Source organism: Lynx rufus, unplaced genomic scaffold (assembly GCF_022079265.1).
Source record: "Lynx rufus isolate CCGP_SWC_20201006 ecotype Redwood Valley unplaced genomic scaffold, mLynRuf1.p SCAF_2, whole genome shotgun sequence".
Taxonomy (NCBI): domain Eukaryota; kingdom Metazoa; phylum Chordata; class Mammalia; order Carnivora; family Felidae; genus Lynx; species Lynx rufus.
Genome location: NW_025814834.1, coordinates 214237102 through 214304269, shown reverse-complemented (window position 1 = coordinate 214304269; position 67168 = coordinate 214237102). Strand labels below are relative to the sequence as shown.

Below are 67168 nucleotides of genomic sequence, written 5' to 3'. Positions count from 1 at the left end.
TGTTCCCCTGGGTCTCTACTGGCGGGCCCCAGGGCACCCAGGGAATAGGTGTGGGCTTCTAGTAGAGGGAGCAAGAGAGCAATTTGGAAAAGCTCCCTTGGTGACTGTTCTGGAAAGCCTTGGTAGAGAAACACTGCTGTTTTTTTAAGGTTCTCTCAGCTCAGTCTGAATGTCTGAATGGGGAGACCGGAACCTGCCAGGCCAACCTGGTGGGGATCACGAGTATGGGGTCACCACGTGCCACCAATGCAGAGGACGCCCACCCTCACGGTTACCCCTCCTGCCCTGGGCAGAGGGGGGTCTGAGCTAGCCCAGAAGGTTCCCATGACCTGCCACCAAACCCACAAACCAGTCCTCGGGCCTCCTTGGATCTCAGTTACATAGCTAGGGTGTCAGGGGAAATGTCAGTCAAGTCAGTGGGCCACGTTGGGACAAACTGACATTAGCCATTAAGAACAGAAGTACCATCACAGGCCCTTCATACTTCATGTTTTGAGAACTGAAACTTGGGTATTTCCCAGAGCCCTCCAGCAACAGTGTGAACGAAAGGAAGGAAAGGCTAGTTTAGAATTTCTGGTAATATTCTCTATTTTTCCCAGCTTCATGCTACAAGTAGAGCCCGTCAGGGACAAGGTGGGACAGAGAGGGTCCCGGATCAGAGCCCACATGGTGGGGACAGGGGGGGAATGTGCTGGAGGAAAGGCACTTTGGAGGGGTGCTCGCCTTGAGATGGGAGCTTGAGTAAGCCCAGCCTTATACCTCCCTCCCTCCTGACAGCAGGAGGGAAGGGCCAACTGTACACTTACCCAGGGGAATCTGACCTTGGTCCGTTTCTCCTAGAGGATATGGCTTCCTGGCAGATCGATTCCAACGGCGGAGACCGCTGGAAGGTGGAGAGCCTCCCCGGAGACCACGGGACAGACTTTCCCGACTCCAGAGTCAAGAAGTACTTTGTCACATCTTTTGGGTAAGGGACAAACCACCGAGCCGGCAGTGTCGAGGGGGAAGGGGGTCAGGACACCTTTTGCCAAACCTCAAGCTTCAGCGAGGGCCTCTCTCTGCAGCTGGAGGAAGTGGATGCCTAGAGCAGGAGTCCTCAGCGGCCTGGATTCATGGCGGGGGGCAGGGGGGGGGAGGCGGTGATTAGGGTAAGTCAGAGGTATCTTCTGGTTTCTAATCTAGGAATACGAGTTCACCAAGGTGCCCTCTTTGGGACCCTTGCACTGGGGTCACATGCCACCGAGGCACAGGTGGGTCAGACCCCTCCCCCCATGTGTTTCTCATAGGCCAGCACCAGCCAGTGGCCGCGGCCCCACAGCAGTCGGGGGACACTGCTGGGTCCTGGCCACGGCGCACACCCGGGAAATGTCCACCTTTCCTTATGCTCCACAGGATGTGCCTCAAGTCCCAGCTGGTGGACCTCAAGGCCGAGGGCTACGGGGAGGAGCTGCTAGACACGTTTCGGCCCGACATCGTGGTTAAGGACTGGTGAGCAGGGCTCGGGCCGCGCTCTGCGTCCTCCCCTCTTTCCTTTCTGGGAACACCCATAGGCAGTGCCCAGTCTGTGCCTGGCAGTGTCCTGGGGTCGGGGCTGCCCCCAGAGCCGGCCACCCTGGCCCCGCCGCCCCTGCCGGCGGACCCGGCGCTTGCTCATTCAGCGCTTCTGGGCCCTCCTGCCACCCTGCATCGGCACGTGGTAATTCCAGTTTACAGATGGGGAGACTGAGGCCCACAGATAAAGTGTCACCAAACAAGTACTGAAGCAGCAGAGACACCAGGACGCACCCTCCCCGGACTTTGCTGCACGCCTCCCGCCTATCTGCCTTCCCTCCCCCTTCGCCGTGCACCCCTCAGCTCTTTCCCAGGCTCCTGCTCGGCACCCAGAGCTCTGCAGGACTCTGGCTTGGCCCAAAGCAGCAGGGGCAGGACCCCAATTCCAGCCAGGCCCTAGGCCGCCACTCAAAGCGTCCCGGATGGGGCGGGAGGGGCATCCAGAGCTGCAGAGGGGTGGACAGCAGGGCTGAGCGGAGGGTGAGCTCCATAGCAGCCCCTGTCACACAGGCCACCCCTTAAATCTCCCACCACATTTCCAGTCTGATCCATGATAACGTACAGGTGACACAGCTCCCGCAGCCCAGGCCTTGATCCGTAAGGACCCTTTTGCTGTGTTAAAGGGACATCAGCAGAGGATACCCAAAAGGGATGCTGCTTTGCTCCGCTGCCCCAAGGGCACAGTAGGGCCCAGGGAGCAGTGAAACCAGCGGGGCCTCAGGGGCAGAGCAGGGAAATCCAACTCAGAGCTCCAGTTTATGGGGCTGCCACCTCCCCCACCTCCAGGGCCACCTTCTGTCTTGGGGTGCACAGTCCTGAGCCCCAACCTCCCCCAGGTTCGCCGCCAGAGCAGACTGTGGCTGTACCTACCACATCCGCGTACAGCTGGCCTCAGCTGACTACATCGTCCTGGCCTCCTTCGAGCCCCCGCCTGTGACCATCGATCAATGGAACAATGCCAAGTGGACGGAGGTGAGGCCTCACCTGCTTGCCCTTCACCGCCTGCTTCTCTCAGGGCCACGAGGGCAAAGAAACAAGGGTCAGCCTCAGGGCACAGAAGGCCCCCAGCTCTCCTGCCTGGAGCCGGTGGCGTCCAGCCCGGGGGGCTCTCCCCTGCGGGACCTGGCTCTTTCCTTCCCCTCTCCAGTGGGGTGGTCACCCCATCTCGTCCCTTCCCCAATCCTGGCGATCACTTCTTCCTCTCCCCACCCCCCCAGGTCTCCTACACTTTCTCAGATTACCCTCCAGGCGTCCGCCACATCCTCTTCCAGCACGGGGGCAAGGACACCCAGTTCTGGGCAGGCTGGTATGGGCCCCGCGTCACCAACAGCAGCATCGTCATCAGCCCGAAGATGACTAGGAACCTGGCCCCCTGCACAGCTCTGCCTGAGACCACAGAGGGGTAGGAGAAGGTTGTCTGCCTGCCCTCCTTCCCTCACCTCAGAAGGCCCTTCTGACAGCCCGTCATTTGATAGCCATTCATCCGTCCTCTGTCTGGGCCAACTGACTGCCAAAGGTCTCCTCCGGCGGAGCGTGTAGCCGGCAGCGAGGGCCCCTGCCCCTGGAGCTCCTGCCCCAGTTCCAACCTTGGGGAAACCCACCAGTTTGTGGGAGCCCCCAGTCATGTGCTCTGACATTTTCTCACAATAAATGTTTTCCGTAAAACCAGCCTGGGGTTGGGTTTATGGGTGGTGGGGGGGGTCCCTGGCACTTTGGGAGAGAAGCAGCCCCTCCTCCCAAGTTAATTTGGCTGCTCCTGCCCCTCTCCAGTTAGCGACAGCCCAGCTCAGCCCTTGGGGCTCTTTATTGAAACAACTCACAGCACAGTATTTCAGACAGACAGTGTTGGCCGGCCACATCCCAGGAGGCCAAGAAATCAAGGTCCCGGCATCCTTCCCTGCCCTCCTGGGGAAAATTCCTCCATGAAGGCAATCAGACCTGAGCGGCGCCGGGCCGGAGAGTGGGTGGTCCATACACAGAGGCAATAAGAGCACTTGGAATCGGGGGGAGGGGGTGTCCCTCAGCACCGCCCTAGGCTGGGGGCCCCCAGTGTCCCATAGTTGTTACATCCATGATCGGAGCATCACACCCTCAGCTGCTTTTGTGAGCTCGCTCTTCCACGTAGAGCTGCATCTAGTGGACAGGAATAAACCGCCAAGGTCAGGGGCACAGCCAGGGCACGTCCTCAGGAGGGCCCATAAGCCCCAGGCAGACAGATCCCTGCCAGCGGTGGGGCAGTGTGGCACAGCCACGGGTTAAGGGAAAGGGAGTTTGGAGCCTTACGCCAGGCATTCCCTGGTCATCTCCTCCGAGCCTTGAGCCATTAGCCTCAGCGTACCGTCTGTAAAGCTCCCCGGGTCCCCATGCAGCTCACCTTTAAAATGTCTGATGTCATCGTTTTTAGCGGTATCAGCCGGGGATCATGCATGTGGACGTCCTGCTCGTCTGCCAGGATCCAGGGAAAGTCCTAGGGTGGGGACCAAGGGAAGCGGGTGGAAGGGGGCTGGGCCGTGGCCTGTCCTCACTTTGCTACCCACTCCCTCTCCAGCGCCGGGGTCCCCAGACTTCAGGGAACACCAGAGTCGCTAGGGAGCTACCAGCATTGGGGACTCCCGGCTTCCTCCACCCGAGAGGCCGAGCCCATGGATCCGAGCTTGCCGGGGCACCCAGGTGATTTAACGAGCCCAGACACCATTTCAGAAACTGGCGGGTGAAGACCCCCCCCCCCCGCCCTCTCTTGAGAGCCACCACTGAGCTGGCAGCCCCAGGACACGGCTCCACCCTCCTCTCAGTACTGGGTGCCCAGGCCGGGTAACGACCAGCATTCGGCCACACAGTTAACACACAACAAAAACCTGCCGCGTGCCAGGCACCGCCACCAACAATGTTGAGGGTGCGCGAACAGCAACACCCCGGCCCACTCAGAACTGTGGCATCTTGCTTTCAAAGCCTCCTGGCTGTCTCCCTGCCCTCCCTCCCAGACGGGTCTCCTCTCACCTTGATGACCTGAATCTTCTCCATGTTGCGGGTAGCAGCTTCTCTCGTGTGCACTAAGACTGTGAAGGTACAGCCTAAAGAAGCAAGAGTCCGGTCAAGGCTGGGCCACGTCACGCCTGCCACTGGGCACAGTCTCTTCCCCGCTCCCAGGCTGGCTCAGCAGCCCCCCCAGGGGAGAAGAGTGTAAACCAAGTGCTAAGACAAGACACAGTCAATAGGGAGACTGAACCCCGGTGGAGTCCATCAGGGTAGCTTCCTGGAGGAGGTGGACTTTCAGAGAGGTTCTAAAATGCAAGAAGGAAGAGAGGTGGCTTGATACAGCAAAGTAGGGACCGGAGAATGCAGCCCGAGCCAAGGTAGCCATGGAAAGGCCCGAGGACAGTGGGGTGGGGGCGAGCACACCTGGGGGGTTGTGGTCCAGGACAGCATCACACACACTGATCTTCAGGATGAAGGCTCGGAGCAGCTGCTCCACATGAGACAGCAGGGAATCTGAGCTGGAAGGAGAAGAGGAGAGGCTCCCGTCACACTGGCGGCCCTTCCCACCAGCAGGCAATCAACCCTGGAAACAGACCTGGGGGTCCAGGGGCCCTCTCTGCTTCTGACCGTGTTGGCTTTGGAGGGCTTGGCCACCTATCCTATCTACGCAGTTAAAACCATCTGGAGAGTTTAAAACCAATGCCGAATGTGGCACCTGGGTGACTCGGTTAAGCGTCGGAACCAGTCGTGATCTCACGGTTTGTGAGTTGGAGCCCCGCCCCGGGCTCCGCACTGACAGTGCAGAGCCTGCTTGGGATTCTCTCTCCCTCTCTCTCTCTCTCAAAATAATAAATAAATAAACTTAAAAAAAAAATGCTGAGTCCCATGCTGAGTCCCATCCCAAACTAAGTCCAAATGGGGCACTGTGAGCCCCCACAGGTGGTTCTAATGTGCAGCCAGGTCTGAGAACAAGGACACAGCCCAAGCCTCTTCATACCCCAGAACACCAAGCCAGGAAGGGAAAGGGCTTGCCCGAGGCCACACAGCAAGTGGGAACAGGTAACAGTGCCCTGACCTCACCAGGAAACCAGGAGCTGACCAGCCAACACGCTTGCCCAAGGTCAACTTCTGGTTGACTATGGGCTGGACACTCGACTAGGAAGTCAGAAAACTGGGTCTGGTCCCGGCTCTGCCACCATTTGGGTGACCGTGAGTGGTTCATGTCATCTCTCTGGTCCTTGGTTTCTCCGTCCATAAAAAGAGGTTGGGAATAGCCATTCAGCAAAGTGATGGTTTGCCAAGTGTGGGCCTCACAGAGGTTACATGAAGACCACAGGGTGGCCAGCCGCGTTAGGATAGCGTTCCTTGCCATTCTCCTCTTTACTGAGCTTCCTGGAGGAGGTGGGCTTTCAGAGGGGTTCTAAAAGGCAGGAAGGGAGAGAGGGGGCTTGGTGCAGCCAAGTAGGGACCTCAGAACACAGGCCAAGCTGAGGCATTCAGGGGCTGCCCTAAAGGGGTGAGTATGGGGGCGATTTCTAGGGACCTCATACCAGCCAGCCAGCTAGCTAAGAGTCCGGGGAGAGGCGGCTTACCTGATGGACAGCAGCGGAGGCTGGGTGATTTCAAAGACGAATTTCTCCACTGGGCGGTGCTCTTTGTCCAAAATTACCACCACCACTTTCTCGACATCGTTCTGCAAGGACAGGAGTCCCCTAGTCCAGGACCAGGTAGCCCACCCACCACCACCACCTCCCTCCCTGCCCAAGGAAGGACGGCACGCCCACAGCCCTTCTCAGCTTCTAGGCTGAGGGTCCCTGGGCTTTGAGAATTTCAAGTAGGCATCGCTGACATGAGCGGTACAGGCTGGGAGGGGAGAGAGTGTCCGGGCCCCATGGGGGTTCCAGGACATCTCAGAGAGCGGGACAAGATAAAAGGAGGAAACCCTCAGGGGGCAAGCCCAGACAGAACTTGGGGGCAGGGAGAGAAACAGACGTGAGAAGAACCCAGAACCCTCTGGGGCAGGCTCCACTTGACCAACTCCACAAAACAGGGCTCCCGGGCCCAGCATACCCTGAATGTGGCCCACGTGCCCTGAGGTCTATCCTGGGGCAGGGGTGGTCTCCAGGGAACAGGAGACATGCTTTGGGGTGTAGAGTCATAGGGACCCCGCACGGTCCCAGCATCACCCTGTCCTGGAGCACTGGAGGAACAGACTGGGCGTGAAGTAGGCTGGAGCCTGGTGCCCTCACCTTCTCCAGCAGTGGCTTGACACAGTGCAGGGTGTCCTGGATATACTGGTTCAGCTCCGGGTGGCAGGACATCTGCACACAACCGCACGATGGCTGGTGAGGCCCAAAGCACCAATGGGGAAACCACCCAACACCCCTACCTCCAGGAGCCCAGGGAGAGAGGCCAGCAACTCCCTAGGGCTCCCTACCCAAGAGACTGACTTCCCATCATGGGGCTGAGAACTGCGAATTATCCACACAGAACGTAGAAGAATTCAGTCTCAACATTAGCACTTAATATAGCATCAGGGGTTTCTAAAGTGGGGTCTGCGGGCTCCTCTAGAGGCTGAGAAGTCCCTAAATTGTGTGTATTTGGGCATACAGGCATTTTTCCCAGAGAAGGGATCCAAAATTTTAATCAATTTTCAAAAATTGAGAATCTGGGACTAAGAGCTATGTGGCCTCAGGTAAATCACTTAACTTCTCTGAGCTTTAATTACTTCATCTGTGAAAGGTCTCGCAAAGAAAAAATGATGAGTAGTGAGATAATCCCATACAACACAGAGGGTGCACAGTAAATGCCATTCTTTTTCCTTTTCCTCGTATATCCTTCAAGCTTCCACCACGTTTCAGTATTGGGTCATTCATTTATTCTAATGTTTACTGAGTGCCTTCTAAGGGCCGGCACTTCTACAGACTGGGGACAGGGTAGCATTTGTTTACTGCTTTTGTCTGCCTTTTAACCTAAAACAACCCCTTACAATGAGGGCAGAGAGCAGGGGTACCTGAAGTTTACAGGGATCCCCTCCCCAAACCAATCATTCGCCAGTCCCAGGAGCTCTTTAAAATACAACCATGCCCCAGGGGCAACTCTAACCCGAGGGTCTGGTCCCTAACTTGGGGCAAGAGGAACTCCCAGTTCAGAGGGATGGAAAGAAAAGTCCCTGCAGTTGTGGCTGGGAACTGAAGGGGCAAGGCCAGGCCGCTGGGGAGTGAGGGGGCTCAGCCTGAAAGCGGAGGAAGAATTCAAAAATCCAACCTCTACCCACCTTGAAGTTCGGGGATGACCAGAGGTGGGGGCTCACCTGGACAGGCACGTTGTACTTCTTACGCTTCTGGAAGATGCCCACCGGGTAGACCTCGCGCACGTAGAGGATGAGGTGCACGGCCACCTCCAGGAACTCGCAGAGGACGTCGGCCACCACTGTGAAGGGGCTGAAGCCGGTGAGCTTGGGAAGCCCGCCGGCCCAGGCCCTCCCTCGCCCCCCCCACCCTGGGTCCGCAAGTCCAGCCTCCCTACCTTGACCAAAGTTGAGGTCCTGTCGCGTGAGTGTGGTCATCCTTACCGCCACCTAGAGGGTGGGGCAGGAGGGGGGGCTGGTTCTAACGGATCAGACTGCCGCAGGGTGCGCTTGCCTCCACCCCCTCTCCCCTCCGTCTGGGGGAATCGGGGGCAGGACGTCCCCCTTCACACAGAATCTGGGCAGCTAGAAGGGACCTCCCACGCTGGCGTCATAGCTCGGGGACATTAGCTGCGCCCCGATCAGCTCTGTCTACTGGCCCCCCGCCCTGCTGTCTCGGGGGCGGGGGGTGGGGGGGTGCGGTAGGAAAGGCCAGAGCTGTGCTCGCAAAAAGGGCACGGCCGCAGAGGGAACGGCGGGTTGCCTAGGCCCGCGGGCGCAAAGCCGGACACGCTGAGAACCAAACCGGGCTGGAATAAGACGCCGCCCTCCGCCTGGCCGGAAACCTCCTCGGAGGGAACCCCGCCCCTCTCCCCTCCCCCGGTGCGGGGAACCACCGACCCGACCACTCGCGCCTCCCGCTCAACCAGCGGCCTGGACTGGGCTCCGAGACTTCCGCGGCGCTCGGGCAGGTCCTAGCGACCGCCTCCGGCCACGCCCACTTCCCCGCGCAGCCAACCTGGAGGCGGGAGGGAGCGGCAGCCGGAGGGGCGGGGCTTGGGAGGGGGCGGGGCCCGGCCTCGCCGCCCGAGATCCCAAGGCGGGAGACGCGGAGACTGCGCGGCACCGCCTCCCTTAGGCTCGGGGTCGGCGCGAGAAAAGACCCCTTCGCTCTCCACGTCAGGTCGCCACGTATTTTGCTCCCCAGGGCGTTTGTCTCGCGTTGGGAGGGAGCGGATAGGTGTTGCTGGTGAGGAACAGGTGGAGGGTACAGCTGGGGACTTAAGACAGCGACATCTACTGCTAACTGCAGAGTCACCATCCCCGGACCTCAGCTGCCCAACCGAAAGCGAATCCGCCGGCTCCGGGGCGGGGACGTCCTCACTCCCGCCCTCACCCAGAAACTAAATGCAGCTTGGGTTTACCTCCCAAGAAGATAAAACCTCCCGGGCCCGGGCATCATAGTGGTAGCTGCCCTTTATAGGGACCCAGCCGTGTGCCAGGCACCGGGCTAAGTGTGCCTGTGGATTATCCCACTAAATCCTCAAAACAGTTCCGTAAGACAGTTACTGTGATTGTCCGCATTTTATAGAGGAGCCAAACGAGGTTCAGAAGGGTGAAGTAACCTTCCCGAATCACACATCTATTGAGGGAGGGGACGCGCGGAGTTGTCTTGGCCCACTACATTTTACAGTTCTGGAATCCCCTAGAGACATGGCCTCTGGAACCGCTGAGAGGCCCCCTGGGAGATAATAATATTAACATTAAAATAATCACTAACTTGAATTGAACACTAACTCGCTGTCGAGCACTGATTTCTTTAATTCCCTCCTTAACCCTAGGAGCTAAGCACCCGTTTTACAGCCCCACTTTATAGATGGCAAACAGGCTCAGAGATGCTCCCTACTTTGCCCAAATCACACAGTTGGAATACAAACCCAGTTCTGACTTCTAACCTGATTCCAGGGCTTCAACTTATTTTCAGCCCCTTTATTTTACAGGTGGGGAAACTAGGGTCAGAGAAGTTGCAGCACAGTTACAGGCAACAAATCAGGACCAGAAGCCTGGGGACCTTGACTCTGACCTCTAGGGACAGAAGAGCTTGTTAGGAGTCACACCCAGCTGTGGGTACCCAGATCTAGCCAGGAATGTTTATCAATTACAGGTCGCTATTGGAGATCTGCACCCGTTTTCACTCCAGATGCCTTCAGACCTGCACTTGCCTACTTCTGATGGGGCGGAGATAAGGAAGAGAATAAGTGACTTGGCCCATTAAGCCAGGAATACCAGCAAAGCATTTCTCAAAGCAATCCTTGGAAATCTGCATCAGAATCCCTGGGGAGCCCATTAAACTCCTGGAACCCAGGCCTCTCTGACCTACTGGACCAGTCTGGGTGCAAAGCAGGGTATGGGCCCTTTAACAAGTTCCCCAGGGACCCTGATGCCCAAAAACATACGGGAATTGCCACGGTAGTTTGGGTTGTTCCCAAAGAAAGTCTGCATTTCATACCATTTCCACATTTAACCCAAAGGGATAAGATGGTTTATTTCAGGAATTGACGCACTCGGTGGCACATTTTGGGCATAGCAGCCCTTCTCAAGACTTGGGGACACTGCCCATATCATGCCATGAGGGAGAGAACCGTTTCCACACAGAGCCAGTTAAGCAGCTCACTGGCTTGTAAACAGTGTCCCCTGGCTCCTTGAGATTTAATCATTATGGATACTTTGGCCCTGGAGAAAGCAAGAGTCCTTCTTTGCCCCTCTCTGGAGGCTGTTCAAGCAGTTTGTCCATTAGTGACAGGAAGTGGCAGTCTTAGGGGGGCAATTTCTTGTAAAGGGGTTCTTGGGATTGGATCCTGGGCTGGGAAACTCAAGAGTCTAGCTGCTTCCATGGGATGGCCTCCAGAGTACAATGTGAGCGACACGAGGACTCATGCCAGGCTCCCAGCCTTAGCCCCCTGCCCTGAGAAGACAAAGACAAGCCACCTGTAGGTCCCCTGACACACAGAGCTAAAGGAACTTCAGAGACACCTTGGCAGACATAAAACCCAACACTCAACATTTTTCAAATGCAGAAAGCGAGGTCCCAAGAGCTTTTGACACTGGGGTACCTGCCTTGTCAACTAGAAACCCATGGACAAAATGCCTACATTTGGGGCTTTGGATTCAGAGTCAGCCACAAGCAGAGGAATGCAGGCTGGGAGTCAGGCGAGGAGGGACTCAAACTGATCTGACCCCTAACCCCAAAAAGGCCTCTATCTCCTCATTTTTGAAATGAACAGGCTGGACAGATGTTCCCTAAACCTCTGATGGCCTTGGGTTCCACGGGGGCCAAGAAGCTGGAGAGGGGGCAGGGGAGCTCTAAGAAGACATCTGTCATTTTTATCCATAGGGCTCTGTGGCATCTGGGTTTCTAGATCTTGAGCACATCAGCATGATGGATAGTCTTGGGACCAAGATTACATTATGGGGTTAATTTATTACATTTTTGAATACCCATTTGCTGGGAGGCTGTTTTTCCAAGTTATTTGCATATTTTTCACCATAATAACAATATGTAGGAGGGCATCTGGGAGGAAAAGGATGGATGTTTAGGAGGAGAGAGGGCTTATTTGCCAACTGGAACAGGTCCCTGAGGGTCTGCAATGAGGACAGAAAGAAAATCACTCCCAAGAGACATTTAAATTGAAACTAAGAGAAAGCAAGATGTAAGAAAGTCTTGCAAAGACCAAGGCCTGCGTGGGCAAAGGAGGATCCCTGGAGTTCACTGAACAAATATGCAACAAGTGAACGGAGTAAAACAATAGGCAATGAAGTATCCAGCCCCTTAAGATGCTGCCAAGGTCCCCTCATACCCACTAGGCTGATCACATGACAGATCATTTATCCCATCCCTGCCTAAGGTTCCTAAGACACCAAACACAGGAGAGTGGGGGGAGCCATAGAGAGTGAGCCACATATAGCCTAGTAACAATCCCACTGGTACCCCGATGCTCAAGGATGCAGCCATTTGGGACACCTCCTGATCAGAGCCTCAGCCTTGTTCATTCTTTTGGTCCAGCCCCTCACCCAGTGCCTGGCCCAATCCAGGTTCTCGATGAGTGCAAGTAAATGAATTAATGAAAGAAAGAACAGATGAAATGACGGCGGACAGTGGCTCATTGCCATTTGCCTGACTTGAATCCTAACTTATTCTGAATGAGAACAAAGGCCTCTGATTTCAGTGCTCGAGCTACAGGTAGCGGTGTGCAAAGAGCTGTTTTCAAAAACGAAACAAGAGCTGGGGAATGCTCACTATGTACCCCCTGCACCCACCGGGCTGCTCGCGCCTCTAACGTGCTGTCTTTCCCCACCACTGCTCCTTAACCAGCTGTGAGTCCCCTCCCTCTCTGAATCTCAGGTTCCTCACCTGTAAAATGGGATCATGGGAGCACCGATTCCATAGGGTTGGGGGGGGGGGAACAAGTGAGATGGTTGTAAAAATATAAAGTGCACAGGGGCGCCTAAGCGGTTCAGTCGGTTAAGCATCCAACTCCTGGTTTGGGCTCAGGTCATGATCGCACAGATTCACGGGTTCAAGCCCTGCATCATCAGGCTCTGCGCTGGCAGTGCAGAGCCTGCTTGGGATTCTCTCTCTCTCTCCCTCTCTCTCTGCCCCTCTCCCACTTTTGCTATCTCTGTCTCTCTCAAAATAAATAAATAAACATATATATATATGGGGCACATGGGTGGCTCCATGGGTTAAGCGTCTGACTTCGGCTCAGGTCATGATCTCACGGTTCGTCGGTTCAAGCCCAGGGCCAGGCTCTGTGCTGGCAGCTCAGAGCCTGGAGCCTGATTCAGATCCTGTGTCTCCCTCTCTCTCTTCCCCCCCCCCCCCACTCACTCTCTGTCTCTGTCTCTCAAAAATGAATAAACATTACCATTTTTTAATAAAAAATAAAATTATATATAACTATATATATTAATTAATATATTAATGTTATGTAATTATATACATATAAAGTGCACAATGCCTGGCATATAAATGCACAATTCGTGCTATTATGGCAATGATATTAACATCTGCACACACTGTCTAAGCCCCTAGAACAAACCCTCTGGACCAGCCACCATGCTTTTCAAAACCCCATCTAAAACATCCTCAACTGCACCCCCTCCCCATCTCCATTTCCCAAGGCAGTCCCCAAGGTGCCCCAAGGTGCCCTGAGGAAGGACCTGCATCCCCCCTGCCCGGTCTTCTGGCGCGAGGCGTGACCTATACAGCTCCCCAGATCCACGGCCGACCTCAGACCCAAGCCAGGGCCCTGACCTTAGGCCAGCAGCACTGGGCACTTCCAACACCTCAGCCAGGGCAGAGCCCATACATGCCATTCCCTCCCCAGTGTTTTGCTGACCCCCCCCCCAATGTTGCTGACCCCTTTTTGGTCAGGAGGATCTTACAAATCATCTCTTCTTAAGCTTAGAGCTTCCACCCATAGACATGGAACGTCTTCCACAATTTCAGGGGTTCCCGGGCTCTCTGAAGTCATCCCAGACCACACAGTAAGAACCCTTGATCCGACTTGACTACTACTTTAAAAATAATAATAACTGCTTTATTGAGATGTATTTCACAAACCATAAAGTTCACCCTTTAAAATATGCAATTTAGTGGTTTTTAATGCACTGTGCGTCAATCACCACCATCTAATTCCAAAACGTTGTCATGACTCCAAAAAGAAAAACCCCGTCTCCCCTTCCCCCAGCCCCAGGCAACCACTAGTCTACTTCCTGTCTCTATGGGCTTGCCTATCTTGAACATGCCGTATAAATCATACAACATGTGGCCTTTCACGTCTGGCTTGTTTCACTGGGCATAGTGTTTTCAAGATTCACCCACATTGTGGCATGTCTTGGTACTTTGTCCCTAAAGCCCAAGTCAGGTCATGTCTCGTCTCTGCTCAGGACACAGTCCATCCTAGTGCCCATCAGGCTGATACTATTACATAACAATAGCAGGTCATTTTTCTAGAGTGTTTCCCATGGGGCCAGGATCTTAGGAACGCTATCTCCTTGCATCCAACAGAATCCTTGAACCCTAAGAGTTGGGGATGATGAGCTCAGAGCGGTTAGGCGACTGCCCCAGGTGACCCGGAATGGCATCAGCAGATGAGCCCAGGTATCTGGCCTGACCCAAGAATGGAGCTCCTTAAACCTCTGAACCATAACTGCCACACTCTGGAGGAAGAGGAAAACAATCGAAATGGAAGCCGCTGGGCGAGCTCTGGGCTCCAGGCGAGACTCGCGATTCACGCGCGCCCGGGTCCTGCCCAACAGCTCTTTGATCTTGGCAGTGCCTGTGGCCCCGCTGACCCCGCCGTGAGTTATGGGGGCCGCGGGACTCATAACACAGCATTCCCGGACTCCCAGGGTCTTTAGGACACGGCGCCCCGCGCGGTGATGGATGAGCCGGCCCTGAGGGCTGGCTTTGTCCCAGCTGGGCCGGGCTACGGGAACACCACCAGGACTTTGGACGGGGCGTGGCGAGAGGAAGACCGTGTGTGTGTGTGTGTGTGTGTGTGTGTGTGCGCGCGCGCGCGCGCGCGTGTTGGGTAGGAGGATTGTATCTCTCCCTTCCCTCTCAGGGTGTGTACCGGGGGAGACACACTAGTGCGGCCGTCAAGGCCCGGGATTCTCACCTGGTAACGGTTTGAAGACCGCCTATACCCCCACAACCAAGAGCGACCTCTCCAGAACCCCGCCCCCTGCTCCGCGCACTTTCCGAGGCTACAAAGGCTCCGCGGTGCCCCGTCCCGCCTCCCTCGCACCGGGCATTTCTTCCGTCCCATTTGACAGCCAGGGCGGAATAATCCTTTTGGGGACTGGCCGGCCCCTGCCCGGCCAGACGCGGCCGCAGCTGAGCGCTCAGCTCCGATCCATTGTTGGGTCCGCCGGGGACCCCCTGCCGCGGCCCTTTGTCGCCCGCTCCCGGCGGGGCCGCTCCAGATGCGCCACCGCTGCCCGCGCCCCGCCCGTCCCACGCGCTCCGGGCAGTACCGAGGCGGCTCTTACGCACCGGGAGGAGTGGACTCGCCTCGCCCCGTGCCCGCTCGGCCGCCCGGCTGCGCCCGCCTTTGTCTGCCTCCTTTGTCTGCCCCGCGCCCTCGCGGCGACGGCGGCTAGGCCTCTGGGGAGCGGGCCCGGAACGCCAAGTGCAGCTGGCGAGGGCGCGCCGGCCGGGAGCGCGCAGGGCCCAGCCGGGCCGGGGGCTGCCCCTCAGCCGGGGGCGGCCGGGCCAACTCCCACCGCCCCTCCCCCGCCTCCTCCCAGCGCGCCCGCCCCTTCCCGCGCGCCGGCCCCCTCCCCTTCCCTCCAGCCCCTCTCAGCCTGGGCACATCCTCCAGCCGCCCGCGCACCTCTCCTCGCGGTCCCCGCTTCGCAGCTCGGCCCTCCGCTGCGCTCGGCTCCCGCAGGCGCTCGGCCCCGGGCCCCTCGGCCCCCGCCCCGCCGGCCGGACAGGTAAGGCATGGCCTTGGCCCGCCCCTGGCCCCGCCCTCCCTCCTCACCTGGTAGCGTGCCCGGACAAAGGTGGGCTACCTGGCGCGGTTAGGGGCAGGGCGCGCGGGGGACTGTGGTTGGAGGTGAGGATGCTGCTTTCCTCCCTGCCCTCGCGGCCCTCGAAGCCGTCGGTCCGTGTGTCCGCCGCCTCCGCCCCTCGCCGCGTCACCGCTGGGCTCCAGGCTCTGCTCCCGGCCCCCGCGTCCGCCCACCTGCCGCCGGACGCTTACTTTTCCACGCTCTGACACTCTGCCTCACGCGCGCCTTGGCCGCCCTCTCTGGGTCGCGGCTTTCGCCTTCTCTCCTCCTCCGCGCTAGCCCTTCTCCCTCTGGGACCGCGTCTCTCTTTGTCTCTCTGTCTCTGAGTCTCTGGGCGGTCTCCAGGACGCGGGAGCGGACCGGAGAATCCGCCACCATTCGAAGAAGCTTCGAAGACTCCCTGCGCCCCGGGCAGAGCTGACAGGCGTGTCCTCCTGCCCCTTTCGAGGCTGCCTGGGGGGCTAAGGTGTGTTCCGGGGGAAGGAGGCTCGGCGTGCGCCTCTGCCAGCGCCGCCGGCGGCCACGCGCCCGGGCGGTTCTGCGCCCTAGCAACCTCGACGGCCCCGCTCTGGCCCTCTTCCTCCGCTGGCTTTTTCTCCATTTGCGCACCGGGGTCTCGGCTGCCTGCGGGGTTTGAGACGCGAGGGCTCTTGGGTTTCCCGCCAAGTCTTCTTGCTTTCCTCCACTGGGGGTTCCCTCGGCCTTCGCCTCCATCGGGTCTCCTGCCCAGCGCACCTTCCCCGCTGCCCTCCTCCCAGCCGGGGGCCCGCAGGAAGTGTCCCGGTGCGGTTCAGCATCATCCCCCAGGGATCAGGCAGACAGAGGCCCTGGGAGTGATCTTGGACAAAGGAATGCATTTTCCTGAGCCTCGAAGCCCCCTTCATAAAATGGGGATAACAGCACCTACCCATAGGGATGTGTGTTGAAACAGTGAGGAAAAAAAAAAAAAAAGCAGATTGGATGCCAGCACAGGACACACTGGGTGGCCGTGGGGGAGGCTTTGGTCCCTGGCTGGGGTGGGGAGGAGGCTCCCCAGCAAGGGGGGGAAATGGATCCCAATTCAAGGCTTAGAGACACTGCAGGGAAACCTGAATGTTCCCCGCCCCCCCCCCCCCCCGCAGCGTGGCTGTCACAGTTGCAACCGCCCCCACCCATTTACAGGGTTCCTGCTGTCACAGGCACCCTCCCCTCTTCTCGCTCCTCCTCTCTGCTTGTCCTAAAAGCAGTTTTAAAAAGTCAGGGTGAATAGGGTCTCTGCTTCCAAAGTGAGATGAGTGTCGCTGTGACAATGTTGCCAACAGCTGGTCATTCATCATGAGGCGTCCGTGTGACTCATTCCCAATTCTGAACCTCTGTCTTGCACCGATTTCTTTTTTAATGGCGCTTGCACACAAGCCATCTCCTTCCCCCTGGGGGCACTGTCTTGCTGTATCCTGGACCTGCTGTGTAATTGCCCAAACCCTCTGACCACCGGATCATCTGTGTCCTCATAACAGGGGACACACCACCGCCCCCCCCCCCCCCAGAATCCAGCAGTGGCTCAATGAGGACCACTTCAGCAGAGGGTAACCTCCTCCCAGCCAGCACGTTCTAGGCTCCCCCGGCTAAGTTCTTGTTTTCAGCCATGGCCAGAGCTGGCACTTAGGGACTAGGGACACAGGCGCACCCCATCCAGCCTCCTGCTCGTGGTCCCGCCTGGCGGACAGGCCCAGCTTTGGCAACCCAGGGCACCCTTGCCGGCTCTGCCTCCTCGGGAAAGCCAGCTCGGCAGCCTCTGCGACCCCTCCAAAATTCGCTCCTTGCCCCTCACCCACACGAAAACGACGGCGCCTTCTCCGCCCGTCCAACCTGCCCCCTCTCCCCAGCCCTAAATCCTTCAAATGGCTCCCTGTTGGCACCAAATTAACAACTCCACCTGCCACCCACAACACTCTCATTGGTCTTTGGCTCTTCCCTCCTTCTGAAACGTCTCCTCCCCTGCCCGTATTCAGTCGAAGCCTGCCCTCCCTGCAGGCCAAGGTCAGATGTCCCCTCTTGCGGGAAGCCCTCTTGCTCCCCCCTTGCCTCCCCTTCTCGCGTGGTCTGCACTCCCCTGAGCGGGGCTGGGTCTCGTTCCGTTCGTGGTCCCAGGACACCCAGCGGGCGCTCCACGCACACGTGTTGTACCGACTGGAACGTTTGGTCAAGGGGATGGGAGTGACCTGAAAATTGCAAGCCACAGGTTATCCTTGGGTCCCACCGGGTCCTGCCGGCCAGGCCAGGGGCAGGGGTGACCCTGAAGCAAAAGACCGTAGCTGGGGAGGTCAGAGGGGGAACGAGCCTCCTGGAAAACCCCCGGGGTACTGGGTTCTTCCTCTCCCTGGAAGATGAGGATATCTGTGCCTGATTATAGAGAGGGAAGTGATTGCCCAAGTCCTGCAGAATGGGTTTGAATTCCGGCTGATGGCTTGCTAGCTATGTGACCTGGAGGGAGTTCCTTCACTGGTCTCAGCCAGGAATTTGGTAGAGCAGAGATTTGCATCCTGGCCTCCCTGATTCTACAGCCTGGGGAGAATGGCGCTCCCTCCAGAGAGGGTCCTGGGCATATTCCCAAGGGGGCTGTTAGATGAGCATCCCTATTCTGGCTCTTTCGGAGGAGACCTGCCTCTTTTCCCACTGCAGCCCCTCTGCCCGTCTTCTGTCGGCCCTTCCTCTTGAGTGGGCCATTTGGCCAACTGAGCAGAGGCCATCTCCAGGAAGGACACAGGCCATCCCCAGGAAGGACACGGGAGGGTGGCTGAACCACTAGAGGCCAGGCCGCCCTCACCACCAGCAGGTCCCAGCTTTGACAGCTCTCCATACACAACACCATGGTCCGGCATTGACCATCTGGTACACGTCACTGGATGGGTGTGGGGGGGTCCAAGGGATAAGTCCCCTCCTAGAATCTAGAGCAGTTGAGATGAAGTCATTGTAGAAACTACAAGTTCTTAGAGGCTCTCTCTGTGCCGGGCTCTGTGTTACGGCCTCCAGTACGGGAGGTCCTGGACAGTCACAGCGTCTACACTGAGGGTCACTGGGGGTAACAGGAGGAGTGGTCAGAGACCCTGCCTTTGACAGTACAGGCACGGTTGCCTCTCAGACAACCATGAGATCAAGTCCCAGCCCTACCACTCCCTCTGCAGTGTAACCTTGGGCAAATCCCTCCAAATTTGGCCCCATGTTGAGTCATTTTTGCCCACTTCAAAGGGCTAAATTAGATAATGCACCTGACGCTCTAGGCCCAGATTAGTAAATGGCCAATAAATGATACTCAGACAACCTGGGACTGACGCCCAGAGAGGTTAATTGACTTGCTCGGGGTCACTCAGCTATTAAGTGCTTGGAGCCAGGATTCATCCCCAGGCTTGTCTGACACCAGGTGTCTTTCTGCCCCACGCTGGCCTGTGCCAGAGCCAACAGCGGGCATTTTTGTCACTTGATGATTAAGTGATGGGTCTGACCAAACAGTAAGTGGTGTTAAATTGTCTGGGTCCCGAGATAATGAAGTTTGGGGAAGGGGGGGTGGGCAGAGGATTGTTTGGGGAGCGGGGAGAGGAGTGGCTACCTATAATGTACCAGGAGGCAGGACGCTGGCTCAGGAGGTGGACGTGGGACACTGGGAGAGAAAAGCCCAAGGCCGGGAGCCTCTGGGTGGGTGGGCGGGGGCTCTGAGGCGGCCCCCAACTCCACACCCCTATGTAGGTTTTTTGAGGTGTGAGGCCTTGGGGGGGCTGCGAATTCCCAAGGCTACTGTTGGAAACAATAAAAGCAGATGGGGCCGCCCCTGCGGGGAAGCCAAACCTCATTTACCAAGACAATGGTCCTCTCCAGGCTGGCCTGGGCCTGTCCTGTCCCACCCCACAGGAAACCATCGATCACCCCACTGAGGACTGAGGACATGGCCACCTGCGCTTGTCCCCCCCCCCCCCCCCACCCACACAGGCACAGATGCACAAATGCTTCCAGGACCAACCCCTCTCCCCCGCTCCACCCACCACCCACTCTCTCTCTTTTTATAAAAGAGCCCCATTATAACAAGGGCTACTGCTTATCCCACCCAGACTGGGTTCTGCTCACTTTATATACGTTTACTTCTCCTCCTCCACAACCCCTGGCATTTTACAGACGAAACCGAGGCTCAGAGAGGTTCAATGACTTGCCCAAGGTCACACAGCTCTTCCCACCTGCTCCGTGGGGCTCTCCCATGGCTCAGCTTGATGGATTTGGGCCGACACCTGTTTGAATCAGCACTAGTTTGTGCCTCGAGCTTTCATTGGACCTCCGGCCTCTCCAGCAGGTCAGAGTGGGGACACCCGGAGGGCAGGCACTATGTCTTTGCCTGCAGATTAGAAGCTCCTTCCAGCAAAGGGTATGTTTTCCCCCATGTTATGGGAACTTCCAAGGCCAGAGGTATGTCTCTCCTATCGGGAACCTCTCAGGGCAGCAAATGAATCTACCTCTTGATTTCTTTGTTTAAGGTCTGTTTGGTTTTGTGCACACGTGAGTGGGGGAGGGGCGGAGAGAGCGCGGGGACAGAGGACCCGAAGCAGGCTCTGCGCTGACAGCAGCCGAGCCGGGCTTGAACTCGTGAATTATGAGATCATGACCTGAGCCGAAGTCGGACACTCAACCCACGGAGCCCGCCAGGCGCCTCTGAGTCTACCTCTTCAGACTGCAGGCTTCCTTGGGGCGGGAGTCGCTTTCCTTGTTTAGACTGAGAGCTTCCCGTGGGCAGGAGGGGTGTCTCTCTTCTCCATCTGGGAGTCCTCCCTAGATCCTAGCCCTCCAAGGCAAGACGTGGATCTCCCCTGTGACACTGGGAACCCCCTAGGGCCAGGGTTAGTATCCCCATTTGGACTGGCAGTTTCCCGAGCAGAGACGAAGCTCTCTTCCTTGAGACTGGAGCGGGCTCCTTTACGTGACCTCCAGGTCCTGCACCCAGAGGGGCTCAGCCGGTGGTGACCGCCTGGTGTCATTCTCCCCTACAGTCTCCACTGCAAAGCAGCAGCCGGTGCTTCCCCACCCGGCCTCCTCCCACTGCCTCCCTCAAGATAGAGTCCTCTGCAGGAGGCTGGGTTGGCTCAAAGGCCTGTGGAAGGGTAGGTGGGTCTCTGGTTGTTCTGTGTCCTCTTCCTATTGGACAGGGAGAGGGTGGGGACTAGATCAGGACGCACCTCGCCCCCCCCCCCAACCCGAGGGCTGAGAGTGGGTGAGAGCTCTTTATATATTAAGGAGCTAATCTCTTGTCTGCTGGATAGGTTGTAAAAAGAGGAGCCAGGGAGCTCGTTTGCTGCCTTCTACCCCACGTACACTGCCTGGCTTCCAGGCACACCGGAAGTCCCTTCTGCCCTACACGCGGCACGAAGAAATACTGATTTCCTAAATAATCATACCTCAAGACAGCCTGATGAACCCATTTCGCAGACAGGAATGTCATGACTCCCGAGGAGTTCTGACGGTGGGAACAGCTAGAGGGACAAAGTCTATTTCCGAACTGCCTTGAGAAAAGCCCACCCATCTGCCCCTCCCCCCACTCTCATCTACACTGGGACTATTTTGATTGAACCAGCAAAATCACTCATTTTCCAGCCCCGGGGGAATCAGGTCCCTCTAACGAAGACAGGAATCTGCTCCCAGGGGGCCAGGAGCTCTAAGACCCGCCCCCCCTCCGCTGGAGCCCCACTGTTCAAAGACAGAAGGAGGGGCACGCCTAGGTAGCTCAGTTGGTGAAGGAAGCATCCGACTTCGGCTCAGGTCATGATCTCACGCTTGGTGAGTTCGAGCCCCAATTCTGGCTCTGTGCTGTCAGCGCAGAGCCTGCTTGGGATCCTCTGTCCCCCGCTCTCTCTGCCCCTCCCCAGCTTGTTCTCTCTCTCTTGAAGTTTATTTATTTTGAGAGAGAGGAGGGCCTGGGGATGGCCACCTCCATTCCCCACTTCTAGCCATTCCAGAAAGTGTCCAGCCTCCTGGGTGAGGACGAGGCACCAGAGGGAGGAGTCAGGCAGATCCGTTCTAAGTTAGGACATTCCTAAAATCTTCATGGACACATGGGAACGTAAAACCAGAGATGATTCCTGCACTGAGAAAAATCCGTCCTAAGCACTGCTGAGTCGGGGTTCTAGGCCTACAATTGCTGCCCCAGGGCTCCCAGGCTCGGGGTGTCAAGGGCTGGGCGTGAGGGAGAGCTCTTTAAACGTTAAGGAGCTAATTCCTTGTCTTCTGGATAGGTTGTAAAAATGTCCACTGAAGAGTTTTAAGCCGTAGAGCCAGTCATCAGATTTGTTCTTTTTTTTTTTTTAGGTTTATTTTGAAAGAGAAAAAGTGGGGAAGGGACAGAGAGAGAGAGGGAGGGAGAGAGAGAGAGAGAGAGAGAGAGAGAATCCCTAGGAGGCTCCCCACCACCAGCCCAGAGCCCGACTTGGGATTCGAACCCACAAACCACAAGATCATGACCTGAGCCAAAGTCCGACGCTCTACCAACTGAGCCACCCAGGCGCCCCCAGATTTGTTCTTCTGACCACAAAACAGAGAATGTTTTGGTGAAAAGCAGGAGCAGAGGCAGAAGGGCAGCATGGGAAGCTGTTCCAGTCACCCAAAGCACGGCAGGGAACATGGCCAGGGTTTTGTGGCGAGCGGGCACCCACACAGAGGCCGGGCCTGCCCAAGGCTGCTGCTCAGAAGAACAGGATCCAACCCTTAGTACCCAGGATCTGGGCCATGTCCCCATGAGCCTGAGGGCTCATCACCGAAGCCTGAGAAGAGAGAGAGCGAGCCCCAGGGTAAGGGAGTCTGGGGTGACTTCAGCATGTCCCTTCCCAGCTGGGTTCTCTCGAGGAAGGAAGATCTCAGAGATGTTTCTTGGCCTCTCAGGGGTCAGAGGTCCTTTCCTGCTCAGGTTTAGCGGTGGGTGGTTGCCTGCAAGTTTCTTATGAGCTGGAGAGGGTTAGGGTGTTTCCATGAAAAGGGTCATTTCAAGACCCAAGCTGTGGCCAGAGGAATAGCAGGAATTAAGACACCTCCCTGTCCAGCCCCCACCCCCAGCACCTTGCATTCTTTTCTGCAGAAGTCTAAAAAGATAGAAATGCCACGATCGTCCCAAAGAGACCCTGTACTGGTCTCAAGGTGCCCATCCCAGAAGCCCTGTGGGTTAGGGTCTCACTGGTGCCCAAGGGGTCAGCCACCTTTAGAGAAATGGACAGAGCACAGTAGGCCTCCTCCAAGAGCGAGGGAGAGGGAGGGCCAGCCCTGGCATGGGGTTGTTAATCATATAACTGTGTTTTACCTTTTAGCATTTACCAGTATGTCCTCTGAATTCATGCCCCTAGCCCCTGGGGGCTTACTCGAATCCTAGAGGATATTACCCGGCACCCCTCCCCCACAGGGGGGCTGTCAGACAGATGGAGAAGGCTTGTCACTGTAGGTCATAAATTCCCAGGCTCCCTGGGCGGACAAGGTCCTTGAGGCCACCCCACCTGCGGATACGGTGGTCTTCTTCCCCTGCTCCCCTCACCCCAACTTTTTTGAGCAGTGCACATCATTTCCCATGAAATCTGATCCCTAATCCTAATACATAAAACCAATAAAGGCAGCCTTTTACGAACAGAGCACCCCACATCCCCCACCAATAATCTCTTCCCCGAATCAAAATCTTCTCCATCTTATGCAGACAGAGCTTCAAGCCTCACTTGCAGCCAGACTCCCTTCAGCCTCCTGCAGAGACGTGCCAGGGGACCAACCATCATTGCCCCCGATTTACCATATTGCCTTAAAGTAAATCAGCAAGAAAAAAGAACTCGTCCTCAGTGACATGAAAGCATGCAGTGGATGTTGGTTGCACTGGTCTGTGGGAGACGGGGCCTCTAACTGGCTTTGGCCGGTCATGTCCAGAAAATTCTGGAACGCGTACATAAGTAGTTGCAAATGGCAACAATTCTTTTATTATTTTTTTTCCCTTCAAAGTTGATTTATTTTGAGAGGGGTGGGGGAGGGGCAGAGAGAGAGAGACAGAGAGAGAATCCCAAGCAGGCTCCCTACTTCACGGGGCTCAAACCCACGAACCATGAGATCATGACCTGAGCCGAAAGCAAGGGTCGGATTCTTAACTGACAAGGGCCACCTGGGCGCCCCCATAACGGTTCTTTTCAACTGCTCACCTTGAGCCCCTGGAACACTCTTCGGTGACCCAGGAGAAGCCCGAGTGACGATGGAGCAGTGCTCGTGTTAAAATTTGAGTAGAGAGCGTGTCTGAGAGTGTGTGTTGTCTTTGCTACAGCTTTCAGAATAGTTTAAAATATTTTTTTTTTAAAGTGATGTTAGGGGGCGCCTGGGTGGCGCAGTCGGTTAAGCGTCCGACTTCAGCCAGGTCACGATCTCGCGGTCCGGGAGTTCGAGCCCCGCGTCGGGCTCTGGGCTGACGGCTCGGAGCCTGGAACCTGTTTCCAATTCTGTGTCTCCCTCTCTCTCTGCTCCTCCCCCGTTCATGCTCTGTCTCTCTCTGTCCCAAAAAGAAATAAACGTTGAAAAAAAAATTAAAAAAATAAATAAAAAGTGATGTTAGAATCAAACGTTTAAAGCCCTGAAGCATCTCTACCAAATATGGTGGCTCGGATGTCTCGTTTTCACACGTGAGCAGGAGACTCAGTGTCAGGGAGAGGGGTTGATGGGCCAAGTTCTCCCAGTGGGTGGTTGCCTGGCTCACAGCCCGGACTGAGCTCGGCAATCCTCTGCTCTATCAGAGCATCACTGATATTCCTGGCCCAGGACCCCCATCAGACCCACCCCCCACCGCCAGCCCTACTACCCCACCCCCCCCCTCTTCCTCCCTCCCCCCTCCCCCCATCCCAACCCACCGTGTGGCTGGTGAGCTGATCAGCAAGGCAGGAATGTGAGCCCTACATTCCCGGGATGTCCTGGGATGCCCCGGGGGCGGTCCAGCTCCACAGTTGTCTGCCGGGCAGGTGGGGCAGGAAACCCCCTAGTCTCCTGGCCCTAAATGCCAGGCTGTTGGGAGGGGAGGGGCTCAGGAATCACGGTAGACTCCAGCCTCAATTAATTGCCTTCGTTCGCGTGTGCAGCCTTTGGATGGGGACAGCTCCCAGTCAATCGTCCCCACTGTGTTAAGCCAGTGCCTGGTCCCCTTCTTGGGCCTCGATTGCACTCACAGCAATGACAGATTATGTGGGGGAGGCAGGTGACCCCTGATGAAGCTCAGTGCATGGTCGGTGGTGTGCAAGGACCATCCATGTGCACTGGGTGAGTTGCATCATCTTGAATGTGTGGCTTTACCCTCCCGGAGCCTCGGTTTCCTCATTTTAAAAATGTAGAAAATGACGTGCTGTGCAGGGCAGCGGGGAGGGACGCAGGGAGAAGTGGACGAAATCAGTCTCAGCGGCAGCTCCTATGATCACATTTGCTTTTGTTCTGTTTTGCTTTTAATGAGTCACTTAGATCGCAGTTACGAGAGGGCCATCTCTGGGTCGCGGATGGTCTTGAACTCCCCTTGACAACTCTCACCCAGGGCAACTCCAGGCTGCTGGGGAGGGGATCCGCCCCGGGGGCCCGGAAGGGCGGACTTTGTGAGCAAGCCGCAGGCGGGGACAACCCTCCAGGGCTGATGGGGGTGGGGGAGGGGGGGGCCTGCTGCCCCTTTTTTGCCTGGATGCTCGGCGCTTTGTGATGCAGCCTCCAACTGGCTTTCAGAGTGACAGAAATGGATTGGAGCCCCTCATCGCTGTGGATCCCTGGCACGGCTTCTGTTAGCAGCCCACGTTTCCTGAGGCGCTTTGCCAGGCTGGCATCTCAGCTGCTGGGCTGTGCCAAGATCCGCGAACAAATCCCGTGGGCTTGGAGAGAGGGCTTCATGCAGTCGTCAGGGCAAAGTGGTGCCAGGATGCCCAGCCTTCACTCCAGTACTCATGCTCTCTCTCAAACCCACACATGCGCACACGCGTGCGCGCACACACACACACACACACACACACACACACACACCACCCTAGGAATTTACTTATGTTCTTCTGCTCAGGGTCACTTTGCGCTCAGTCCACTTCCATTCCCATCCACTGTCAGTGCCTGTTATTTGCAGGGTCCTGTAGATGTGATAGGAACAGAGGGAAGAGAGGGACAGAGCCCCCTAGGATCTTTCTGTCCAGTCAGTCTTTAAAAAAGCCTGCCCCAGCACAAGATGGCACATGAGGTCTTCAGGAGCTGGACACATATGTAGGGGCGTGGTGGGGAGCATTTGTAACTGGGGGACTGACAGGGCTTCCTGGAGGAGAGGACATTTGGGATGGACCCCAGAGGACGGGCAGGATTTGGACAGAGAGAGATGGGGGGGGGGGGCGCGGGTGGAGAGAGGGGGTTGTTTGAGGCAGAGGGGACAGCCCAAGTGAGAAGAGAGATAGGAAAGGTGGGGTGTGTTTGGGGCCTGGAGAATAGTCTCTGTTGACCGTGAGGGGGAGGAAGTAGAAGTCAAGGCTGCAAAGCCAGGTCGGGGCCACGTTATACAAGGTTTTGAGTGCCGAGGTAAGGAGTCGCTGTTAAATGGGAAGGCAATAGGGAGCCAAGGACAGTTTCGAGCAGGCGAGGGTCACGGTCAGAGGAATCTGTCAGCAGGACGAGCTGCTCTGGGGGCAGGACGGTGCCGATAAGGTCTGGGGAGAGAAATGACTCCCAGTGGGTGCATCGATCGGCACTGCACGCTGAAATCCGTTCTTGCTTGTCCCAGGCTGACTCACGCGTGATTTATGGGGTGCAAAGGAAGGGAAGGGAACAAAGATGGCCCTGAAGCCAGTTGGGGTTACCGTAAACAGACCCACGGCCATTGGAAGACTCTTGGCAACAGGACCCCGGTGGGAGAGAGAGATGCCAATGGGTGGGCTCATGATGCCTGAGGGCGTGGCGATGGGCTTCCTCTTCCGGCTCTGCAGAGGAGGGGCTGTCGTCTGAGACAGTTCCCCGGGCGGGTCAGCGAGCTCACACCTTGGCTCTCAGAGTCACCGACCTGCTTCGCGTCAAGCATGCTGGCCCACGAGGGCCTGTGGGTCTGCCCACCCCTCCTCCTCTGCCTCATCTGGCCTCTTCCTGCACTTCTGGAGTGACCGGCCTCACCCCTCTCTGTTCCCACCACCCCTGCCGGTGAGGGCACTCTGTGGGCTTCTCTCAGGCTATTGTCCCTGTGAGACAGAAGGGCCGCGCGGGGTGGGGGACAGCATCCCACACGGCCTCAAAGCCTTTCTCAGTCCCAAGCAGAGCGAAGCCTGGCCAACCAGCCTGGAGAGGAGTCTGCATCTGCCTCGGCCCGGAAACAGGGTTCAAGGGGTTCCCCGGGGGCAGAACAATACTTGACTGACAGGCCTTTAGAATGGTCCCCCTCCTCCCGCCCAGCTGCCTCCGGCCCCGGCTGCCTGAGCCCTCCTTATGGAAAGGCTGGAGGTGAGGTTGATGGGGCCGAATCCTCGTGTGGCCGCTGAGGTGGACAGCAAGGCCGGCCAGGGCTTCATGGTTTACCGTCTTAGGCACGGAAGGCTGTGTGACGAGACAGGAGCTGTCACGCCATGCCATCCCAGGGTCCCACACGGCTCCTGAGGCTCTCCCGGGACGCGCAGGGGGCCCCCCCGGGGTGGGAGGAAATAGGAAGGCCTCTTTCTCTCAGTCGGTGGTTCTAGCAAGATCGGAGCTACAGGCCGCGGAGGCAGGGCCTGGGCCTCGCAGGGGACCAGGGCACTCCAGGCTGGAATGAAAGGAGAGCAGGATAAAGGACCCTGGGACCAGGCGAGGTGGGAGGAGCTGTTCCCCCGCTTCGGCCCCCCACCCCCTCAGAGTGGGTCAGCCTGGCGGGGCCCCGGCCTCCCTGTCCGGCCGGCCCTCCCCGCCCGTTCCGAGAGCCTCACTGGGAGTTGGCTAAAGGCGAAGCTGTGGGTGGGGGAGCCGGGGGCAGGGAGGTTGTGGGGGGCAGGTGGGGCCACAGGGGGTGGTCGCCAGAGTTGGGCACCTGCCCCACCGTCCCCAGCCACAGGCCTATGAGCCTTAGCTCCGACGTCTTCTGGAACATCCAGGGGTTGCTTCCTCCTCCCACAGGGGGGCGGCGGGGGGAGCAGTGTGTGCCCTGAGGAGGCCCCACTTCTGGTGGGCAATGAAGGGTTATCCTGAGGGTAGGTCAGGGTCAGTTCACCCCACCCTGCAGGGGTCAGAGCCAAGCTTCTTCCCAAGTTGCTCAGCGCCGGCAGAGACAGGGCTGTGTCAGAACCTCCCGGCCCCTTAGAGGAAAAGAAAAGAGCAAAGACCGGGACAGAGCGGTCTTGGGACAGCCACGAGGGAGGTGCAGAGCACAGACGTAGCAATTACATGTGTGAGACTTACTAGGTGTGGCTTAACCTCTCTGGGCCTTAGTGGCTGTTCCAGAAAATGCTAGGAGCCACTTCAGAGGCTTGTTGAAAGGACGAAGTGATATGAGTTCCCGCAAAGCTCTGAACCCGATTCCTGCCCGTGGCACGCGCTCAAAGAGGCTGTTCTGTTTGTTCGGAGTTGGGCTTTGAGTCAAGCCTCGGGCAGGACAGGCCTGTTTCTGAGCTTGGAAGGACGCAGCTCATTGCGGGGGACTTGGCAAAGGGCAGAGGTCTGTGCAAAGAGAATTCTAGACTAATCTGGAACCTGGATGCCGCTAAAGCCAATCAAACCAGGACTTCCCAGCCTCGGCGCTGTGGTCTTCCTGGGCCGGCAAGCCTCCTTCGTGGGCCATCCTGTGCTAGTTGTAGGGTGTTTAGCGGCATCCCTGACCCCAGAAGGGGCGGCACTGCCCCGCTATGACAACCGAAAATGTCTCCGGACATTGCCAAATGTCCCCTGGGGGCCAAGTCCCCCTCCATCCCTGCTGAGAGACACCGGGCTATGATGGTGTGGGTGAGGGGATTTGCAGAAGTGGGGGGGCAGAAGACGAGGAGGGCTGTTGACCTGTCTGCCCATGGTGCTGCTTTTCTTACAGACCAGAGCTCATGGCCGGGCCCAGCACCCACGTTGTCCCCATGCTGTTCCTCGCCCTCCTGGTGCTCTCGGAGCTGAGCCTGGCAGGCTCCCTGGGACCTGGAACCCCGGCTCGGAACCTTCCTGAGAATCACATCGACCTCCAGGGCCCAGCACTGTGGATGCCTCAGGCCAGCCACCACCGCCGGCGGGGCCTGGGCAAGAAGGAGCGGGGCCCAGGCATGCCCGGCCGGGCTCAGGATGGGGCTGTGGTCACCACCACCAGGCAGGCCTCCAGGCTGCCAGGGGCAGGGGAGCCGCTGCCCGGGCAGAGTCCTGCAGGCCTGCTGGAGGACAAGGGCCCGCTCCTGGGGCTGGCACTGCCCTACCCGGAGAAGGAGAACCGGTCTCCCGGGTCAGAGAGGGTCAAGAAACGTGGCAGGGAGTTCAAGAGACGCAGGGAAAGGTTGAAACTGCACAGAGGTAGCCGGAGGTCTGCGAGGGGGTGGGGTCCTGCCATGGAAAGGAGGGGTGGGGGGATGAGGGAAGGGCATACCCCAATGGCCAAGGGGACTCCAAGAGGGGGGTGGGGGCGGGCACAAGGGAAGTGGAGAAGTGTCGATGGTGTGAGAAGCCGGGGAGGATATCCAGAGGCTCCATAGAGGGCAGGCAGTGGACCCCCAGAGGAGGGGAGGGGGTCTCTCAAAAGTCGGAGTGATCTGGTAAGAGGAGGGAGCTGGGAGAGCCTTGGTGGTGGAGCGTGGGAATGATCCTCCTAGGTCAGGAAGCTCTGCCTTGTGTCTGACCGAAATCCACCCTACTATAAGCCCGGATTAGAGATAGACTAGTTCGGTCCCCAACCAGGGGACTTAACACTTACTCAACTCTGAATCCCAGAGCGGGGACTGAGAGCTCAGACTCTGAAGCTAGGTCTGCCCCAGTTCGGCTGTGGCTCTGCCGCTTACTAGCTGCGTGCCCGGGGCAAGTCCCCTTTCTGTGCCTCGGTGTCCCCTTTTGCAAAACGAGGATGAGGGCTCCATCTACCCTCAGTGTGGGCTCATAGAGGACTTAGATGCTTAGAATGGCACCTGACAAGCATCACGTGCCATGAGCAGTAGCTGTTACTAGCTAATTCTCAACTTGCTCTCAGTGTGGAGTCACCGTCCCCTGACCCGGACACGGATGACCCAGGGAGAGACGTGGCGTCCTTATCCCTCCTGCCTCTGTCCTGTTTGTCTCTTGGGGTGCTCCCCCATGGCCCTGGTCACCTTCTTTAAGTTTCTCCCACATCCCCAAATCCCCGTGAGGGCCTAGCCGCCCCCTGGCCCCGGCCGCCACCTCCTTTGCCCACTCAGTCCCTGAACAAACATGTCCCAACAGCTGGGCCCAGGCAGCTCCTCCTGCCTGACCTGGCCCCAAGGCCACCAGGGGCCGACCAAGTGCCACAAATGTGGGGCAGGTGTTCTCCAAGAGGAGCGTGATGGAGGCTGGGCACCCCACCTCCTGCAACCGCTGGGGTCTTCCTTGCTAGGCCTCCTGAGACCCCCCCCCAAGTGGACAGAACACAGTCGAGAGATCCCCACTTAGACTCAGCCTCCCACCCCCTTGGAGGTCACGGTCAGGTTGGGTGGGGGAGGTTGGCATCCTCAAGGACTCACAAGGCATGAACTCATCCTGGCTCAACTCCAGGCCCCAGCTCCATGGGACCAAGGGCCCCCATCCCCCACCCCAAGAGAGTCGGTGTGGCGGGTGAGTGGAGGAGGGGACAGTGCTGGAGGCCAGGCCCGGTACTGCCGACCTGCTGGGGAGCTCTGGCTGACTGGGCCCCAGTTGCCTTGTCTGTAAAATGAATGGAGTGGATTCAATGGTCCCTAAGTCCCCTTTCTACTCTCTGGGGTTTGTTTCCGGAGGGTGGGGTGGCCCCGACTGACCCAATCAAACTCAAAGTCAGATCTTGCCCGAGAAAAAAGAGGCAAGGGTGAGCCCGGGGCCTCCAGCTTCTCTCAGAGCCCCTTTGTTCCTGACCACCTCCAATCCTGCACACTGTCCCCTCACACTCAACTTACCCCAATGCCCACGGGTCTTGGGGGGTGGCATCTGTGGCCAAAGCATCGGCCTTGTGCTCAGATGGACCTGTGTTTGAATGCAGGCTCTGCTGTCCCCTAGCTGTGTGTCCTGAGGCAAGTTGCCTAACCTCTCTGTGCTTCCATGTCCACACCACCCCCCCCAGAGATGAAGCCTGAAGGAGCACCCATCTCCTAAGAGTTCCTACCGTAGTTAGATGAAATAATGCTTGTAAGGAAGGACCCAGCATATAACAGGGCGATGGTTATCACCACATAGGAAGCCCTTGCTTGTACGTGACAAACTGTGGATCTTACCATCTCAAAGACCTCTCCCCATTGCAGTGCCTCTCAGCCTCTCCTAGTCACACCTCACCTCTTCCGGGAAGCCTTCCGTGGTCAATCCCACCAGTTCCCACTTGTTGCACTTACGGCCCCGGCTGTATCCGCTAACCTGACTTGAACTGGCCAGAATGCTGCTTTAGAGAGAGCATCCTTGGGGGCAACATTGCAAGTTCATTCAAGACCTCCCTCCTCTCTCCCCACCACCCCAGTCCCTCGTTTCCACCTCCCCAGGAAGGTGGGCAACAGGAGTGTTGGCTGAGCCCATGGCTTGTCACATAGTCCCTGCTGCCTCCTTGTTTGCAGATGGAAATGTGAGTTGTGCTGTGGGTTGACACAGGGTGGTGAGCAGATAAAGCTCCTGTGTTTCCCACTCCGTGTCTCAGGCCGAGCCTTGGTCCGAGGTCCTAGCTCCCTGATGAAGAAGGCAGAGCCGTCCGAAGACCAGGCACCGGATGCCACGATGGAGGAATCCTCCACCAGCCTGGCCCCCACCATCCTCTACCTAACCACCTTTGAGGCAGCACCTGCCACAGAAGAGTCCCTGATCCTGCCTGTCACATCCCTGTGGCCCCAGGTAAGGGGTCCCAGAAGAGCCTCATCGTATATTTAGGGAGACTGAGGCACAGGGGTGGGAGGGAGCGGGATGAGGCCACCGGGGCTAGAGGCAGACCAGGTCTCCTGATGCCTGTCCAACTCAGCTGCAGCCCGGCAGACGCTCTGTGCTAAAAGCGCTGCTACTGTCCGGGACAAAGGGGTCCTAGGGTTCACTCCAGGGACAGGCAAGAGAGCAGGTGCCAGCTCAGCACACCGGGTCCACATGGAAAAGAGCAGGGACCTCGGGGAAAAATTTTCACACGTACCAACACGTCCTTGTGCACTGATCCAGCCCCGAGACCGCTGGCTGCGAGGTGAACTGAGCGGCGGCCTCGCGGTGCTACAGAGCCAATGACTTGTCAGAGGAGAGAAGGGACAGGAAAGCGAGTGGCTGGGCTTCACCCAACTCCCCGGCTGCATAGGTGTAGAAACCCTGAGCAGGCACGAATGCCTTCCCAGTCCCTCCCTCAGGGCCCTGGCGGATAACTGACCTGTCTGCATTAATACCATCCCGCTGGGGTGGTGGCTGCAGAGTGAGAGAACTGCTTAGGCAGCTGTCCCCGTGTTCCCAGGGCTGGGATTCCAGGCTGCCCAGCAGAGGACGAGCTGGCCTCTAAGGAGCCCTTCCTTAACCCCCTGGTTCTGGGGTCCCATGTTTCGACTCGCACCTGTTGGGAGCTCCAGGCTCCCTCCTCTCCATGTCCCTCCTGCAGGCTCAGCCCAGGCCTGATGGGGAGGTGATGCCCACACTGGACATGGCCTTGTTCGACTGGACCGATTATGAAGACTTAAAACCTGAGGTCTGGCCCTCTGCAAAGAAGAAAGGTACGTCCACCCAGCCCTCCACCCCCACTCCTGGGTTCTCCCTCACCCCCCTCACTGTCTGTCACGGTGGGGGCCCCGGTGAGCCCAGCCTGACCTACAGGTGTCCAGAGTGGGAGGGCGTGGCGTCTAAATTGGCACTGACACCCACAAGGCAAAGGCTGTTCTCAAGTACCGATCACACGGCAAACGTGTTCCTCTACCAGCTCGTTTTACCCGAAAAAACAAAACAAGACAAAACTGTTAGGCCCATCCTGCTGTTGAGCCCATTTTAGAGAGGAGAAGACGAAGGCAGAGAGAGCGAGGTAGACAGTCCAGTCCACGTCACACCGTACAGGGGGCAGCGTGAGCACCCAGTCCCCGGCACCCACGTGCCGAGTCTCTCTGCTCTGCTTGGCGTCAGCTTCTGACAGCAGAACTTCTCGTTGCCAGAGAAACACTGGGCTAAACTCTCCAGCGATGGTAACGGAACGTCACCGGCTGAGGGTGAGCCGTGCGACCATCATCAAGACTGCTTGCCAGGTACAGAGCCAGCATCCGCCTCCAGGGCACACGGCTGGGTGCAGGGTCAGGGTTGGGGTGGTGGAGGGGAGGCTGCACGGGTGTGGGGACGCTCCCAGGCACGTGAGCAGGGCCTGTGGGTCCGTGGCCCTAAAAGGGAGAGAAATAACAAAAACCTGAGCTACCTCTTTCCTGAGTGGCGCTGTCATACTTTATTTGCTCCTCATAGCAACCCAGGGAAAGGGACCCTGTCATCCCCAGTGTTTAGACCACCAGCTCCCGGACAGGCCGTTTCCTCTGCAACACATGGCTTTCACCCTGAGTGCAAAGAAAAGGCTTGATTTGGGGTCAGCTGGACAGTCTTCCTAAGAGCTGGCTCGGTGTGTGGTGGGCAAAGCCCTGTCTCGGGTCTACCTTGGCCCCCCCGCCCCCCCCACCCCCCTGCTGCTCCCCCGAGGCAGGCGGCGGGGGGGGGGAGGGGCTTCAGTTTTCCCATCTGTCAAAGTGGACCTTGGCAGCAATGGTCCCTGAAGCCCCTCCCAGCTCCACACCCCCCCCAGCTGCTCTGCCCCCTCTCCCTGGGAGGCCATCCCACACCCCCTTCGCTCTGCCCGTGCTCTATCAATTGCCCATCTGGGGCAGCTGGGGTCTCTGCCACCCGCCCCTGGGGGGCCTCGGCCATGGCATCCATAGGTGGTCCCAGTAGGGAGCCTTGCGCACCAGATGGCCCACCCTGCCGGGCCACGGCCCTGCCACGGAGATGATAGATCTCCTGTCTAGTGGGACGGCGGGCTCGGCGGTGGGAGGGTCCGGGGAAGCGTGGCCGACCGCGCACTTGCTGTGTGAGCAGGGAGCTGCTGTGACCTTCGGGAACATCTCTGCACGCCCCACAACCGCGGCCTCAACAACAAATGCTTTGATGATTGCATGTGTATGGAAGGTGAGCCCGCACTCCTGGGGGGCGGGGGTCCCCTGGGCTCTGAAGAGGGTGGGCAGAGGGGCCTGCGGCCAAGGAGAGGGTGGAAGAGGGCTTTGGGAGCTGAAAACATGAGCAAGAACAGCTTTGCTCGGTGCCTTCCCAATCTGTGAACTCATTTAGTCTTGATTCCTGGCATCGGTTCTCAGATGTGCTTTTCTCACCTCTTGAAATACAAGCTGGCATGATCTCCTGTGATCTGGAGGTGGGAGAAGGGAGGAGAGGCGCGCATCTCTTTAAATAAGATCACATCTGAGAAGGCTGGTACTTTCATACCAGAATTCTATCCCTGGGGAGGCCTTCCAAGTGTGATAACAAGGGGTGGGGTGGATTTCCCAGCACTGTCCCAGGGGAGGATGCACTTGGCCAGCTACGTCCTTAACTCTTCTGAGCTCCCACCTGCCCAGGTGCGCCCCGCTGTGCCGGGCTCTTGTGCCGAGAACTTCACTCACACCATCTCCCATAATCTGCACAAGCGTCCCGGGAAAGGGAGCTATTATGATCCCCCTTCCGCACATAAGCAAACCGAGGCACAGAGAGGTTAAGTGACTTTCCCGAACTCACACAGCCAGAGAAGTAGGGGAATGCTTTTAATTTTGCATTCTGAAACATTTCAAACATACGTGTTAGAAATCATTATTACAACCATTAGCCCCCCAGAGTGATTTCCCATCATTCTGCATCAGGATTTACAGACTCACTGCCCATCTGTGCCACTTCTCCCCCCCCCACTCAGTTCCCAGTATGATTTTGAAGCAACTCTTGGGACTTTACAGATATTTCACCTGTGATTACTTCAGTATATCTCTCTAAAAGAGAAGTACGCTTTTAAAGATAAAATACCAAATGTGAACAATAGTTGCTCGGTATCATTCACTAGCTAATCAGTGTTCACGTGTTCTGAGTGGGAGACTTTGGTCTCAGTCCCTCTACGGACCATCCTGAGATACAAGCCCTGTTTTTACTCAGATTAGCCTCAAAAATTATCTGCGGTGAAAGCAATACAGCTACACGGTCTAGTCAGTCAAGAAATATTTTGTTTGTTTGCTTTGAAAGAGAAAGAGAACAAGCAGGGGAGGGGCAGAGCGAGAGGGGGGAAGAGAGAGAATCCCAAGCAGGCTCCATCCACACTGTCAGTGCAGAGCCCAGCGCAGGGCTCGATCTCACAAACTGTGAGATCATGACCTGAGTCGAGATCAAGAGCCGTACGCCCAACGGACTGAGCCACCCAGGCGTCCCCAAGTCAAGAAATATTTATTGAGTATCAGGTACCGTTCTGGACACTCGAGATTCAGCGGCGAAGAGAACCGGCAAAGTGCACCCACGGATTCCATTCTAATGGGATGAGCGGATACGAAGCAAATAGAGATAAGGTGTCTTTAGAAAGTAATAAGGGCTGTAAAGAAAATAATCCAGGTGGTCTGATGAGGATCAGATTTGTTTTAGGAAGGACAGACTGGAGGGGACAGTGGGGACCAGCCTCCGGAAGATGGAGCGTGTGGGGACGGAGAGAGAGCCCCAGGCAAGAAGCAGGCCAAAGGCGAGGACCTTGGGCAGGAACAAGGCTGGTGTGTTTGAGTGGGCCCGGCATACAGTGGCCGACAGAGAAGGTGGCCCAAGGGCCGGGTGGGAGAAGCTAGCGGGGAGGATCACACGGGACGTTGTCAGCCTTGTTTGAGTTAGAATTGGAAGTCGTAGGCAGGTGTTAGGTGGGAGAGTGACGTGGTCCCTGCTGCAGGATGCTGAGGGACAGGAGTGGAGATAGACGGGACCGACAGGGAGGTGAGGAGAAGGCAGGGTGGGGAGGGTGCAGGGAAACTGCCTTCTGTTACGTGTAGGCAGGGTTGGGGACCCATTTCACAGAGCAGGAGGCTGAGGTATGGAGCCGGCAGGAGGGCACTCCAGTCCAGGTTGGCCAGAACACTTCTGAGGTCCGATCTCAATCCTTGGCCTTCAGGTCCAACCCCGAGCGCCCAGGTGGGGGGGATGGGGCCCTGCTGAGCTGCACCTGCCTGGTTGGTGCCTGGCCGGGTGCTCAGGGGGTGGCCCCACCATCCAGGAATCCTTCCTTCTTTCCTCCCCTGGGCCTCGGGCAGGAGGGGGCAGCTTTCCAGGCATCCGGAAGATACGTCGGCATCCAAAGCCCCATCTGCTCCTTTCCTCTCATCCCTCTGGCACTGGTCGGTCCTGGAAGGAACGCTTGCTTCCTCCTGGGAGACTCAGGCTCCAGAAAAAAAAAGAACAGAAGTGACAACTCAGGCAGCTCATTAAAGATGGTCCAGGAGGCGGCTGTCACCAAGATGCCACACCAGAGGGATCTAGGCGGTGGCCAGGAACCCTCCTGAGGACCAAGAGTCCTGAGGACCTCTGAGAGATCCTGAAATGCTGAACACGGGGCCCAGGGCTTAAGTCCAGCAGTCAGGGCCAGCCTGGGTTCTGGAGGGTTCTGAAGGGGCTTCTGTGGGAACCTAGTACTCCTGCTCATGAATCCCCTCCCCTTTCCGAGTGTCACTTGTGTGGCCACAGGTCTGGAAGCCCAGTGACCCAGGTGTAAATTCTAGGCCACTAAGCACAAACTCTACCCAGCAGCTTGCTCCTTTATTCTCTGGAAGGTGACATAAGTGAATCTTAAAGTAGCAATGTCCTCTCTCCCTGAGGTCACTCCTAACCTGAAGTGGTGGGATTGCTCAGGCCACACTCACATCTCTTTCCACCTGCCACCACCAGGAGGATGTGGCCTTCTGAGGCCTTAAATGAAAAATACATCTACCTGCCGTGTATCCCAGTAGATGCTGGTGGCCATGACAGAGAGAGCTTCAGCTAAGAAACCCTCCCACTGGTGGGCCAGAAGGGCCACACTGACTTTAATTTGGGTGGTCAGGGAGGGTCTCTGAGACGTGAAGGCTGTGAAGGAGCCAGGGATGCAGAGAGCTTGGGAAAGGGATTCTGGCTAAGGGAAAAGCAAGTGCAAAGGCCCTGGGGCAGAGCATGACTGGGTGTTGAGGAAAAGCAAGAAGACTGAGTGTGGCTGGAGTTGGTGAAGAGGAGAGTGGGAAGTGAAGAGGGCAGACGGGAGGCGGGTCCAGGTCCCAGGCGGTCTTGTAAGCCAGAGTGGGAAGTTTGGATTTCTATTTGAGTACCAGGGGGAGCCACAGGAGGTTTATAGGGGAGGGCAGAATCTGCATCCCTTTACACATTTTTTAATAGACCATCTTTTTTAGCAGCTTTGGGATTACAGAAAACTTGCACAGAAAATACAGTTCTCCTGTGCCCTCTCCCCCCACCCCCCTGCATGGTTTCCCCTGTTATCTTGCATTAGTGTGGTATGCTCTTTACAGTTGAAGAACTGTCTTGATAAAGCCCATGGTTTGCATTCGGTTCACTCTCGGCATTGAGCATTCCACGGGTTTTGATAAATGCATCACGTGTCCACCATCCCAGTATCACAGAACAGCTTCACGGCCCCGAACAGCCCCTGTGCTCCGTCTCTGCATCCTTCCTCCCCCACCCCACCCCCCGCCCATTGTCTTTTCTAAGCCCACTCGGGCTGCCGTGTGTTGAGTGGGTGGGTTTTAGGGCAGCACAAAGAAGGGGTGGTGAAAGTGTGCGGGGCGGTGGGGGCGGGGGTCCCAGAGGATGCGATGCGGGGAAGGAAGGGGCGGGCCCTGGCGGTGGGCCCCCCCCCCCGACCCCCTTGACTCTCTTCGCTCAGGGCTGCGCTGCTATGCCAAATTCCACCGGAACCGCAGGGTCACACGGAGGAAGGGGCGCTGCGTGGAGCCGGAGACGGCCAACGGCGACCAGGGATCCTTCATCAACGTCTAGCGGCTCTGCGCGAGGCGCCTCCCCGCCGGCCTGGGGACCGCGCGCGCGCGCCGAGGTTTGGAGAAGCCGGGCAATTTGTTCAGAACTAGCAGTGCGAGATCGGATGGGGACTAGATGATCGAGGCTGCAGGCGCAAGCCCAGGACACTCAGCCCCGGCAGGGGAGCCCTGGGCGAACTGCCCCCGCCCAGGAGCCGAGCTGCGGCACACCTGCGCCCACCTCCCGGCCTCCGGAGGACCCACGAGGCCCCCGCGGCCCCGGGGGGAACCGCGTACTCCGCGATGGCAATGTCGAGACTGCCCTCTACTGCCCGACCTCAGCACTGCAATGGAGAGGTTTCTGAGCGCGTAAAGGGACCACTCCCAGAGACAGAGAACCCGAGGAGGTGGACGCGGGAACACCTCTGCCGTACCTGGCACTGTGCTAAATGCGTGCCATACGTTATCTCTCTTAGTTATCACAATGACCTTTCAGAGTGGGCATTATCACCGTTTTATAGGTGAGGAAAACCGAGGCAGAGTTAGTTATGACTTGTCCAGGGTCCCAGATCAATGCTCCTCAAACCTTAACCTGTGTAAGAACCCCCGGGGAGATCTGGCTCAAATGCAGATTCTGGCTCAGTCGCTTCTGCATTTTTAACAAGCTCTGAGGGGGGGGGGGGGCATGCTGCTGATGCTGATGGGGACCCCACTGAGAGCACCCAGGTCCTAGGGAGTAAACGCCAGAGCCGGGATTTGAACCCAGGCCAAGCCTGTCGCCTTCCCCAGGCCCCAAGGGTGGTTGCTTGTCCACAACCAAGGATTTATCCCAGGTTCTCCAGGGCTTTCAGTGGGAAAGAAGCATTCCCTGGCAGTTCCTTTCCCTGTGATGAAGTCTGCAAAAACTAACTGTTCTCTTCCTTCCCTGGACAAAGGTGTATCATCTTTAAAAACAAAACATGCATTAAGCTCCCGCTTGCCGGTAAGGCATGACTTGGGAAGATTGGTCGCTGCCCTCTGGGAGTTGGTATTCTGAGATACGATGTGTTTGGGGGAAACAAGAGTGCATGTCCCAGGACATGCGCTTTGCCGTTGCCCTGGTAGCTTCTTAAGCTTCTGTGGTTCGTGCCCTTTGAGAATCGAATGCCAATATGGACTCAAAATATGCACCCATTTTGCATGCTGCCTTAGTGGTTTCCAGGCCTCCCACAGACATCTCTAGACCCCCACACCACACTTCTGCAGCAAAGCCTACTGAGGAGTTGAGGTACCTCTGAGGTCAAGGTGCTGTCTGAAACTACCTGCCCCCCCCCCCATAAGCTAGACCCACGATGCCCTCAGAACATCTCTCCCAGCAGATCTGGCTCTAAGGGCCACTTCGGGAGAGCCACTTAAATCCCCCCCTATACACACCTGGCACCTCATTCTTGGTCAGCCCTCTGGTCCAGGGCAAACCAGGTTGCAAATGACAAAAGCGTTCCCTGTCCAAATTCCTCGCTGGCCTGGACACCTGCCAAAGGGACCATACCCGTGATGCCAGGGCTGTTTACTCCATTGGGAAAATCAGTCAGGGTCAGAGGTCTGGCACCAAGCATAGCAGACAGATCTAGGAGAAACCAAATATCCCTGCTCATTTCTCCCCTTTCAAGTTCTCTGGGCAAAGGAATCTTGGGTGTGGGGGCGGGGCAGGGGAACTGAAAGAGATCAAAGCCGGCTATTTGGAAATGAAATCCACCAGCAGTTTTGGCTAAGACCAGACAACGCCCGTGCTGTGTGTGCTTCACTTGGGGTGGCTGATCTGAGATTGTGATTGAACCCTAAGGGGGTGGCTGCAGGCAGGAAGCACAGCATTGCTTATGTCTGGCATCGCTTGTGTCTGGGGGCTAACAGGATGGCCCGGGGACATCAGCAATGGAAAACACAGAAGGCCCCGTGGATCTATCCCTGTCTATTAGGGGAGTTCCACGGTTGGAAATTCAGAGGAGTCTAGCTCTTTGCCGCGGTTGCAAGGTGGTCTGTGGGTGCAAAGCTCCTAACACCAGAGTTAGGGATCCCAGAGCCCCCTGTGTTTAACAAACCCCTCTGCCAGGAAGTTCTTCCTTAGGTCTATCTTACATTTCTTTCGCTGGTACAGAAGTCAATTCTCCCTAATCCAGGATTCGGCAAACTTTTTACCATAAAGGGCACTTAAATATTTTAGGCTGTGTTCCAATAAAACAATTTGTGGACACTGAGGTTTGAATTTCATATAATTTTCACATGTCACAAGCTATTAGCCCTCGTTTGATCTTCTAAAACCCATTTATGGATGTAAAAACCTCTCTTAACTGGCAGATTATCCCAAAGCAGGTGGTGGGTTGGATTTGGCCCACGGGCGCTAGTTTACAGGTTCCTGCTACAGTCACTGGTCTCAAACTTGGCTTCACGTTAGAAGAATATGGGGAGCTTTCCAAGGTACTGATGCCCAGGCCCACCGGCAGAGTGGCACCAGTGCTGGTTTCATTGATCTGGGTTGCGTCTGGGCTTCGTTTGTGTCCAAGGCTCCCCCAGGCAACTCTAATGTACAACCGGGCCTGAACTCTGCCCTTGTCCTCTTGACTGTGGGAGTGCAGCTGGTAGCAAACAGCCCGCTCCACCTCTTACCACCTTGGTGACCTTAGGGAAGTTACTTGTGCCTTGATTTCCTCATCTGTCAACTGGGTTAATGACTCTCCCTTCACAGAGTTGTTGCCAGAAGTAAACGTAAAATCCTTAGAGCATGTTTAGAATAGTGCCAGGCACATAATAAGCCCCCAGTGTGGGCTAATTTGTTTCCTAGGATAGTATCAGTAGGCGTTCTGTTCTTTGACGATGATCCATCATATACTCAAGGATCATTTCAAAGTCACCGTTCAGGCTCCTTCCCCTGGAACACTGGGGCCAGGAGATGCTCCTTTAGAAAAGAGAGGGCGGGGTTCTGTGGTCAAAGAAGTTTGGAAACCTATTCTGGACTCAGCCAGAGGCAGCCATGTACAGATTCCTGCACTGAGGCTGAGCTGGAAGAGGTGTTAAGTGGCATTGCAATACAGGTTCATCAATTTAAATACAACCAGAGGGAGAGCGGAGCAGGAGGTCAAGTGGAAACCAACAGCTGCTTGTTGGGTGGCCTGTGCCCTCCTGCATTCCTTCTTCGGAGGCTTACGCCATTCCCCAGAGGTGCCCACGGTTCCCACGTGACTCCTTTCTGGGATTTGTCCAACGATGCCAAGAGTGGCTCCCCAGCCTGCTGGGAATGGGCTGAGGGTCAGTGGACGTACACGGAACCTACAAAGACATCTCTGTAAGACAACAGAACAGCAAGGAAAGTGGGCGCGGGGAGGGACACTGGGAGGAGCCAGAAAGCAAACCACTTAGGCTCCTTACTGGGGATTCCACGGGACTGGCACCATCACCTCCACGATGACCTTTCCTCTCATGGGAGACAGTGAGGAGCGTGGGGGAGGGGGTTAGGGGGCAGCAGGAACTGGTTTGCAGAACCAGGGACTTTCATGGCAGGGAATGTGTTTTCTGAATCCTAAGTCAGGACAGGTCGTCTGATATAGGATCCTCGGCCTCTTCTGGGTGCAGGAGGCTCCCTAGTCCCTCCTTAACTCACCGTGTGGTCCTGGACCAGCAGCATGGCATCACCTGGGAGCTTGATAGAAGCGTGGGATCCCGAGCCCACCCCAGGTCCGCTGAACCAAAATTTGTGGCAGGGGGGCATGGCCGTCTGGATTTTAACAAGACCCAGGCTGTTCTTGTGCACGATTGAGTTTGAGAGACACGGGTCTAGGATGTATAGGGGGAAACAGAAAAGTGGGATGGTCTGGGACTTTTAGCTAATTCAGAGCCTTTACATTTGGGTGTGTGAGTTGGCAGATAGATCTGAGATCCGGTTTGCCTAGTTAATAACCAGCGGTGGACAAACCCCCAGGCTCTGAGGCCCCGGCAGGGCTGGAACTGGTCTATTTTCAGAGGAAATCAAGCGGAGCACCTGGGCCTGGAGCCCTCAGTCATTGGGTTTTCTGACTCTTGGGAACTTCCCTGGGGCGCTGTGGTTCCTCTTTAAAGTGTGGGGGCAGCAGGGGGAGGGGGGGAGGTGCCAGGCCCTTGTAGTCCCGTGATGACGTGTTGCATGTGCTCCCGTGAGCTGTAAATAAAGAGCCAATGGTTCGTTAGCTGCTTTCTTGTCTCTCTCTGACTCTCCAGGAGATGATCTGTGTGTGCAGAGGCAGGGAGCGCACGCGGGGCGTTGGGAGGGGACCGGAAGCCTAGCATCTCTGAGCATTCGCTCTGAGCTCAGCGGGAAACGAGACAGAGTCTCTGTCCTCACCTGGACCTCATCGTGACCCTTTAACTAGGCCTCTGGGTGGGAATGTCGTATTTTGGCCTCCCTCTCCATTTTAGGGTTGGGGTAGCTGAGGTCCCGAAGAGATCACAAGGCTCGTCACAGCAGGCTGGCCCTCATTCGGGGTCTGGGTGGCCACGTGTAGAGAACAGCAGGCGCCAGCTTCAGCAGGATGGAGAGGAACAAAGCGCCGCCATCTAAGCAGGCTCAGATGCCAGCATGGGAAAGGGCATGAATGGGCCAGGGAGTGGCCTGGCTTAACACCAGGAAAGACGTCTCTTAGGCAGCTCCAGCCACTGCTGCCCGGCTCCACGGACCAGGCCCCGCTAGGCCTGGCTGATCATAATACAGGCCAAGGCTGTGTAACAGCTCTAGGGGACTCCACATCCTGAAGCCAAGCCAGGGTCCGGACTCTCCTGGGGGCCGGGGTAACCACAGACATGGGATGCCCTTTTTTTTTTTTTTTTTTTTTGATGCTTATTTTATTATTTTTGAGAAAGAGAGAGAGAGCGTGAGCTGGGGAGGGGCAGAGAGAGGCAGACAGAAGATCTGAAGTGGGCTCTGCGCGACAGCAGAGAGCCCAATGCGGGGCTTGAACCCTGAGATCATGACCTGAGCCGAAGTCAGACGCCTGACTGACTCAGCCACCCAGGGGCCCCAATATGGGATGCTCTTAAGGGCCTGGTGTCCCTGTGGGGCGCTCCCTGCCCAGGCACCGCCGAGGGACTGGCTTCTGCAGCCTGGACGGGGGAAACACCCTAATCCAAGGTTTCCCACAGCATGGGCATGGGATTCCCAGCATCAGGATCCTCTAGGGAGAAAACCCAGGTTTCTGAGCTCCACTCGGGCCTGTGACTCAGAATCTCTAAGGGTGGGTCTTGGGAATCTGCATGTTTGATAAGCCCCTTGCCCTAGGTATGAGAATTGCTTCATCCGATCTTCCTGAGAACTCACTTTCCTCCCCCACTCAGGCCCCAAGTAGCTGGCGAACCTCTCTCTGGGGATGGTTTTAGGGAATCAAGCCCAAAAAGTTCCATTTCGTCTAAGCTTCAAAAGTCCTCCCCTTGCTGGCCCAGCAGCTCAGCTCTGCCACTGCAGGGCAAGGCAGCCACAGACAACGCTGTGAATGGATATACACAAATGCATGCGCATGGCTGTGTTCCAATAAAACTTTATTCATACAAAAGAGCAGCAGGCTGGATCTGCCCATGATCTGTGGTTTGCCAACCCCCAAACCTATACTGCTGACCCCTGGGTCCATGGTTGCAGAAAGGTATGCTAGGCTTTTACAAACCCCTCCTGCCCTGGGATGTCTACTCAAATCCATTTCTACTGATGAGGGGTTAGAGCAGTATTGAAATGAGGAGTCAAGGCCAGTTGAACTCAAGGCCACAGGGATTTCAGCTCTCTGCCGGCAGCCTGGGTGCTGCCCTCAGGGGATCAGGTAGCTGGACGGGGGGTGTATTGGCCAGGTTCTCCAGAGAGACAGAGCCAATAGCATATTTGTATTTATATATCTTTGTGTATTTATATATCTCTTTTCTCTCTGTATCTATTTATACAGATTTATTTTAAGGAACTGGCTCACCCTATTATAGGGGCCAGCAGGTCTAAAATCCATGGGGCAGGCCAACTGGCCAGAAACTCAGGCAGGAGTTGATACGATGGTCTTGAGACCACATTTCTTCTGCTCTGAGACCTCAGTCTTTGCTCTTAAGGCCTTCCACTGGTTGGATGAGGCCCACCCACATTATTGAAGGTACTCTCCTTTCCTTGAAGTCACCTGCTTGTAGATGTTGACTGAATCTGCAAAATGCCTTCACAGCGGCACCTAGATTAGTGTGTGATGAAATCCTCACATACTCCCGCTGGCCAAGATGACACAGGAAGCTGACCGTGATGGAGAGGCGAAGCTCAGCTCTCCAGCTCTGGATCATAGCACCCGGGCACATGGCAGAGTTGTCTTTGGTGCGTCTTGAGGTTCTGGGCTCCCTCACTGCTTTGCCAGCTTGAGTGCCAGATGGCAGCAGTGACTGCCATCTGTTACGTAAGCGGACACACCAGTCCTAGTCTCAGGACGTGAAATCCTGGCGGGCGTGGGATGGGGGAAGGTGGTGTGATGGACACTTGCGTAGGCAAATGGCTAAACAGAGAAACTCCTTTCTCTGCACCCTCCCCCTCCAGGATGGTGTATCCTGAAACCCACATGTTTGTGCCTGGGGGACCATGGCGGGACACCTGGGACCCTTCCGCACTGGTGATTGGTCAGTCCAGCAGGGCAGCCTGGGCAGCTCTGTGCATGGTGGTCCTGAACTGTCTCTCCATGCCCCAGCCTTGACCTTGTGTCAGTGCCCGGCACAAAGCGGAAGTCATGTTTAGAGAGGGAACACATTCATCCAAACACAACTGTGGCCTCTATCTACGGGGCGGTCCTCACTGCCAGCAGCACCCTCCTCTTGTGTAGCTAGGTATTATTAGAGCCCCTTTTTCAGAGCAGGAAAACTAAGTAGATGTATCGGGGACCCTACCCAGGTCTTTCCTCCTCCAAAACTCGATTATGTCCCCTGATTTCACACTGCCTCTCAAATGCCACAAGTTTGCTGAGCACCTACTAGGGGTTGGTCACTCCCACCCACCCCCACCCAGACCCCGGGTCACAGGAGCTGCACAGTGCATCCGGCATCACCAAGGCTGCTGGCGGGGCCGGCAGGGGACAGGAGTTCTGCCAGGCAGACCCCAGCCCTGGGCTGCCAGAACCGAAGATCATGCCCTCACCATGCTGCCTTCTAGAAGGCCCCGCGGTGTGGAGGGGGAGGGGGTTGAGATTCCCTCTCAGGGGCTTCCCAACTGGTGAAACCTGCGGAGATACCCTGCCTGACCCCAGTCCCTGCTTCCTTTTTCTGATCCCTCCCCCTGCATGGCTCACAGCCTCCCTTACTGTCCCCCGGCAAGGAACGCGAGACCTCAGAGAGCCTGCCGCAGACCTGGACCCAAAAGCCATTTGGTTCTGAGCTGGCCCAGCAGAAGGGGGTGAAAGCAAACACCAGGATAACCCCCCACGGCAGATAGGCATCTTGGGGGCTGCAGGGCCCAGGGCCCATAACTGGCCTTGGGCGTGTATCTGAGCGATCAGCAAGGTGCAGCCAGAGCCCTCAGATGCCTTTCTTGAAATTCCACCCCGAGCACGTGGAGAGATGAGAAGCCTGACGGGGAAAGAGGCGACAGCCTGAACTGAGGCCAGGACAGGACAGGCAGTGGGAGGCAGGGGGTGCATAGTGAGAGCCTGGGAACGCACAACCACGATGGCATAAAGAGGGTTGCTGGAGTATGGACGAGGCGAATGAAGAAAATGCCACGGGACAGACAGAGCCGCGGGGAGGGGCGCCGTGGCTCTGTCTTGGGCAACACAGCCTCTTCGGTGCGCTTTCCCTCTGGCTGTTGTCGAACACAACCTCTGTTTCCTGGAACCGGACACAATTTCCTTTTCTGCCTTTCCCACGCTCGCCAAGGGTTCCACGGAGCGCTCTGATGTGTTCTCCGATGCCTGACTTGAGCACACGGGTGTCTGGAGGGACAGGGTACTATCGCTACGTGTCTGGCAGGGCCTTCCCAGGGTGGGGCTCACCCGCAGTAATTTTCTTAGGACCCTGATGAGGTGGCAAAGCTATAGGGCCATCAGGAATTACGGGCTTCATTTTAAGGCTCAAGGGAGAGTCTTCAAGGAGCCTGACCGGGGCCTCTAAAAGGCAGCCATGGATGCTGCTGTAAGTTCGAATTGTGTGCCAATGGGACAAATACCCTGGAATCAGCCCCCCTTTGACTAATCACAAAAAACAAACGTGTCCTCTAGAGTGGAGGCCTCTCCCACCTCCCAGCAATGTCCAGGCACCTCCAGAAAATCCAGGAAAAGGGATGTAGCAGGATCATCCAACCCGACTCCCTCTGGGCACATGCCTCCCCTGGAACCATGTCCCCTTCCTGGCTCTGAGTAAATGGTGCTGTGGACACAGTGATTTTACTGGTGAGTCATAATGGCATTTGATAGTTTCGGTACGCGCATCAACCGAGGTCTGGGCTGAAGACAGGGAATGAAGTCTGGGGGCCCAAGAGAGCCACTCCCACCCCAGTCCTACAGGGTTCCATTCGGTTCCATCAGCTCCTGCCCCGTTTCCTGTAGTCGGTGGGCAGCAGCTGGCCCTCAGAAGGGGAAAGAAGAGTATAACCACAGATCCAAAGGCCAGCACTGACCCACAAAACTCCCACTCCTTCCCCAACCCCGCCAGACCTCAGGCTGAGAAACACAGAGCCGGCAGGTTACATGTGACAAGCTAACACGCGCCCCGGAGGACGGGTCTCCAGATCAAAGCCCCCCAGGGGCATGTGCCACCAGGGGCCATGGCTCTGCTTCCAGACCCTTCTCTAATGTGCTTCTTGCGGAGGGCTCTGCATTGTGACAGGTGCATGTGACTTTCAGACGGTGTTTCGGTGATGTTCTCTGCTCTCTTTCTTCCAGCTGGATTTACCCCCTTGGGAAAGGAAGTGGCTGCACCCCCTCACAATGGTGGGCCTCCCATGGGTTAAGAACTGAAGGACAGGGGGAAATCATCTCCAAACCTTTTCATATTCGGAGCCTCCTTTGTGCCTCACACAGCGCGGGGGGGGGGGGGGGGGGGACTGATTATCACTGTCCCCATTGTCTCGATGCAGAAAAAATGCGGAGGGATTAAGTGTCATAGATGCAAAGTGGCAGCGCTGGGGAGGGGAGAGTGTCGAAGCTGGGAAGGTGGTGGGCAGCAGGCTGAAATGCCGAGGTCTTTGCTAGTAGGAAAGGGGGGGATGGGCATCTGCTCCCCATCAAAGGGGTCTTCCCCGGTGCATCTGTTCCAAAAGCATTCACTGTGGGCCCAGACGTGCTGGGAGACGCCGAAAGACACTTGTGGTTTTCTTCACAGCAGGAGGGTAGCTATTTGCCTACTGAGCATTTATGAAGTTCCAGGAGCTGTGCCAGGAGGAGGCAAGGCAGGGATCCAAAAACACCCACCTTTACCCAAAGGAGCAAGCAACCCTGGGAAAGCGATGGCTGTCGTTCTGACGCAGGCAGGCAGGGGGCGGGGGCGGGGGGGGGGGCGCCGCAGACCCAGCCAAGAGAGTCCTTGGCTCCGCGCAGGATAGAAATCAAATGCATGCCAGAGAGAGTGAAAGCAGAGTTTAGTTTAATGAATAGCATGAGTGACAGAGTGTAACAGATGGGAGTGTCTGGGAGATGCGGAAACCAAAGGAGAGTGAGTCTCCTCGTTGCTTCGAGTGGGGGCGGGGGCGTGGGTTATACTGGAAAGGAGTCTAGGGTACGTGTTCCTTCGGGAATCCAGGGTAGGGTCTGATCAAAGATGAGGTGCGACGGGGCGCCTGGGTGGCGCAGTCGGTTAAGCGTCCGACTTCAGCCAGGTCACGATCTCGCGGTCCGGGAGTTCGAGCCCCGCGTCGGGCTCTGGGCTGATGGCTCAGAGCCTGGAGCCTGTTTCCGATTCTGTGTCTCCCTCTCTCTCTGCCCCTCCCCCGTTCATGCTCTGTCTCTCTCTGTCCCAAAAATAAATAAACGTTGAAAAAAAAAAATTTTTAAAAAAGATGAGGTGCGTGATGGGCGAATAACAGGAACTATTTTATAAACCACCGGAGGGAGGAGGTGTTGATGTCAACATCAGCCGGGGTTTGTTCGAAGCTGATGCCCTGGAACCTGTTTGGGATCTGGCTCCTCTTAGGTGTTCTCAGGTGTTTGAGGCCTAGGACAAAGCTTTTTTCCTTCCCCCCTAGAAGTGGGAACATCGCTTCTTTGGCTTGTTCAGAGGCAAAGTGTAGAACAGGAGTGAAGGGGGCGTAGCAGAAAAACAGAGCAGATAGAGCCTCGCTTTATTTTTTTTTTAACTTTATTTATTTTTGAGAGAGAGCACGAGCAGGGGAGCGGCAGAGAGGGAGACAGAGGATCCAAGGTAGGCTCTGTGCTGAGAGCAGAGCCGGACGTGGGGCTCGAACTCGAACTCACAAACCGTGAGATCATGACCTGAGCTGACGTTGGACGCTCAACTGATTGAGCCACCCAGGCGCCCCATTTCTTTTTTTCTTGTTAGATGTTTCCTGCATGGTTTGTCCCCTCAGTCACCGTCCACAGGGCTCTGAGAAGCCATAGGAATATTCAAGTGGAGACTGTGGACCCCGCTTCCTCTTTAACATCACGGGGCTGAGCCCCTATGCTCCCTAGGCCACCCGGATGGCACCCGGGGAGAGCGACCTCCCGGGATACCCACGTTGCAATGCCTCTGATTAAACAGCATCACCCCCTCAAAACGTTCTCCAGAGATTTCACCTTTCCCCCCATCCCATACCACACAAGTGAATTTGAGGAAAGCCTATTTATAAACCAGTCATGGCTCAGTCTAGTTAAGCGTCAGGTTAAGCGTCAAACATCATGATCCGGTCACGATCTCACAGTTTGTGGGTTCGAGCCCCGCGTCGGGCTCTGACAGCTCGGAGCCTGGAGCCTGCTTGGATTCTGTGCCTCCCTCTCTCTCTGCCCCTCCCCCACTTGTGCTCTGTCTCTCTCTCTCTCTCTCTCAAAAACAAATAAACATTAAAAAAAAATTAATAAAAAAAATAAAGACCAACCATTACTGTTGACTCTTTCGGGTTCATCCACCTGATCCGTGCCTCATTGTTCTAGGAGTATGGGGGGTACATATGCCCAGCTTCATCTCCAGAATCACGGAAAGGGCTTGTACCTGGGATGGAATCCTTGGCCCCCAAAGACAGACCTCCAGGCCGGTTCGCATGTTTTCTTTACAGGGCTCCCATGCAAGCTTTGCTAATTGCAACTTGGGTTAAGTCATCCAAACTGCAACAATGTTTCCATCAACAAAGTAGAAGTTTCTACCCTAGTGAGGATTAAAGCCATGATGAGCCTTTCCAAAATGGAGTCCCAGTAGCTTCTCTGCCTTAGGTGTGTTTTTTTTAATGTTTTTAATCTTTATTATTTATTTCTGAGAGAGAGAGAGAGAGAGTATGAGCAGGGGAGGGGCAGAGAGAGAGGGAGACACAGCAGGCTCCAGCCTCAGAGCTGGTAGCACAGAGCCCGACGCAGGGCTCGAACCCACGGACCGTGAGATCATGACCTGCCTGAGCTGATGTCTGACCTTAACCCACTGAGCCACCCCAGAGCCCCTCCCCCCCCTCCCCCGCTGCCTTAAGTGTTTTATCTGTTATCTGCATGACCCACCACTAGCGCCACTGACCCAGCGGCTTCCTGGACTGTGCCTGACGCTGAGGATAAGCAGGGGGTTGGGCGGCAGGTCTTTCAGATGTCTGTGATGGGGGGTGGGGCACACATATTCGTTCAGCTGGTGTATGTCGGTCCATTCCCTGAGTGCCTACTAGGCACCAGGCAGGGGGCTGGGCACTGAGGATGTCACACCCTCCTAGAGCTTACAGTCTAGTTGGGGGGTGGGGGGGGGCAGATCATAAGCAGTAAGCAAGGACACTGATAGGGCAACACCTTCCGACAGTGATAAGTGCTACGGAGAATAAAAGATAGGACGCTGCAATCACCTTGGAAAGCGGCCTGGCAATTTCTTCAAAAGGTAAATATGACCTGCCGTATGATCTGGTCATTCTGCTCCCAGATGTTTACCCAAACAGGTGTTCCATAACTCTCCCCTGAATGAATGAATGAATGAATGAATGACTCGGTGTTCTTCATGTCTCTCTCCGTACTGAAAGTGCAAAGATAAAACTTGGCTGAGGCACACACGGTTGGTGAGGGACGAGACAGATTTAAACTTGAATTCCAAAACTGTGCTCACTAAAGCTATGACCCCAAAGCCTTGTGGGATAGGATTTGGGGAGGGGGGCATTTGTCCTTCCATAGTCGGGACTGGGTCATGGCAGAAACTCTGACTCCTTTGAGAATAGTCACTTTCCTTTGTTCCTATGAGCTACCCCCCCCCCCAACCCCAGCCAGCTGGGTCTTCTGCCCCCTCCCCCATGCCTCTGGCCCCAGCTGGTCGGGATGAATGCAGTGTCACTGTGTGAGCGGCAAGGACCTTCCACAGACCCAGCCTTGTGCTTCATCCGCAATCTGTCTTGCCTTCTCGCCTCCCTCCGTCCTTTGCATCCCAGCCTGGGCTGTATTTTCCCTCCCAAGATGGAGGCAGTGGAACTGAGGGGCTGAATGTCAGGGAGGGTCCCAGAGCCAGACCTCCTCGGTCCCCAGGCCAGTTTCATACCCACCAGTGATTTGGATAATCTTTCCAACTTCTCTTAACCTCAATCATCTTACTGTAAATAAGGATCGGGATAGCACCTACACCATGGGGTCATTGTGAGCATTTAGTACAGAACGCTTTTCACACCGTGGGCCACAAAATAAGTACTTAATAAATGTCAGTCTTAATCCGAGGAGTTGTTTTTTATTTTCTCCTTCTAATGGGATTGCAGTCTTATTACACCCCTGCAGGCTTGGATGAAACACCTCTAGGATCTCAGGTGGATGGGGACTTTTTCTTAGAAAAAAAAATTGATAAATAATAATATAGTGTTATAATATCCACCATTTATTGAGGAATTACTCTCTTCTCGGTATCCAACAGCAATAATTAACAATAACTAATACTTAATGACAATAGCAGCCAATCCTGATTTAGTGCTTACTATCTGCCAGGCACTATTCTAAACGCTTTTTGTGTATTAATTACTGACAACCCTTTGAGGAAGTTACCATTACGATCTTCCTCTTACACTTGCAAAAACTAAAGCACAGAGAGGTGAAGCAACTTGCCCAAGTTCAAACAGTAAGTGGCAAAGTCGGGATTGAAACACCTGTTCCGCTGTGTGCTAAATCCCAAAAAATCAAACTAGGTGTAGCCGTTTACCAGCTCTCAACCACGGTGGCCAGTTTGCACTTCTCTGCCCCCTGGGCTGGAGGACTGCGTCTCCAAAAGGACATTAAATTAGGCCAATGGGCCCTGGAGTCTTGCAAAAGTCTCCCTTCATGTCCGAAGAGAGTATGTGTCTTGGTTTTTTTTTTTTTTTTAATGTTTGTTTGTTTATTTGGAGGAAGAGTGCGTGTGTGCAGGCGCGGGGCAGAGAGAGAGAGGGAGAGAGAATCCCAAGCAGCACAAAGTCCCAGTTGGGGCTGGATCCCATGAACCGTGAGATTATGACCTGAGTCGAAAATGCTTAACCGACTGACTGAGCCACCCAGACGCTTCCAGAGGATGTGTCTTGATTTGATCTCAGGACCCTCCCACGCCTCACCCCCCACCGCCAATCCCAGGTAGTTTTGTAGCCTCCCGTGAGGTTTCTCCCTCCTAGAAGCAAGAACAAGCACTCAGACGCATCCGAGGGGGTCCCTTACCCCAAGTGACTCTAATGGAAGCTGGTGCTCTCCAAATGAAAATTTTCTCTGGTTATGGGGGAAGGATGAGGTGGGGAGGGGGATGGAGGTAGGGAGAATTAATGGTCCTGTCTGGGTTGGGGAGAGGGTGGTCAACAGTCTAAGAGGGGTGCCAGGTAAGATGGCCCTTTCCTTCCTCAATTCTTTCCATTTACAGCTGAGGGGCAGACAGTGTTTAGATAAAATCTTTTTCTCTCCAATCTTCTTCTTTCTGGAGACAGTTGTGTCCTGTAGGTTTTCTGCTGGTTTTCCAGCTAGATTTTCCAGCTAGCTTTTGGTATACTGACTCATGTGGGCCCCAAGCAGTATAGTGATAATAACCTTCTGTATCGCTAATAACAACAGCTCATGTGTATTGCTCACTTACTAAGTGGTAGGCACTGTTCTGGGCATTTTACCTTCACAAAGACACTATCCGTGATCAAATTTTAGCTAGGTTCCTCTGAGCCCTCTCCCAGACTAGGCCTGGTCTTCTGTATCCAGCCTATCCTTGTTGGGACTGCAGAGCCCTAAGAACCCTGCTAAATCAATTTAGTGAGACTCTCCCCACCCTTGATATCTGATCACCCTCCATATCTGATCAAGTTCCCTATCCCCCACCTTTGGTGTCCTCGCCTGCCTTTAGCAAGAATCCTGCTGGGTCAGTTTAGCAAGAATCTCCCTACCCTTGATGTCTGTTCTTGGTATTTTCCATTCCACTGACCCTCCCTCTGCGCCTGTCCTTGCTGTCCTGAGAGGTGAGCTTCCTCAGGCTTCCCCATTGCAATACCCCTACGGCAACAGTCTTCCTTACCGGTCCAGCAAGTGTCAGAATAATTTTTTCATTATCGACAGGAATCAGTTCATTTAACCTCACCAGGATCCTATGAGGTAGGTATTGTCAGTGTCTCCACTTGGACGCCAGGAAGCAAGGAGAAGGGTACCCGCAGGGACGAGACGAGACACCAGCTGTGGGCACCTGGACGTTCCCCCCAATTCTTCAGCTGCAGGTGGTCCCCTCGATCCACCTGTCAGGTTACTAACCAGGCGAGATACTGCGCCCTTTGCGACACAAATCCCAGCGTTCTCCAACCGCCTGCGGGGACTGCCTCCGAGGCGGCCGGAGCTGGAAACCCGGAGGAGGGCGGGCGCCGCCCGACGCCGTCTCCTAGCAACGGGGCAGCGATCACGTGGCCCGCCTCACGTGGCCCGGAGCGGCTCTGGAGGTGGAGTGGCCGAAGCGGGGCGGGGCGGGGCGAGGCAAGTTTGCGCCCGGAGTTCGGAGCCCAGGAGCCCCCGCGGCCGCGGCGCAGGTGCCCTCCGCCTAGCTCGGGATGGAGCTGCCTACCGTGAACTTGAAGGTGGCGACGGGCAGGGCGGGGCGCGGGCGGGGCGGGCCCTCCAGAGTGTGTCGGGCGTTTGCTTTTTTTTCCAAGAAGGATTTTAGAGGTGAGGGGATCAAGAGCTTGGGGCAAGAGGGGTAGTAGGGAGAAAGAGTGCGTGGAGCCGAGCCGGGAAGGAGATACGCAGACCGGAAAAGGAAAGGGATCCAGGGAAGGGCCTGCGGGGAAGACCGCGAGGGAGCTGGAGGCGGCGGGGGCGGGAGGATCGCTTCGGCCCAAGAGCCCAGAATTCCCCCCGGAGAGGGTGGGAGGGGCGGACTTGGGGGCGGGCGTTGAGAGCCCGAGGGGCGTTGAGAGCCCGAGGGGCGTCTCGGCGGCTGGACACCTGCCCTTTCCCAGAGAGAGGGGGGCAGACCTTTCACCTGCACGCCCAGCACCGCCCTGCTGCTTTGTTGGCTTAATCGGGTTAAGAAAAGCCGAAATTCGCAGACGAGTGCTTTTTCCAAAGTTGATCAGTGCAGCGTCCCTGTTTCTTAAGAAAACGGGAACTCCGAGAGAAGTTACTTAAAAGCAGAAAACCCCCACCGTATACACTTAGGAGGACGCTGAGAGCCTTTCTGGGGTGTCTTCATTTCCTGTGGCTTGTCCTCAGCTCCTCAAGATGCCAGCGGCTTCTTCATTTTCTCCCCGCCCACCGCTGGCGGCCTCCGCTTCTGGGCTGAGTTTGCCAGCCAGGGGCTGGGACCTTTAGCTCTGGGCAGCAAGGTGTGAGCCTTGGGCCAAACCTGCCATTTTGGGTCTGGGCGCCCTCCCCCTTGAGGTTATATCCAGGAATGGCCTCTTACTCCCCAGTGACGAAGCACTTAGCACGCGTGGCGTCCGGCACCAAAGGAATCTAACGCCTAGAGGGCTACAAGACAACACGTGATCCGTCTGCGGATTGTTAGACGGGGTCTGTGTTCGGACTCCACATGGGCAGGTTTTCCTTAATGCCATTTGCCTCCCTGAAGCTTCCAGCCTAAGAGGTTTACAGGAGGGCAGCTGCGGTTTGTTGGGGTCAACATCCCCTGTGTTCCGGGCAGTGTGAGTCAGTGCCGGCTGCCTTTTCTCTGATGACAGATTTGCCTACAATAATTGCTACGAGAGAATCAGGTGAGGGGCAGAGCTGCGGGAATGGAGAGGGCAGGGAACCCTCCTCATTCCCGGGCGTCAGGTTGTTTGCTCGATCACAGCCACCTTCTGAGAAAGCCGATACTGTCACCTTTTTACAGAGGAGCAAACTTCGGCTCAGGTCCGATAAGTAACCTGCCGAGGTCCCACAGGGATTCAGTGGCAGAGTCAGGCTTTGGACCAACTGGGGTCAGACTTCAAAGCCAGGTCCTTTCCTGGCCTCCAGTTAGGACTGACTTCTGCCTTGATGGTTTCCATCCACTGGGGGAGCCTTAGACCCTTTGGGGCTTCCTTTGTTTTTGAGCAACTTCGTGTGCCTAACAGGCCAAATGCACCCACAGGTATGTCCTGGTATTCGGTGCCCCAGAGTGACATGGCTGGCTGTTCCCTAGGCAGAAACAAGATCCCATGCTTCCAAAGGTCACTGATGCTACCAGTCAGAGATAAGGAAGTGCTAGGAGGCTCTGAGGGGACAGGTTTGCCAGGTAGCATACAGGACATCCAGCTGAATTTGAATTTCAGACCAACAATGAGTAATTTTTAGGCATAAATATTAGGCAATATTCAGGACATACTAACAAACTGTTTATTAACCAAACTTCAGAGTTCACTGGGCATTCTGTCTTGTTGTTGTTAAATCTGGCCACCCTATAGAGAGCGGCTGTTGACTCCTTCCCTGGAGGCACCAAAGTGGGATGTTCTGAGATCAGGACCCCCGGGGAGCTGGGAAAACGCACCCCTGTGGCCCCGCACCCCCTCATTTCATACATTCCTTGGCAACTGGTTGGATGCCTGCTTGTGCCCAGCCCAGCCAGAGTGGTCAGTGGTGACAGGTGAAAGAAACAGCTGCCACAGGCCCTTTACCCAAAGGGCAGCCCCTAACCGAGCCCCATCCGAGAGGCAAGTCCTGAGCTGCAGAAATGACATTGCGGCCAGCTGAGAACAGAGTAGACTTGGGTCCATGAGGTCTTGTGAGAAAAGATCTTCGGGAGGAGGGGCCAGGGAATAGCAGCATTAGGTTAAAAATTAGGAAGCCGGCTTCCTGACGGGAGTAACGAGGATGGCTGTGTGCTGAGGGCTGCCTCCCTGGCAGGCACTGTGTTGCGTGTTTCACGTACCTCTCTACCTCCCTGTGCTGCTAGATCCACGTGACAATTCTATGACCCGGGCGCTATTGTCCCTACTTCACAGATGAGCAGACAGCAGTTCCAGGAGATCTGGTAACTTGCCCGAGATCACACAGCTTCTACATCATGGAGCCAGGATCAGATCCAAACCTTTGGCCTCATTGCCCAGGCAGTTAACCACCGCCCGACTCTGCCTCCCCGCCGTGGCGTTCCTGACGCGGGTCCCTCAGCCTTAGCTGCCCTGGGCGGTCTTACTGCCTCACGTAACAGGCTGCTGAATGTTTACACAGGACTAATAGAACTATATTCCATACATTGATCTGTAGGTTGACCTTAGGTCTGTCTACCACCTGTCTAGGAATCTCCCCCACACCCAACCCCTTTCGTCCATGGGCCCTCTAGTGGCAAACAAGGGGTCTAAGTCATGGTCCACGTGACCGCTTGGGTTCCCCTTAGCCTTCCCTTCTGCTTAAACCTCATTTCCATCCACCCTTCCCTTTCTCCTCCAGATCCCGACCGTGTAGCATAGACTTTGCTACTTATTAGCTGTGTGCCCTTGAACAGGTTTCTTAACCTGAGTATCAGTTTCCTCACTGTAAAAAGAGGATAAAAATAAACCCTACCTTCTAGGGTGCTAAGAGAAGGATCCAGTGGTCCAGAAGTTGGTGGAGCATTACATTTTTTTTTAATGTTTATTTTTGAGACAGAGACAGAGCATGAACGGGGGAGGGTCAGAGAGAGAGGGAGACACAGAATCTGAAGCAGGCTCCAGGCTCTGAGCTGTCAGCACAGAGCCCAACGTGGGGCTCGAACTCATGGACCGTGAGATCATGACCTGAGCCGAAATCCAGGGTCGGACGCTTAACTGACTGAGCCACCCAGGAGCCCTGGGGCATTACATTTTTATTAGCAGAAAAACTCAGACCAGACACACCGATTCGGAGATTGGCATCTGAGCTCTCTTGTTTATAAGTGTTCCAGTTTGGGCCAGTGACCTAATCTCTCACTGCCTCCGTTTCTTCACAAGTAAAAGAACCTTCATACTCTCTCCGCCATACAGTTGCAGGGTGACGTGGTCCAAGTGTTCGGGACAGTGTAGACACATGGCAGACAGGTCCTCATCAGTAACAGGAATTGTGTTATTGACACTGTTCCAAGATGCCTGTTCACGGGGGTGCTTGGCATCACTGTGGATACGTACAGTAACTACCAGACGCTGTCTCTCTACAGTTGAGGCACCCCGCTGGGACATTTGGGGACATAGGTATTGCCTCCATTTCACAGAGAAGGACCCTGGGGCACAGACATAAAGGGACCTGGCCCCTGGCTCAGAACCCAGGTCTCCAGTCCAGCATCCTGTGACCCCTGGCTGCCGTGGCCCATTGGCCCTCCCCTCCCCAGTCTTCTGACACATTGGATGCTGCCTGGGGAAGAGCCAGGCAGGCCCCCTGTGCCGAGCACTGTATGAAGAGTCCAGGAGCTCAGGTCTCTGTCCTCTTGCCCAGCCAGGAAGGGCTGCCCAGGCACGTTCTCAGAGCCCAGCCCCCCCCCCCCCGCCCCATCCCCCAGTCTCTCAGGCAGTACCTGAGAATCCCTGGTGTCCCCTTGGTTCCCAGAAACCTCCCCAACAGCCGGCAGACAGTTCTTTGTGCTGAGATGAGTCACTGTTCCCTCCTGTGTCGGGAAGGGCAGGGCGCATTTGGCTCGGTGTCTGGTTGGAGCTCTCCTGGACTCTAGGCCTGGGTGGGCATGTCCTCTCGCTACAAAGATGAGGAAACTGAGGCTTAGTCTTCTGCGGGTTCCTTTTCCCGGGGGCTTAAGAGACATGATCAAAAGGTGCTTAATTTCTTCAGTATTTATAAAACAAAAGTGATGTCTGTCACATGGTGGGGACACCCTGTGTCTTCAAGGATCCTCAGTATTTCCAGGTTGCACTCTTTTCTTCCCCAAACAGATGGCATAGTTTTGGACGTTAGGCAGGCGCTCACTGCATTTACAGGTCTTTTCGGCTCCAGGAGAAATCTTTATCTCACAGGTGACACAGAGCGATTTCCCCACAGGCTTGCCTGGGCATCGGCGGGCACCCTGGGGACCTGCTCCTCATCCAGCTCACCTTAATCAGGCAGAGCTCTGCAGGGCCCGTTGTGTGCATGGTCTGAATGGAGGAAGCCGAGCACTTGGAAATTAAGACGGTTCCTGGAATAGAAGCCAGCAGTGCGGAAGGCTTAGGTGTTGATTTTCAGGAGGAAGGTGGTGATGTGAGCCGCCTCCCCTGTGCTGTCTTTCTCAGTGTCTTCTCTTAGTCCAAAAGCCGGACACCAGGACTCTCGCGACTGGTCACGTGCTGTGGCCTTCGAGGCAAGACTTCTCCCCTCTTGTGGGTAGGGTTTCCTGTTAAGACAGACCGGGTGGTGGTGGTTAGCTCTTGAGATAAAGATCAGACTTCTTTCCCACACCTCCCGGGCCCAGCCCTGCCCACCCCCCAGCTTCCTGTCCGTCCTCTGCTCTCCTCTTCTGTCCAGCTGCATTGGCTTCTTTTCAGTTTCCAGAAGGTTCCACGTTTCCTTCTGCCACAGAGCCTTTGCAGGCTCCATCCCTTCTGCTTGAAAGGCTCTTCTTTGATCTTTGGCCCTAGTTAATCCCCTGCTTAAAAGTCACTCCTGGGGCACCTGGGTGGCCCAGTGGGTTGAGCTTCCGACTTTGGCTCAGGTCATGATCTTGCAGTTCGCGAGTTCGAGCCCTGTGTCGGCTCTGGCCTGACACCTCAGGGCCTGGAGCCTGTTAAGGATTCTGTGTCTCCCTTCTCGCGCTGCCCCTTCCCTGCTCGTGCTCTCTCTCTCTCTCTCAAAACTAAATAAACATAAAAAAAATTTGTTTTAAAGTCACTCTCTCAGAACCACCCCACGGCCCCACCCCACCCGGCTGTAGAATGGGTCTCCGGTTCCTTTGCTATCACCCTCCTTCTGGAAGAGGTTCTCACTGCAGCCTTCGTTTCTAAGGTGATGATCTGATCAGCAGGTGTCCTCCACCATGTAAAAGTTCTGGAAGGGCAGCAGGGCACCACATCTCCTTTGCTCACCGTTGAGTCCCCAGGGCGGGTGCCTAGCAGGTGCCAGGGATGCCGGGTTAAAGTATAAATGCCTGAGAAAAGTAGGACCATGAGATCGCATCTCTTAAGCCTCTGGGGGAAAAAAAAAAAAAAACAACCTATGGCAGGGGTACCCGCGTGGCTCAGTCGGTTAAGCATCTGACTCTGGATTTCAGCTCAGGTCGTGACCTCATGGTTCATGAGATCCTCTATTTTCTCATGTTCCCCTACTCTATGCCCCGTGTCAGGCTCTGCACTCACAGCACGGACCCTGCTTAGGATTCTCTCTCTCTCTGCCCCTCCCCCCTCTCAAAATAAATAAACATTAAAAAAACAAATAAAAGGAAAGGGTGCCTGAGTGGCTCAGTCAGTTAAGCGTTGACTTCAGCTCAGGTCATGATCTCATGGCCTGTGAGTTCAAGCCCTGTGTGCCCACTGTGCTGACAGCTCAGAGCCTGGAGCCTGCTTCGGATTCTGTCTCCCTCTCTCTCTGCCCCTCCCCCGCTCACGCTCTGTCTCTCTCTGTCTCTCAAAAATAAACAAACATTACAAAAAACATTTTAACAAACCCGTGGCAGACTAAGACTTCTCTGCCTCAGTTTCCCCATCTTTGTAACGGGAAGAGCACACCTGCCCAGGCCCAGAGAGGCCTGGCAGTCAGACAACACTGGGCTAATGGTCAGATTTGAATCTGTTGAGTGGCTCTGCCACTGACTTACCTCTGAGCCTCAGTTTTCTCAACTGTAAATGGCACCTCCACGGACTGTAAGAATGAGGTGCGTTCGTGTATAGAAAGTACCTAGTATGGGGGTCTGACACTTAGGAAGCGCTCGGTAGTAAACAAAGGTAGCCAGTCGTGAACATTCCTTTTTCTTTTTTAAGTTTTATTTATTTAAGTAATCTCTACACCCAATGTGGGGCTCGAACTCCCAGCCCTGAGGTCAAGAGTCGGATGCTCTAACGACTGAGCCAGCCAGGTGCCCCGCAAAGATTCCTTCTAGCGCCAGCCTTCCATACTGTACAGACTTGGTTTTTTCAGTCTTGGGACCTCCATAAAGTCAGGAGCATCAGTCCCTACAGAACTCTTCTCCTAGTCTGTTGAGCTTTTGGGCCACAGCACCAAAGCTTTTTTGGTTCACTCGCACTGGGCACGAGGGGTGAAGGCGGAACATCCCAGCCATCTGCTCTGGATTTCACCTCCCCCATGTGCAGAAAATGTCCACATTTGTCGAAAGTTCAAATGGCTTTTCTCCGCTGAAAGCCCGGGCCCCCGCTGCAAAGTTGGGTGCCCCGGAGGCACACTTACAATTGAACTCTGGTTTTACCACTTGCCATCCATGGAATCCAGATCGACTTGATATTCCTCGGAGACTAGTTTTCCCATCTGTAAAATGGGAATGATCTTTTATTTTATTTTATTTTTTGAAGTAATCGCTACCCACGCAACGTGGGCTTGAACTCATGACCCAGAGATCGAGAGCTGAATGCTCCCCCAACTGAGCTAGCCAGGCCCCCCAAAATGGGAATGAGCTTAGTGACTGTTCCAGAGGCTGTTCTGAGGCCCCAAGGAGGTTGTGTAAGGCTTTTGGCACAGAGTATGTGCACGGTAAGTGGTAACTCCTCTCGAGGGGCTTCTCTCTCCCTAGCCAGGGTTCTTTCTTGCAGGTGGCAACCCCCACTTCTGCCCTTTCACCAGTCCAGGAGCCGGGGCGGTTCACTATACACCCTTGCTGTGCCTGCCCTGGCTCTCCGCTCTCCAGGCCGGCGGGCACGCTATCCCCTCCCCATGCTCTCGGCATTCCCCTCCCTCCCAGCTTGACCCCCACCAATCCCTTGAGTAACTCCTTCAGGGACCCCCATCCACCACTGGGACCCCATTGAAGCTCCTGACTTGGGGCTCCTGGCCCCCCATGGGTTCAGCGCCACTCCCTCTTCCCCTTCCTGCCTCCCCATTCCTGTTGTCACGCCAGCTCAGAACACCTTTCTTTCCTCCCCTTTGCCTGGCGGGTCCCTGCTTACCCCTTAGCACCGAGTGCCCTCCTTCGGAAACGCCAACTCACAGCCGCCCTGCCCTCCCCATAGCATCTGCTCCCTCCTCCATCTGCTTTCCAAGCAGGGCCCTTTTGATTACCAGGAATAGAGACCAGTTCCAGTAACGGGGGCTGTGATTTTAAGGATATCTGGGGCAATAAGAGGGGTGGAATAGTGTAGACATTTAGAAAAAAGCCAGAGGGATTTTTTTTTTTTTTCTTAAACCATACCAGGTTACTTTGTTGCAGAAAAGCCTTTGGTGGCGTCCCCTCCATGCACTGAGGATGAAATCCACGTTCCTTGCCGAGACCCTCAAGGCCTGCCTCCCCACCCCCACCCCTCCCCCTGCTCTTCCCCTCCTGTATTTGCGAAGCCCTCTTAGGTGCTAGACAGGGGCTTGCGTCCCGTGTTTTCTGGCTGCAAAAGCTCCGCCGCGACCCCCCCCCCCACGCCCCTGCCATCTGGTGGTCACATTCATAGATCTTTTCTTTCCCTCTCCCCTACTTTGTGCCGCAGACGATCCTCCTGGTTCACTGGCTGCTGACGACCTGGTGAGTGACTCCACAGGTGTCCCGGCTCTGTGTCCACCTGTCTCCCGGGATCTGGGTGCACATACCGCCAGGGTCTTGTCCGTGTGTCGCTTGGGTCTTGTCCGCGGGTCTCCTGGCCAGTTCCAAAGCCAAATAGCACCTCTGCCAAGAACGTCCTCAGCAAGCTCCCCACGTCCCAAGAATGTGTGAGGGGCAGGCAGTTTCCAGAGGAAACTTAGACCCCCTGAGTCATTTTCTCACCTGCAAAATGACGGTATTACCGACACCCCTCCTTACCTTGTAAGATCATTGGAAGGTGAAAGCATAGCTTTAGAAACTGTCATAACCGCTAATATTTATTGAGGGTGTCTCAGGGCCAGCCGCTGGGCTGAGCGCCTTCTGTGGCTTAGCTCAGTGGCTCAGCAAGTCGATATTCTATGAGCTGAGAGACGCAGGGTGGTCACTTGCTTAGGGGCAGACCCTCACTCTTCTATGATGGCAGATTCAGGATTTAGACAGACCCGGGCAGGTCCTGGCTCAGCCAGGGTCCAGCCGGGTTACCTTAGGCAAGTGGCCCACCCACCTCTTGGGGCCTTGGTTTCCATCTGTCAAATGGGTATATGGATGGCACACCCCTCAGGAGCTGTGGGGGAGAGGCGTGGCAGTGCTCATCCCACACTCCCTGGGGCCACAAAGGGAGGCTCGAGGATTGCAGGGCTGATTTTCATTATTGCCGCCTAATGAAATGACGGTTGAGCTGCTGGGGAGATTTCTCTGCCAAACCAGGACTGGAAACAGTTGAGCCTCTGTGTGCGTTTTGCAGACTTCAAGGTACACTGCCTGCGTCAATGGCGGTGTCTTCCAGTGTCTTCTGGAAAAGGGCTAAGGCTGTTGGAGTTCAAATCCCAGCTCCCCCACTTAGAAGCCGAGTGGCCCTGGGCACGTTACCTGATCTCTCTGTGCCTCACCTTCCTCGTTTTTAAAAACGAGGCCGGTATTTGTGCTCCCTTTCTAGAGTTGCGAACATAAATGCACATAAATGAGTTCCTTTAAAGCATCTAGAACTGTGCTAGTCGCTAGCAGGGCCTCTGTGCTAATAGTGTCATTGGGTTGACAAGTCGTAAACGCATCTGTCGGGAGTTGGTAACGATCCCCCAGAACAGAAGATACGGGCGGGTGTTGTGTTAGAAAGTGACAAGGTGGTACTTAAAATTAGGTGGTCGGGGAAAGAGTCTCAGAGGTAACGTTTGGGCTGAGACTAAAGTAACACAACAGGGCCAAGTGTTCAGGGTAGAGGACACAGCACGGGCAGTGGCTGGGCCGTAAGAGAGTCTGTGTCACGGGCCGGATCCCACAGGGCTCCTCAGGCCACGGGAAGGGTCTGTATTTCACTGCAAGTGGGACGGGAAACTGCTGGAGAATTCTTAGCAGGAGAGCGACATCGTCGCCCCTGGAAGGGCAGGAATGGAAGTGAGAGACCGGTGGGCAGAGGCCACAGAGATCAATCCGTGGATGTATCCAGGGGAGGATGGTGTTTTGGAGCTGGAGGGATATGGCCGGATTCGGGGTCCCTTTGGGAAGTGACGCCAAGGGGATTTGCTTGCTGACGTTTCCAGGGCAGAGGAGGTGCCCTGGAGCCGGGCAGATGGCACGTCAGAGGGCCCTGAGGCCCAGGAGCGGGAGGGGGCGGGCACCTGGGGGGCGGTCACCTCATGTGACTCCGGTGCCTCTTCCCACAGGGGCTGCATAGCGTTCGAGGGCCCCTATCCCTGGGCAAACTTCACCATCCTGGCCTTGGGCGTGTGGGCCGTTGCTCAGAGGGACTCCATCGACGCCATAAGCCTGGTGAGGCGGGGGACGCAGCGAGAGGACTGGCTTCAGGGTGGTCGTGGCCCCCCCCCGGTCTCCTCCTCACCCATCCCGATCCTCTCTCCTCCTCGTGCCCCCGTTTTCCATTCTCTAAAGCCTTGTGAGTAAGCCCGCCCAGGCTACCAGCCCACGTGTGTCTTCACTAGCCTGGCCTGCTTCTCGGCCTGCCAGGCCCAGAGCTCCCCGAGTCTGCTCAGGGCCTCCCCCGAGAGAGTGGCACGGGTGGGGTCCCCCCAGGCGCCCCAGAGCGGCCGCTCCTCGATGGCACTGGACCCCTTTCCCGTAACCCGCCTCTAGGTTCTGGTGGGGAGGGATGTGGCTGGAGACCCACGAAGAGGGAGCTCCTGTACTTACGAGGTCAGAGTGGACACAGCCCTGCTGAGCTCTGTCATGGACAACTGCTACGCCCCGGCGGGCGGTGGGCGCTCCAGCACCGGCCCGTCAGGATCACCGAGGAAGGGCTTCCCTGGTGCTGGAGACAGATTGGGCGAACTCCAAGGGACCTCTGTCTTGGAGGTTCTGGAGCCAAGTCTCGTGCCCCATCATGGCCTCAAGGGCAACAGGGGCAGTGGTGGGGGGTGGGGCTCTGGTGGAGCCACAGGCTAGGTCCGGACCGGGTCCCCACGTCCCCACGTCCCCGCGCTCGGTGCTGCAGTCCTCGGGCAGGCGCCTCATCCACAGGGTCCTGCCTGCTGGCTGATGTGTTTTGCAGCAAAGCCTAAGGACACAGGAGGGCACAGACAGAGCTTCCGGTCTGGTATACGGGAGGGGTGGGGGGGGGGGCGTGAGGGCATGATAGGGCGTCGGCACGCTCTTAAGCCCTGGTGACACGTGGTCACCACGGGCCCTGCGCCTGGCCTGTCTTGCAGTTTCTGGGTGGCTTGGCGGCCACCATCTTCCTGGACATCGTCCACATCAGCATCTTCTACCAGCGGACCGGCTTCTCGGACACGGAGCGCTTTGGTGCCGGCATGGCCATCCTCAGCCTGCTCCTCAAGCCCTTGTCCTGCTGCTTCGTCTACCACATGTACCGGGAGCGCGGGGGTGAGCTCCTGCTCCATATTGGTGAGGCCACCACCTGCGGCCGGCTCCCTGACCGCCCTGTCCCCGGCCCAGGTGTGGCAGCGCCTTCCTCGTCTCCCCTGACTCTGTCTAGCCTGCACAGCCCCTGCCCGAGTGGGCCGTCCTCGCCCTGGGGACCAAGGCTCAAGGTGCAGGGAGGAGTGTGGCGGGGACGCTGAACCCCAGGCCAGGAGGCGTACAAGCTCCGGCTTCTGCTGCACCGGCCCTGTGCTCCCATCCCAGCCTGCTGGGAGCTTTCCCCGGCATCAGGCCGCGGGCAGAGTTGGGGGTGGCGACCGGACCCCCCCTCTTAGCCCGAGCACGGATACAGCTGGGTGTGCCCCGGTTCCGAGGCAGCTCTGGGCGGTAGCAGCCTGGAGCCTCCCCTCCTGCCCTGTGGGGTCTGGGTGGCCGAGGAAGAAGGCGCTGGCATGGCATGGGCCGCGGGAGCCTCGGCTGAGCCCCAGGTGCTCTCCCTGCTGACATCTGTGTCACCCTGCCCCCGCCCCGGCCCACCGCTACCCCTCCAACACCGGCTTTGAGCTGTACCCCTCTCATGGTGGCCAGGCCGTTCTCCTGTTCTCTCTGACATCTCATCTCAGACAAGTAGGGAGAGGCTGGGGGGCAGTCTTGCACTGTTCTGTCTGGAGAAGAGAGGCCCAGAGGGGCCCATGACCCGCCCAGGGGAGCAGCCGGGCCAGGGCAGGGGTGGCCTGTGGCCTCCCCCTGGCTGACCTCAGTACTGCCGGGGGGTTGCGGGGAGCCAGTAACGTTCCTCCCGTTGGACACATGAAGGAGCTGGCGCCCTTAGCCCTTGGGACCTGCTCCGGATCACGGGACAGGTGTGCAGGGCAGGGATGGGAGTGAGGGCATGGGCACCTCGAACCCTCTCACGTACCTGGCACCCCCAGCCCAGCGCTCTGGGCTCTGCGGCTGTGCCAGCTCTGGGCCTTCTGGACACAGTAACACGGTGTCCACTGTGCCTCGGAGAGGAGCCTGTGGGCCCAGGGCTGGGCACCCTCTCCTCGAGTTGCTAAGCGTGCACTGTGCGGGGCCGAGCGTGGTGGGCGAGAGCACTCGTGCTGCCTTGGCTTGACTCTTAGTGTCCCCAGCTTCAAGCTCCCTGCTTGCAGGCAAGTCAGTCCACCTCTTTGACCCTCAGTTTTCCCGTCTGTAAAGTGGGGGCAACAAGATGCCTGCCCTGTAGGGATATGGGAGGATTGGCTGCACACGTGCCAATAGCTTGGGGGCGGTGCTCTCGCCATCCCTGTCCCAGGGCCCTCCTGGTGGGGGTGGGTGGGTAGAACATCTTGAGTCCTCACCCTTCATTTCTTCTCCCCTACCCCCATATCCCCCCACCCCTAGGTTTCCTCGGACCGTCACAGGAGCGCAGCGACTACCAGACGATTGACTCACCAGAGGCGCCCACAGACCCTTTCGGAGGCTCGGAGAGCAGGGGTCACGCCCCGCAAGGGTACTGAAGCCAGGCTGCTTTGCCGGGCCCCAGCCTGGGGCCAGTATGACAGACCGTGGAGGCGGCTCAGGCTGCACCACCTTCCTTGCGCCTCGGATGGTGTTCTAGATGCCCCCCCGCCCCGCCCACCTTGGACTGTGTTCTCCTGTTCCTCATCTCAGGGGTTGCCTGAATCAGGTGCCCTGAGTGGCCAGGAGCCCCATGCATACCTGTCCCAGACTCCCTGAGACCTCCTCTCCCTTCAGGGTAGCTCACTGGCCCGTGCCAGTAAAGCTGGGAACCTGGTCTCTCCTCACCTGCCCGTGCAGCCCCAGGCCGAGCTCCGCCTGGGCCAGGCCTTACCCACAGTTTGTTGACCCCACCCGCAGAAGCTCTGAGAGCTTTAGGTGGTGCTCAGCCCTCAGTCCCAGGAGCAGTGCAGCGTGGCAGTGAGGTCCCTGGGCTTCTCGCTGCCTGGTCACTCGGTGCTTGGGGACCTTGGGGCCGGAGACGGAGGGGTGTCGGCAGCACCTGAGACCCTCTGCAGCCTCCAGCTGCCCTTCCCAGAGCCACGGCATTAAAAGTTTGGGGAATCTGTAGCTGGGTGTGTTTTGAGCCACGTTTAATCTCCCAGCCGGGCTGGGTCGGGGACCTGTCATTCCTGAGAAGATTTCTCCTTTGAATCCCCAGGGAAATTGGGCTTAGTTGCCAGTTCTGTCGTGGCGGGAGGAAGCCTGGGCTCACGACCAGCTGGGCCTGCCGTGCACCCAGCTTTGGCCTCGCCGGGGCCTGGGCAGAGGAGGGCCCTCTTTGGTGTGGCAGACGGGTATGTGTGTCTCTGAATCAGATGACTTGGGTATTGGTTTGAATCCCTCTCTGCCACTTCCTGGCTATGTGCCTTTGAGCAACTTAACGTCTCTGACCTCAGTGTCTTCTGGAAAAGGGCTAATGCCCACCCGGAGGGTGATGCCACACACAAAGAGTGCAGTGCCTGGCCCTTGGAAAGTTCCCGAAGTAACAGCGTTGGTGGGTTGCTCTTTGAGCCTGTGATGATGTGGGGTCAGTAGGCAAAGGGTGACATCTCCCTGGCAGACCCTGTGTCTTGGTGTGAGGGCGGAGGAGGACCAACACCTGTCCAGAAGCCCCAAGCGTCCCGTGGCCAGGGTCCCGCTCCACTCCGACTGGACTGAGTGTTGATCTCCGGGCCTCATGGGCCTGGACTTCCCCAGGCCGTCCTGGATTGTCCCCGGCACAAAGAGATCAAAGCCTAGTGCACAACCCCACCATCCTCCTGTGTCCGTCTGTCCTAAGGGGCTTAGTGCCTGCTGCTGCAAGTGCCTGGGGCTGCAGGGCTGAACTCTGGTGCCTGCTCTCAGGGAATAGACATTAGGAGTCCGCTGTCAGGAGGCAGGAGCTCCAAAAGGAACCTCTGGGACCGAACCTGTGCTCTGGACCAAGGGTTGGTGAGTGGCTGCAGCTGTAAGAAACCTGGAATTAGCTTCACCATCAGAAGGGGACGGATAGATGATCTGTGCTGTATTCATCCTGTGGCTATGGTTCAGCAGTTCAAATGAATAAACCAGACCAATTTCTTTTTTTCTTTTAAAGTTTATTTTATGAGAGAGAGTGAGAGTGCAAGCGGGGGAGGAGCAGAGAGAGAGAGAGAGAGAGAGGGAATCCCAAGCAGGCTCCTCGCTGGTAGTGCAGAGCCCATCGCGGATCTCGATCTCACAAACTGCAAGATCATGACCTGAGCCAAAATCGAGAGTCGGATGCTCAACCAACTGAGCCACCCAGGCGCCCCAGACCTATCTCTATGGACATCGGTCCCCCTGTTGGGAGCAAAACAGATTGCAGAATGGCGTGTGCAATATGAGTGTTAGCATGACTTTAAAAACCTCCAAGCAGTCCTGTATGTCGTTCATGAGGGTACGTGTGGTGAAATATTGAAGAGTGGACTAGAAGGAAACACCCCTCAAGGTCATGGTTGAGGCGGCCTTGGGTTGGGGAGGGGTGTGGCCTTCGAGGAATGGGACTAAAACCCAAGTTCCAATTGTCTGGTTTCTACCAGTTCCTGGCACACGGGAGGCCTCCAGTGGGCGCATGCTCCCGTGTGTATGTTGTGAATATGTCAGATTTCCAAAGGGAATGAAAAGGTGAGGGGGGTGTGGGGGGGGGCAGCTAAGAGAGCCTGTGTCAAGCAGAGGGGATAGTATAGCCAGAGACCCCTCAAGTCTGACCGGATCTTTATGGGGGGCAGAGGAAGGTTCCTATCTTAGGTGGGCATCCCCAGAAGCAGACCCTGAATGCAGCGTGTGACTCAGTACAAAGCAAGGGAGCTGGGCTTTCCGGTCACTGGCCAAGGGCTGCTCCGGGGGCAGGGGA

At 56.4% G+C, this 67168-nt stretch overlaps 4 protein-coding genes and 1 non-coding gene across 10 annotated transcripts in view; 3 read left to right on the top strand and 2 right to left on the bottom strand.

Moving 5' to 3' along the window:
• FBXO6 (F-box protein 6) overlaps positions 1–3219 on the top strand; it is a 7058-nt gene extending 3839 nt beyond the window's left edge. For 2 of the 4 annotated variants that reach the window (XM_047083632.1, XM_047083633.1), the window contains exons 4-8: positions 841–967; positions 1183–1250; positions 1393–1488; positions 2388–2523; positions 2769–3219. In XM_047083632.1, coding sequence (XP_046939588.1) covers positions 841–967; positions 1183–1250; positions 1393–1488; positions 2388–2523; positions 2769–2957 — 616 coding nt within the window. In that variant the 3' untranslated portion in view covers positions 2958–3219. The remainder of the gene's footprint in view (positions 1–840; positions 968–1182; positions 1251–1392; positions 1489–2387; positions 2524–2768) is intronic. The other 2 variants (XM_047083634.1, XM_047083635.1) reach the window with 1 other exon arrangement.
• A 118-nt stretch (positions 3220–3337) lies between these two features.
• Positions 3338–8628, bottom strand: MAD2L2 (mitotic arrest deficient 2 like 2). Its single transcript, XM_047083636.1, has 9 exons — positions 8558–8628; positions 8056–8107; positions 7841–7959; positions 6777–6848; positions 6120–6220; positions 4951–5045; positions 4549–4622; positions 3926–4018; positions 3338–3684 (listed from the first exon to the last, which is right to left on the bottom strand). The coding sequence occupies exons 2-9, from the start codon at positions 8093–8095 to the stop codon at positions 3643–3645; spliced, it is 636 nt and encodes a 211-aa protein (XP_046939592.1). The 5' UTR covers positions 8096–8107; positions 8558–8628; the 3' UTR covers positions 3338–3642.
• Positions 8629–28251: 19623 nt separating this feature from the next.
• On the top strand, positions 28252–37345 carry DRAXIN (dorsal inhibitory axon guidance protein). The gene is made up of 7 exons (XM_047083334.1): positions 28252–28702; positions 31011–31201; positions 31416–31418; positions 31935–32046; positions 32476–32565; positions 33395–33484; positions 37233–37345. The coding sequence occupies exons 1-7, from the start codon at positions 28252–28254 to the stop codon at positions 37343–37345; spliced, it is 1050 nt and encodes a 349-aa protein (XP_046939290.1).
• Positions 37346–47812: 10467 nt separating this feature from the next.
• LOC124516797 (small nucleolar RNA SNORA73 family) lies at positions 47813–47996 on the bottom strand. The gene has a single exon (XR_006963188.1). It is a non-coding gene; the product is annotated as a small nucleolar RNA SNORA73 family (small nucleolar RNA).
• Positions 47997–52364: 4368 nt separating this feature from the next.
• AGTRAP (angiotensin II receptor associated protein) lies at positions 52365–66383 on the top strand. Of its 3 annotated transcripts, none has more exons than XM_047083076.1 (5): positions 52365–52471; positions 60386–60420; positions 62139–62244; positions 63138–63384; positions 64696–66383. In XM_047083076.1, the coding sequence occupies exons 1-5, from the start codon at positions 52445–52447 to the stop codon at positions 64809–64811; spliced, it is 531 nt and encodes a 176-aa protein (XP_046939032.1). In that variant the 5' UTR covers positions 52365–52444; the 3' UTR covers positions 64812–66383. The 3 variants fall into 3 exon arrangements, with proteins under 3 accessions (XP_046939032.1, XP_046939034.1, XP_046939033.1); XM_047083078.1 differs by having other exon boundaries at positions 52368–52471; positions 63138–63312; XM_047083077.1 differs by having other exon boundaries at positions 52368–52471; positions 63138–63333.
• The last annotated feature ends 785 nt before the right edge of the window (positions 66384–67168 follow it).

Excerpts from the sequence above, each read along its gene's own strand:
- MAD2L2 (XM_047083636.1), bottom strand. The coding sequence starts at position 8,095 with ATGACCACACTCACGCGACAGGACCTCAACTTTGGTCAAG. Across the intron at positions 7,960-8,055 it reads GGACCTCAACTTTGGTCAAG|TGGTGGCCGACGTCCTCTGC; the intron begins GTAGGGAGGCTG and ends GCCCCTTCACAG. Across the intron at positions 4,623-4,950 it reads CCTGGACCACAACCCCCCAG|GCTGTACCTTCACAGTCTTA; the intron begins GTGTGCTCGCCC and ends TTGCTTCTTTAG.
- AGTRAP (XM_047083076.1), top strand. The coding sequence starts at position 52,445 with ATGGAGCTGCCTACCGTGAACTTGAAG. Across the intron at positions 62,245-63,137 it reads CCATCGACGCCATAAGCCTG|TTTCTGGGTGGCTTGGCGGC; the intron begins GTGAGGCGGGGG and ends CCTGTCTTGCAG. Across the intron at positions 63,385-64,695 it reads CCGCCCTGTCCCCGGCCCAG|GTTTCCTCGGACCGTCACAG; the intron begins GTGTGGCAGCGC and ends CCCCACCCCTAG.
- DRAXIN (XM_047083334.1), top strand. The coding sequence starts at position 28,252 with ATGGCCGGGCCCAGCACCCACGTTGTCCCCATGCTGTTCCTCGCCCTC. Across the intron at positions 32,566-33,394 it reads TCATCAAGACTGCTTGCCAG|GGAGCTGCTGTGACCTTCGG; the intron begins GTACAGAGCCAG and ends CTGTGTGAGCAG. Across the intron at positions 33,485-37,232 it reads TGATTGCATGTGTATGGAAG|GGCTGCGCTGCTATGCCAAA; the intron begins GTGAGCCCGCAC and ends CTCTTCGCTCAG.